The sequence below is a fragment of the Lactuca sativa genome, chromosome 1 (genome assembly GCF_002870075.4).
Source record: "Lactuca sativa cultivar Salinas chromosome 1, Lsat_Salinas_v11, whole genome shotgun sequence".
NCBI classification, from domain to species: Eukaryota; Viridiplantae; Streptophyta; class Magnoliopsida; order Asterales; family Asteraceae; genus Lactuca; species Lactuca sativa.
In genome coordinates this window covers 94,768,644-94,840,732 of record NC_056623.2, presented here as the reverse complement: position 1 = coordinate 94,840,732, position 72,089 = coordinate 94,768,644, and the positions used below count along the sequence as shown (strand labels likewise).

The 72,089-nt window shown below is 37.5% G+C and overlaps 4 protein-coding genes across 7 annotated transcripts; 2 read left to right on the top strand and 2 right to left on the bottom strand.

Annotated features, from left to right (window-relative positions):
* Positions 1 to 27,137: 27,137 nt before the first annotated feature.
* On the top strand, positions 27,138 to 29,105 carry LOC111885920 (uncharacterized). The gene is made up of 5 exons (XM_023882156.3): positions 27,138 to 27,725; positions 27,835 to 28,007; positions 28,321 to 28,498; positions 28,600 to 28,772; positions 28,865 to 29,105. The coding sequence occupies exons 1-5, from the start codon at positions 27,396 to 27,398 to the stop codon at positions 28,917 to 28,919; spliced, it is 909 nt and encodes a 302-aa protein (XP_023737924.1). The 5' UTR covers positions 27,138 to 27,395; the 3' UTR covers positions 28,920 to 29,105.
* On the bottom strand, positions 29,072 to 32,656 carry LOC111885919 (nuclear transport factor 2). 3 transcript variants are annotated; one of them, XM_042901954.2, is made up of 10 exons: positions 32,498 to 32,656; positions 32,313 to 32,400; positions 32,100 to 32,234; positions 31,205 to 31,511; positions 30,855 to 31,105; positions 30,607 to 30,766; positions 30,256 to 30,380; positions 30,089 to 30,154; positions 29,905 to 29,983; positions 29,072 to 29,470 (listed from the first exon to the last, which is right to left on the bottom strand). In XM_042901954.2, exons 2-10 carry the CDS (start codon positions 32,349 to 32,351, stop codon positions 29,319 to 29,321), a joined length of 1,314 nt encoding a protein of 437 aa, XP_042757888.1. In that variant the 5' UTR covers positions 32,352 to 32,400; positions 32,498 to 32,656; the 3' UTR covers positions 29,072 to 29,318. The 3 variants fall into 3 exon arrangements, with proteins under 3 accessions (XP_042757888.1, XP_023737922.1, XP_023737923.1); XM_023882154.3 differs by having other exon boundaries at positions 29,899 to 29,983; positions 32,498 to 32,655; XM_023882155.3 differs by having other exon boundaries at positions 29,899 to 29,983; positions 30,256 to 30,377; positions 32,498 to 32,655.
* Positions 32,657 to 41,320: 8,664 nt separating this feature from the next.
* On the top strand, positions 41,321 to 44,460 carry LOC111885940 (uncharacterized). Of its 2 annotated transcripts, none has more exons than XM_023882181.3 (8): positions 41,321 to 41,615; positions 42,314 to 42,801; positions 42,891 to 42,963; positions 43,268 to 43,348; positions 43,452 to 43,515; positions 43,792 to 43,879; positions 44,003 to 44,087; positions 44,191 to 44,460. In XM_023882181.3, the coding sequence occupies exons 1-8, from the start codon at positions 41,511 to 41,513 to the stop codon at positions 44,224 to 44,226; spliced, it is 1,020 nt and encodes a 339-aa protein (XP_023737949.1). In that variant the 5' UTR covers positions 41,321 to 41,510; the 3' UTR covers positions 44,227 to 44,460. The 2 variants fall into 2 exon arrangements, with proteins under 2 accessions (XP_023737949.1, XP_023737950.1); XM_023882182.3 differs by lacking the exon at positions 41,321 to 41,615 and adding an exon at positions 41,750 to 41,839.
* A 2,848-nt stretch (positions 44,461 to 47,308) lies between these two features.
* Positions 47,309 to 51,881, bottom strand: LOC111885924 (pre-mRNA-processing factor 19). The gene is made up of 18 exons (XM_023882160.2): positions 51,678 to 51,881; positions 51,488 to 51,573; positions 51,097 to 51,168; positions 50,931 to 50,993; positions 50,753 to 50,839; positions 50,496 to 50,643; positions 50,288 to 50,412; positions 49,988 to 50,104; positions 49,794 to 49,889; positions 49,643 to 49,702; positions 49,442 to 49,516; positions 49,266 to 49,370; positions 48,609 to 48,725; positions 48,455 to 48,532; positions 48,232 to 48,328; positions 47,914 to 47,965; positions 47,735 to 47,805; positions 47,309 to 47,642 (listed from the first exon to the last, which is right to left on the bottom strand). The coding sequence occupies exons 1-18, from the start codon at positions 51,688 to 51,690 to the stop codon at positions 47,515 to 47,517; spliced, it is 1,590 nt and encodes a 529-aa protein (XP_023737928.1). The 5' UTR covers positions 51,691 to 51,881; the 3' UTR covers positions 47,309 to 47,514.
* Between the last annotated feature and the right edge of the window lie 20,208 nt (positions 51,882 to 72,089).

The following is a 72,089-nucleotide window of genomic DNA, read 5'->3' as shown; positions in this document are numbered from 1 at the left end:
GACCGAAGTCCGAAGCTGACTGGGACCTTGTCCCCTACATCGAACCGAAGTTCGAAGCTGACATCGGGACGAAGTCCGAAGCTGACTGGGACCTTGTCCCCTACATCGAACCGAAGTCCGAAGCTGACTGATCATAACATAAACGTATCACTTAACATGAACATACATAATCCTGTCTGAGCCACGAAGGCATCAAACGTGCTAACTACTGCATCGGATAAAAATCCGGATACTACTGCTAGCTAAACGGGCCGGCGTTGTGGCCTTAGACCCGTTCCTACTGAAAGGGAACTCACCTCGTGAACTGGCTGCTGAGTGAATAGCTCTGAGGGCTAACTGCTGCTGCTCCGGTATCTCCCCGGCTACAAGTCCATAAACACACTCAATCAAATACTAAACACAGCATTGGGTAAAATGACTCTTTTACCCTTGGTCAAAGTCAACTCTCAGACAAAGTCAACTCTCGGTCAAAGTCAACCCACAGTTAACCTGACTCGCCGAGTTGGGCCGCCAAATCGCCGAGTCCCTATTCTCACTCCTCGACCCTACTCGCTGCTACTCGTCGAGTATGGCATCGACTCGACGAGTACTCATTTGATCCAAGAACTCAGACAATCTTCATCCGACTCGCCGAGTCATATGAACAACTCGACGAGTTGTTCTTGAGCTTAAGAAGATTGCCTTGGACTTGCCGAGTTGTATGAACAACTCGCCGAGTCCCTCCATTACTGAGTCTACCCTCAAACTCGTTGAGTCCACTCCACTACTCATCAAACAACTGAAGGGAACACCCTCTATGCACTCTGCCGACCCTCACGGTCCTATCAGCTGCTATCTCAACCTCTAATGGACAATCCAACTCCCCTGGAGCTCTACTAAATCTCTTGCTAAGCGCAAGCGATACGAAAGATCGGGTAGCCCCCGAATCGAATAACACCATAGCAGAAATGCCGTTCACAGAGAACGACCCTGAATAAAACATACAATCATAAGCAATACTCAAACGATAATAATAATAATAAAGAGATGAAGGGAAGATACATACCCGTCACCACATCAGGAGTCGCTCGCGCCTCCTCTGCTGTCATCTGAAACGCCCTGCTCTTCGCCACTGGCGTCTCGGCTCGGCCTTGCCGGCCATCTGTAATCCTCAAGGTAGCAGGGTCAGGTGCAACCACCTTCCCTACTGCGGCTAAGCTCGGACACTGGGACTTTTTATGTCCCCTCTGATTGCACTGAAAGCAAATCAGATCTGATGCTGCAACAGTAGTAGCAGGAGCCGTACAATCCCTACTCAAATGTCCAAACCGACCGCACTTGAAGCATCCGGAACTTCCTGCCTTGCACGCCCCCTCGTGCATCTTCCCACACCTACCACATCGACCGTGGCTTGGCTGTCCCCTGGACCTGTGATCTGAAACCCTAGGCTTTTTGCCCGAACTGCCTGAACCCGAAACCGCCTCCGGTTTCCTCTTCTTCTCCATCTCGAGATCAATCTCCCTCTCCCGAGCCCTAGCAATCATATCTTCCAGCGTTTTACAGCTGGATCGGCTCACAAACTGGCGGATATCGCTCCGCAACATCTCATGATAACGGGCCTTCTTCATTTCCTCATCAGCCACGTACTGAGGAACGAGAAGAGCCCTCTCCCTGAACTTGGCGGTGATCTCCGCCACTGTCTCTGTAGTCTGGGTGAGGTCCTGAAACTCCCTAGCCAACTGCTGCACCTCAATGACCGGTGCAAACTCTGCCCTGAACCTGGTAGAGAAATCAGCCCAGGTCATGGCGTCCAATGCTGCATCATCCCCAATGGCATGTCCGACCTCCTCCCACCAATCCCGTGCCCTGTCCTTCAGAAGACAGGACGCCAGTCTGACCTTGTCCCCCTCGGGACATTTGCTAGTGCGGAAAGCGTTGGCCACATCCGGCAACCATCTGGTACTCGCTATGGGGTCTCGCGCCCCATGATAGTCCGGAGCTCCACATGCCCTGAACTCCTTGAAAGTAAGGGTGCGCGACCCCATCATGGCCGCCACCTCGGCACGAAAGGTGCCCAATCTCTCATCCATCAGCTCTAAAATCCCCTCCTTGATCGAACCGAAGATCACAGGAGTCTGCTCTAAAATGATACGAGTAATCTCTGAAGAAAGAAACTCTCTGGTCTACTCATCCATGTGCTCGCTCCCCGAGCCTGATCCTGATCCCTCCCCGGCACCTCCACTGCCGGCTGCTGTCCTCGGACGCAAAACCACCATACTGAAACACATCATAGCAATATCAGAAAACTGAAATATCTCAAGGGATCATTGATACTACTACTAGCTTCCTGGCCTTGTCTCGGCCTTCCTTGATTCGAGTACGGATCCTCTGCTTTCAGTAGTACGGGCCCATACTACCTTCCACATCTATCCGTACTTTCCTCAAGAACCGCCTTGACTCCACCAAGTCACTTCTACTACTGCTGATCTCTGCTACTCTCATCCTAGGCTTGCCCTAGGGAAACCTCAGACTCAACACAACTAGTCCTCAGCTGCTGAAGGCCTCCTTATAATTCTAGTTAGCCACCACCTGAACACCATCACATGTGACGAGGCTCAGATAATCCTTCAAGTAAAAGACTCGTCCCTATAACGGTTGGACTCAAACAAGAGCTGCGCAATAGGGCCAAATCCAGCACTCTGAGATTATTCAACCCTGATCACATGTGATGTGGCGTATTCACCTAATTGCTAACTCCCACCGTTCAGAGTCCCACAAAGCACAAAGCAAGCAGCATTCGGATAAGGGAAACATACTCAGGAAAAACTATCCTCATAACGAGAAGCTACTCAAGCATACAATGCTAAGCTCTTACTATTAGGCATAACTTAAACAGGCTATCCTACTGCTGTCTACTCAATACTAGCATGCAATACTCATAAAGCTGTAACACATAAAACAGGCACATAAGGCATCATCCTAGATCCGTAGTCCTATTCTAGCATGTTGTTCTACTGAAACTGAAGTTGAAACTGAAACTGAAACCGGAACTGATAATCATAACATAACTTGTATGGGTAATTTGGGAGTACTTACTTGAGCTCGGCTGATCGCATGCACCACACCCTTATCTGGTTTTAAAAAAAAATCTTTCCTTTCTAAGTGCTTTTCAGAATCTAATTCAAAAGCATTTTTTTCTTTTTGAAAATCTTTTTATCTTTCCCTTAGTTTGAGTTCAGATGCACCCGGAGGTGTATCCGAATCCCTTAAACCAGGGCTCTAATACCAACTTGAAACGACCCAAAAATACGACCCAAAATTTTCATTTTTCAACATAACCAAAAACCATAATCTGAGTGTCTTATCATAAAACCATACATGATGTATCTCAAAATAATAATAAAACACTGTGCGGAAAACTGTATCATATCCATGTCATATAAATATCAAGAACTAAATCAACTCCCAGGATAAAAGCTGAAGCTGTGGTGTGTGCGATGCCATCATCCCGAGCTCTTCCCTCTGCTGGCGGAAGTACCTGAAACCAAAACTGAAACTGTAAGCACGAAGCTTAGTGAGCTCCCCTAAATTACCACATACCATACAATAATATATCAAGCACATACTGGGGCCTTGCCCCCTCCATCGGACCGAAGTCCGAAGCTGACTGACTGGGACCTTGTCCCCTACATCGGGCCGGAGACCGAAGCTGACATCGGACCGAAGTCCGAAGCTGACTGGGACCGTGTCCCTACATCGAACCGAAGTTCGAAGCTGACATCGGACCGAATTCCGAAGCTGACTGGGACCTTGTCCCCTACATCGAACCGAAGTTCGAAGCTGACATCGGGCCGAAGTCCGAAGCTGACTGGGACCTTGTCCCCTACATCGAACCGAAGTCCGAAGCTGACATCGGACCGAAGTCCGAAGCTGACTGATCATAACATAAACGTATCACTTAACATGAACATACATAATCCTGTCTGAGCCACGAAGGCATCAAACGTGCTAACTACTGCATCGGATAAAAATCCGGATACTACTGCTAGCTAAACGGGCCGGCGTTGTGGCCTTAGACCCGTTCCTACTGAAAGGGAACTCACCTCGTGAACTGGCTGCTGAGTGAATAGCTCTGAGGGCTAACTGCTGCTGCTCCGGTATCTCCCCGGCTACAAGTCCATAAACACACTCAATCAAATACTAAACACAGCATTGGGTAAAATGACTCTTTTACCCTTGGTCAAAGTCAACTCTCAGACAAAGTCAACTCTCGGTCAAAGTCAACCCACAGTTGACCTGACTCGCCGAGTTGGGCCGCCAACTCGCCGAGTCCCTATTCTCACTCCTCGACCCTACTCGCTGCTACTCGTCGAGTATGGCATCGACTCGACGAGTACTCATTCGATCCAAGAACTCAGACAATCTTCATCCGACTCACCGAGTCATATGAACAACTCGACGAGTTGTTCTTGAGCTTAAGAAGATTGCCTTGGACTCGCCGAGTTGTATGAACAACTCGCCGAGTCCCTCCATTACTGAGTCTACCCTCAAACTCGCTGAGTCCACTCCACTACTCACTGGTCCCACTCGACACCGCTTAAAAAGGAAGAAATCGGGGACTCGCGACTCGACTCGCCGAGTCGTTCTTCCGACTCGCCGAGTCACCGCCATGCAACTATTCTACACTCGATTCTGCTCGAATCCAAAACATACAAATGATAGATCTGAGTCCAATAAGCTGATTTACCACGTAAAGTTTCCAACTTTACGTGTACAAACACATGAACAAGGGAATAAAGGCTAAAAGATGCTTAAAAGGGGTAGATCTAGGGTTAATATGCAAAATAGCTCCATAAAGGCAATAGATCTGGGCTCTACAACTCCTAAATGAACAGATCTAAGGTTATCTCGGCATAAGAGATCTTCCATATCAACATAAAGCTTTGAGAAAGGCATTAACAAGATCTAGAAAGGGTTTTAAGGCATAAAAGAGAGGGAAAACGGAAGAATACCTCAAAGAGCTCTTGCTTTCCCTTGAATCTCTGCTCTACAGTCCTTCTCCTTGCTCCTTCCTTCTTCTCCTTCTTCAAGCCTTCACAATAGCACACAAAATCACTTAGAATCACTCAAGAACGAATTAGGGTTTTCTCACAGCTTTTGAGGGTGAAGGAGGCGAGATTGGGGGCTATAAGGTGGCTTAAATAGTGGGCAACCCGGGGATTTAGGGTTTCTCCCAGACGGACAGACTCGCCGAGTCCGGAATATGGACTCGCCGAGTCGCCAGCTAACACGTGCTCGAAATCCCGACCCTACTCGGCGAGTCAGGCTATGAACTCGCCGAGTCCCTCTTGCAAAACTTCCAAAATAAATACCAAAGAATTATCATACCGGAGACGGGTCATTACACAATTTTTCATTTAAAAATATTCGTTTAATTCTTAAAATACTTTGCTTAAAATCTCATTCATAATCGAATTATAAAACATAACTCCATTTTCACTTGCATACTAAACCAGGATCCTCAAAACATGACTCTTTCTCAGGTGTGTACAATCGATCCGGTGCCGTCCCGTGATCCTGAGAGAAACCTGAAACACATAACACAAAACACTGTAAGCACGAAGCTTAGTGAGTTCCCCAAAATACCACACATAACACATATTAGCCACTCGAGGCTATAACTCTGTGGGTTCGTGGACCCTACTCTATGAACCCTCTGGTTCTAACTCTGTGAACCTTCCGGTTCTAACTCTGTAAACATGCACAGCATAAATCACATAGAAATAATGCAGTACAACACATAGCATACAAATACTCTGTCACATAACTCTTGTTACCTACTCAAGGTAAAGTATAGTGAGAAGACTCACCTCGCGTATCTCGATAACTCGCAAATCCCGGAAATCACTTGCGCTCGATCCTCCGAGCTATAATCCTCCTATAACACAATATATCTCTAATTAACACTTTCACAACTAAGGTTGACTACCCCTATCAAGTCAACACTGGTCAACTCTGGTCAACGGTCAACTTTGACCGGACTCGGCGAGTGCACTAGAGCGACTCGGCGAGTCTACACGTGTTCACTGACTCCCTAGGATCCTCTCTTGACACGTCGAGTACTTCCCTGACTCGACGAGTTCCACCTGGGATGAATCGCGGGGCCACCACGACTCAACTCGCCGAGTCTCAAGAACAACTCGGCGAGTTCCAGTTTGAGTCAGTCCACCTGTCAACCCTCTCTGACTCTCCCTGGCTCACTGAGTCAACCCTTAACTCGGTAAGACCACTCGCTGAGTGCTTAAGGACAATCTTCATGCTACTCTCTGAGTCTGTTCTTCGGACTCGGCGAGTCTAAGCCATGCATGAACTCAAAGTCACTCCTGAGGTCAGATCCGTTCCAGTAACTCATAGATCCAGTCCTTCCAAGCACATTTATCATGTAAAGTTACAATCTTGGTGCTCATGCAAAGGTCCAAAGGCCTTATTTGATGATATGGTCTCTAGGATGCTATTCTAAGCTCATGGCCTCCATTAACACTCATAAAGCTTGAGGGAAAAGAGTCTTTGGACCTCTTTGGGTCCAGATCTAAAGCATCAACACAAAAAGAGGCCAATTACTCCATGAATCATTCCACAAAGAAGCCCTAACTCTAAGATTTACACCAAGGGCTGAGAAAGGGGCGAATGGTTACCTCAAATGAAGTCTCTGGAATCAGGAATCACTGGATTAGCACCCCCTTTGGTCTCCTCTTGCCTTGATCCTCTTCTATATGCAAAATCACCCACAAATAATCAAGGATCTTCCTCTTTTCTCTCACAAAATGCTCAAGGACTCTTTTAGGGTTCTCTCTGGGATTGGTGGCCGCAAATGACGATCATAAGCCCCTTTAAATAGGTCTCATACCCTGAAATTTAGGGTTTCATTAAATAGCGTGAACTCGCCGAGTCCACCTTTTGGACTCGCCAAGTCCGGACGCAAACCATTTCCCAAACCGCGATCATACTCGGCGAGTTTGAGCTCCAACTCGCCGAGTCTCCTCACAAAACACCAAAATTAAGAAGAATAAATAACATCTGGGAATCCGGGCTGTTACAATATATATATATATATATATATATATATATATATATATATATATATATATATATATATATATATATATATATAAATCATATGATCATCCATCCTCTTGCACAAGTTGAGCTTGTACATGTTTTGGATGTAGTTGTGCTAGTGGTGCTTGTAATACACCTAAAATTGAAAGAAATATTATTAGTAGAATACAACACTAAAGTAAAGAATCTATTTTTACAACCATAATTTTATATAAACATTTTACATGGTATTCATATTAATTATCATAAAATTTCAATTAAAACAACTTTCTATTATATGATGTGGAACAAGTATTGATACATTCTTTAGGCAATTATCATGTGATATGTATGGGTAAAACAAACAAAGGAGTCTTGCAGAATATATTGACAAAAGCAACATACATATTATTGCAGAATATTTGATTTCAAATCCTATTGGATGCACTTCTAGGCTCTGAAAATTTTGTAAAATGTGAGGAATAACTTAATGTTTAATTCCATACCCAAAATCATTCACCTACATTGATAAATATAAAAAAAAACATATCATTTTCTTTTAATTTTGACATAAATCATTAGACTAATTAGAAAAGAAAGGTTAAATTAAAACACTGACGGGTCTGTACAAGAAAGTAGAATAGACCCTCGGTGAATGTAGGGTAGACTTCAAGAGTTTGTCATTCTTGTAAATACTTTGGATTCAAAACAGGGGCTTGAATTGAAGGGTAGTATTCATAATTAGGTTAGATACTAATGTAATACTACTATGATTAATAATTCCATTAATTACAAATTGAGGCATTGAGTATTCACTACATTTGATCAAAAATTCAAAACCTCAAATAAGAAATTAGTGGCTGAGGATGTGTCAAGAAGAGTCTCGCGAACATAAGCAAACCTAACATGAATCAGATAACAAAATCCAAACCCAACTCACTCACAATCGTAGAATTATTTCTAATTCTAATGCTTAATGTAAATTGCTGGAACATTGAACTAGAAAGTATCGGTAGGAGAACCCATGAAAACAGGTTTTTTCTACTTGGGAGGAGTGAATGTATCAGCGGAAGTGGAAAAATCGGTAGTAAAGGGTTAAACAGAAAGCGTTTCCTGACAGCAAAACGACGGAGAATCCAGACGATAATAAGTGGTGTATTTTTTCAGCAGGTTTCCATTGATATAAAAAAAATTATATATCATGTATTGCTTGAGGGGAGATGTCGATTTTGCTTTTTTATCAATATTTTGTAGCTTAAGAGGAAGTGTTGATGGATGACTTTAGTCATCGAATAGGAGGGGTAATGAGGGGGTATCGGTTGTCAACTGATGCATTATTGTCGTTGAGGAAAGCTGATGAGGTTTTCTATGGGAAAGGAGTTGGCGATGTTCTAGGAGGGGGAAATGGGTTAAAAGAATGGAATCGATACATATGACAAAATGACAGGAAAATTGTTAAGGAAATAATTGTTTGGCCATAATTAATTATTGTTAAAGTTACCATTGTACCCCTAGCAAATGATTGGTCCACGATTGGTCATACATTCACATAATACATAGTGTTTATATATTCACACACACACACACACACACACACACACACACACACACACACACACACACATATATATATATATATATATATATATATATATATATATATATGGATGAGCATATGGACCGGGGAACCGGCCGGAATCGGTACCGGAACCGAAACCGGCACCGGAACCGGTTGGGCCGGGACCGGGACGTTATTTTTGTGGATTTTTGGAACCGGGAACCGGTAAAAACCGGAACCGATATAACCAGAACCGATAGAACCGGCAAAAACTGGAACTGTATGATGCTATTTTTCAAGGACCGGTTCCAACATTTGACGACACGACAAGAACCAGTAGGAACCGGGAACCGGTAGAACCGCCGGGCCGGTTCGGTTCTTGATTTTGGTCGAAGCCGGTTCCCGGGTCGGCTCCGGTTCCGGCCGGTTCGGTCCTTTTGCTCATCCATATATATATATATATATATATATATATATATATATATATATATATATATATATATATATATATATATATATATATATATATATATATATATATATATATATAATTGTTTAATTTTTTATATTTTACGCTTACATTTTATTTGATTTATTTATCTTTTATTTTGAAATTTTATTCAAATACATTTTTTAATTTTTTTTTACATTTTGTTCGTTTTGACGTTTTTTGAATAATTTTTCTAGTTTTTTTTCCAGATATATTTTTTAATGTTTTTTTTTTATCTTTTGTTTTTTATATTTTTGTAAAGCATTTTATAAATATTTTATGTATAAAAAATATAAAAAAGTTGGTTAAATGTGAATATGATTAACACATATAGGTATAAAATTTTTTATTTTAATAGCGTTATTGTATAGGCTAACTGGAATTCGAAACAACTGTCGGTGGCTTCGAGTTCAATTTTTTAGTTTTAGAAATTTTTTAAAATTTTGTTCCGAATGGAAAATGCTAATCCAAATTCCTATAATTCAAACACATGTGTCAATATTTTCGAGTTCATTCTTTTTAGAAATGTTGTTCATTTTCGAGTTGTATGGTTTCCAATTAGTTATTATATAACTTGAAACTCGTTTTCGAATTTCGATTAGCCTATCTATTATCATATTAAAAAATAATTTTATACCTAATAATATTCATGTTTAATGAACTTTTTTTTGTAACATCCGGTTTCAAGAAGCTTTTTATTTCGAGAATTTTGGGCATTAAATGAATCTTGGACTAAGCTTTCCTAACTTTCCAAATCTGATAAGTCCTTTCCATGGCGAGACTTTAAGCAACACTTGGTCTCCTATTTCAAAAGTAATCGGTTGTTGCTTTTTTTTTCAGTATAGCTCTTCTAACAATTTTGAGCTGCTAACATCCTTCCCTAATTACTTTCAGTTTCTCAGTAGTGTGATGGACAATCTCAGGACCCATAAATTGCTTCTCTCCAGCTTCAAGCCAACAAGACGGCATACAAAATTTCTGACGGTACAACGCATGATAAGTCACCATCTTAATGCTCAAATGATAACTATTATTATAAGAAAATACTACCAAAGGTAGATGCTCATTCCAGTTTCCAGGAAATTCCAGAGTACAAGTTCACAACATATCCTATAGTGTTTGAATTTTCCTTTCACTCTGACCATCAGTATGTGGATGGTAGGTTGTACTCAAACACAACTTTATACCCATCTCTTCCTGTAAGCTCTTCCAAAACCTAGAAGTAAAACGACTGTCACAATCTGACATAATCGTTGAGCGAACACTATGAAGTTTCACTATCTCTTTTAAGAAAACATTTACAAGCTTATCCGTAGACCATCTCTCATTGGCTTCTTTGAAGTGTGCACCCTTTTTTTAATCGATCCATGATTATCCAAATCATGTCGTGACCACTCTTTGTCCTGGACAATTTGGTCACAAAATCCATGGTGATGTCTTCTCATTTACCTATGGGTACAAGTAAAGGCTCCAAACTCCCATATGGTTTCTGATGTTAAGCCTTAACTTTTTCACATGTCACACATACAGCCACATACTTTGCAACATCGAGCTTCATCGTCGGCTACCAATAGTAAGGCTTTAGATCCCTATACATCTTGGTATTGTCGAGATGAATCGAGTATCTGGTCTTGTGAGCTTCTTCCATGAAAAGTTCTCTCATTCCTCCCATCTTGGGCACCCAAATCCTATATTGGAATACCTTTAATCCTTAACAGTGTGTATTGAACACTAACATTTTGCCCAATCGTTCTTCCTTTCGGTTATCTCCCTCCAAAACTTCCTCCTGAGATTTCTTGATACTTTCTACAATCGTTGAGACAATTTAAATTATTAACGCTCTTGGCATTTTTCCTTTCCAGGCTCACTTTTCGACTCATAGAATCAGCTATGACATTCACTTTACTAGGGTGGTAAAGAATCTTGCAGTAATAATCCTTGAGTAACTATATGTAACATTTCGTTTAAATTAATTAACATAAATAATAAACCCGGAGCCCCAAGATGTAAATTTATAATTTATATTATTTTATAATAGCCCAAAAATCAAATAATATTTAGCGGGGTGTTGGTTTCGGGAAGCCAAGTGACAAGAATTGAAGTTTTGGGGGTTAAAGTGTAGTTTCGGGGTTTATTTTCCAAAGGATTTTAGAAGCCAAGGGTGCTTTGTGTCATTTGGATTTAATATGGAAGCGAATGCATCGTGTGGCTGTAGCAGGGAAGAAACGCCGGCGTGAGCGGATGCAAAACAGCATGACCACCGCTATGTTGTTGTTGCTGTAAAAAAAACAAAAAAAATTCAAGAAAAACCACTATGGCTGCCGGTCATGGTGGTTTCCGCCTCAAGGACATCCATGACGGGTGTGTATGTTGTTGTATGGTGTAGATTTTATGTGTATGTGTCGTTTGTGGGTGGTTGTCTTAGCCGGAATCACAAGAGGGCCACCACCACCACCATCTACCACAACCTACCACCACAAGGGTGGATGTGGGTGTGTATTTATTATGTTATTTTGAGTGTGTGTGTGTGTGTGTGTATTCATTGTAATATTGTTTGTAACCGTGCCGGAATAATCAATAGAGAAATCCATAACCACCACCGTGAGGTGGTGGCTAACGCCACTAACCGTCGTGTTCAGTGGCGGTGTCTCTCGTTTGGGGATGCTTGGAAAAAGTGGGCCCAATGAAACCCTAATGGGCCCAATGAAGCCCTAATTGACCTAAAAGCCCACCCATTTGATTAATGGGCTAGTATTTGAGTTGGAAACACTAATTAGGGTTTGGAAAACCCTAATGCTTTGAAACCCTAATTTTGGGATTGATCGGGACCGCACGAAAATTAATTATTAAACCTAAAATGATAATTAAATATCATTGGCAAATTAACCTAAGGCAATATTGGATTTAATGGGTTAAGTCCTTAATGGGTTAAGTAAGAAACACTTAACCCTAATCGTCATTGCATGTAAGAACCCTAATTTCACTTGGGCCTTGAGTTGGGCCTTTCTATTGGGCTTTGGTGATTGGACTATTAATGGGCTTTCCAATAATAAGTAAATGGACTAAATAATTGTATGGGTTTTAGGATAAGGCCCATGTAAGAGTCTTGGGCCCAATTTGGAAAATTGGGCCATAAATAGGCCATAATTGGGCCTTTATGATTATGTGATATTAGGCCATGGGAATACCAAGAGTTTGGACTAGAATAATTAGATGGGCCTTAAAGAAAGACCATGTAGAGGTCTGGGCCCAATTTGGAAAATTGGGCCATATGTTGGGCTTTAGTCCATTGGTTGACTATTGGGCCTTTGGAGTGTAAGTTGGACCTTGGGCTTGGAACCCAATTATTAATTGGGTGTTGTTTGATGTTGACAGCTCGGGAATCTGTCAACCAGCAGCTGGAGTTTTATCTGCGGGACTTCAGTAGTGTGAGGTGAGTTTTCCTCACTATACTCAAGGGTCTAAGGCACCAAGGCCAACCCTTTGGATTATTATCTGGATATGTTACGTTAGTATGATCTGTTGGATCGGTATCCTGATAGATAGGATGGTATTGTGTGTTATGTGATATGATCTGTTAGATTGGTTTGTTTGTCTATAGACTGTTATGTGATTTTCTGTTATATGTGCACATGTTTGTTTGACGGTTGAGGCTTATCTGCTTTGTGCAAAAGCCAATAGACCTTGGCATTCCAACCTGTTGGTTGTGGGTCATGAGTATTCAATCCCGAGGATGATTGGACTCATAGTATGTGGGCATTCCAACCTGTTGGTTGTGGGCCTGGGGTATTCCATCCCGAAAATGATTGGACCCGTAGTATTTTGGCATTCCAACCCAATGGTTGACTAGACTCATAATATGTTGTTTGTGATTATATGTGTATTGTTGTGTGTATGGTTATTTTGGGGGAACTCACTAAGCTTTGTGCTTACGGTTTCAGTTTATTGTTTCAGGTACTTCAGATATCTCGACAAGGCGAAGGCGTGATCATACACATCCTCGTTTTTTGGACTTATGGTTTCTGTGATACTCTGATATTAAACTATTTTGAAAACACTTTGTAATAACTAATGGTTTTTAGATGTTTGAAAAAGTTTTAAATTGGCTTGATTTTTATGGGTGTTACACTCTAGCCAGGTTATTTGTCTCATGTTCAATTCCTTCAAATCAAAGAGATATTGGAGGCTCTTATGATCAGTGAAAAGTTTACACTTCGTTCCATAAAAGATAATGTCTCCATATCTTTAATGCAAAAACCATTATCGCCAACTCCAAATAATGAATGTGGTATCTTTTCTCATGGTAGTTTCAGTTGTCTGGATGCATATGCTATTACTTTATCTATTTGGGTCAAAACACAACCTAACCTAACTCCATATGCATCACTGTAAAATGCGAAGTCTTCGAATCCGTTAGGTAAAGCAAGGATGGTGCTTCACACAATTGCTTCTTTGGCTTTTTGAAAGCTTCTTCGTGCTTCTCACTCCATGTATATATAGCTCCTTTGCAGGTTAAAGTTTTCAATGGAGCAACTATTGAAGAAAAGGATTGGATAAACCTTCTGTAATATCCATCTAATCCTAGAAAGCTATAAATCTCTGTGGAACTTTTTGGTCGTTCCCACTTCATCACTGCTTCAATCTTTGCTGGATCAAGCCGATCAACCAGTATTCCTTCTTGGTTAAACACATGACCCAAGAATTTCACCTATCAGGTCCAAAAATTGCATTTAGAGAAGTTGGCATACAAGTCCTCCTTTTTCAGAACTTCCAATACTTCTCGCAAGTATCTGTCATGCTCCTGTTGTCTCTTCGAGTAAAATAGAATGTCATCGATGAAGACTATTATAGATCTACCGAGAAAAGGTTTACAAACCCTATTCATCAGATCCATAAATGTTGTTGGAGCATTGGTCAGTCCGAAGGACATAACCAAAAACTTGTAGTGTCCATATCTTATTCTGAAAGTTGTCTTCTCAATATCCTGCTCTCGTACCTTCAACATATGATACCTTGACATAAGATTAATCTTCAAGAAGTAGTTTGCACCTTGCAATTGATCCAACATGTCATCAATTCTAGGCAAAGTGTATTTATTCTTCACTGTGACTTTACTAATCTCTTTGTAATATATTCACATCTACATGCTTCCATCCATTTCTTCACGAATAACATTGGAGCTCCCCAGGGTGAAGAACTAGGTCTTATGAATCCTTTGTCTAACAACTCCTGAAGTTGTATCATAAGCTCCTCCATCTTCGTCGGTGCTAATCGGTATGGTTCTTTTGCTATCGATGTGGTTCCGGGTAACAAGTCTATTTGAAAATCTAGTTGTCTATTAGGGGGTAATCCATGAAGATCTTTTGGAAATACTTTCGTAAAGTCGCACACCACTAGTATTCTTTTCATCTCTTTCTTCTCGTTTTTCGCATCGACCACGAACGCTAGATATGATGTACATCCTTTGGCCAAACACTTTTTAGCTTTCATCAGGGAGATGATTCTAGAATTCACTCGACGTTTGTCCCCATACACCATAAATGATTCTTTTCTGTGAGGGTTTACTCTCAACATCTTCTTTTTACATAGTATCTCAGCGTCATTCGTACTAAGTCAATCCATCCCTAATACTATGTCAAATATGTTTAGCTTAATGGGTAATAATTCCTCATGGAACTTATTGTTATTCATGTCAATGACGATGTTCCTAATGTAATCACTAATAGGTACGAATTTTCCACTAGCTACCTCGAGTATTAAGGCATTATCTAGTCTATCTACAGGCAATGCTAGTCTTCCACCAAATTTATGCAATAAAAAGGAGTAGTTAGCTCCGGAATCAAAAAAATATATTGGCAAGGAAATCATCTACTAGAAATGTACCTGAAGCAACATCTGCTTCCTCCTTGGCTGTTTCCATAGTCATCTTGAATGCTCTCGCCTTTGGCTTTATCGGCACATTTGGCTTCGCAGCCTCTTTCTTCTTATGGAAATCCTTCTGCACATGCCCATCCTCCCCACAACTGTAGCACACCCTCTTGTTGAATGTACACTCATTGGTATAGTGATCCATCCTTCTGTACTTGCAACAGGTCACCTCCTCATTACATTTCCCAGAGTGCTTTTTTTGCACTTCTCATGCCATTTTTTTTCACTTCCTTCTCCTCCAAATTTCTTGAAACCAGACTTTGAAAATCTCTTTTTCTTGTTGGATCTTGAAGATCCCTCAAACTTCCTCTTCTTTCCTAGCTAGGCTCTCTCCATACCCTTTTCCCTTAATAGGGTCTCCACGTTCTTGGTAACCCAGATGGCAGCCTTCAAAGTAATTTCTTGTTTGACAATTAGACTAAAGTCCACTAGTAATCCATTAGCAAACTTGTTGATCTTGGAGAGTTCATTTGGAACCAAATAAGGAACAAGCTTCATTTTCTCCATAAAACCTGCAACATACTTGCAGATGCTCGTCTTGCCCTTCTTTAGGTTATGGAATTCGTTGTTAGTCTCTAGAAGATCATGCTCAGAACAATACTAGCTTCTCCCTTGGGCATGGTATCAACTAGTAACTTCCACCAACTTAATAACACAATCTTCAACTGTTTGAAGGCGAGAACGATCTTCTGCTTGTTGTTGCATCCGCAACTTTCAAACACCATCTCCATCTTGTAGATCCAATCCATAACTTCCACCTGTGTTTGGCTTCCAGAAAAACTCAGTGGTTTGGATGTCATGAAATCCTTATACTTACATTGATGTCCATCGTCTCCTTCATTTGGTTGGTTCCTTCCAACCACACGTGGCTCAGCTTGGCTAGCAGTCTGACTATAGTTTCTTTCCTCAGACTGTCTTTCATACATATCAGGTTACACGATAGGTATTGTAGGTTCATCCCTATTATTTTGTAACATTTATCTCATCTCCTCCCTTTTATCGACCAACATAGTCTGGATCCTTGCTTGGACTCCTGCCATTGTGATTGCTTCTCGCATAGGCATTGCCCCTGGTGCATGCTTGACTGCACGAGGCTCAGGCTGCTTATTACAATTTCCTTATCCACTTCGAGTTCTCACCATGTCAATCTATACACCAAAGCATACCTTCAGTGTACGGAGACGATAATTTTAAGTTATGGAAGTTTTTAGAGATGTTTAGACACATAAGACTTCCTTATCACTCTGAAAAGTTATATGTTAGTTCTAATACTGTGATTATACATTTAGAATCATGAATACATAAAATTTCTAAATCTAGGTTGGCAACAGACCATCAATTTATTCAAATAGTAACATCCTAGGTAGGCAACCTAAAGCATCTTAAGGCATCTTATCGCTATATCATGCTTTATCATAAATCATTTAGCACATAAAAGCAATCTAGGCATCATTCCTAAAATAAGTTGGTGTATGTGTCATTTAAGCATACTACCTAAAAGATAGCAGACACTCATTTTACAATCATCTCTTAGCATTCTAAGTTTAAGTCTAGAAATCCTAAGATATTCTTAGTTCTCTTAAACTAATGCTATGACACCAACTGTGACATCCCCATTTTTCACGGTGAGAAAAAACCGATTTAATTATGCTTATTTCATTTCAGAGTATCCTTTTTGAAGAATTATAATGCAAAATTTGTTCCCAATAAAGTGATAATATCATTACCAAAAAATTTCGAAGAAATGTGTTTCTTTAATAACTTAGGGATGTAATAGAAACATAAGCAAAATGAAAATATTACAGATCTTACAATAGTTTATTACACTATGGCCAACAATTATCCATAAATCACTCAACATCCTTAGGCCCTCGTGTCGCTACCTGTGATACAAAGAAACTGAGTGGGTTAGGCTTGGGAGCCTGGTGAGCACATAGGATTTTCAACTCACAATAATTAAGTTCTTTAATTATATAATTTACATCAATTAATTCACCTGATTACCCATTCCCGTTATTCTCACATATTGATCCTAAAGTACTGATCTCAAGGGACCTATCCTAAGGATCATCATCATCAACGGGTAGACAATACTTCTTGGGGATTCCTTTAGCAATATATCTTAATAAGGAAACCAGTAGGGGGATAGAGTATATCAATGAACTTATACTTCACTAAGACCTACAGGTTACGAGCCTACCAATGTTCCATTGGACTGACTAGAATAGTCAGTGATCGTCATCTATACTCTGCTAGACGACTGGTTCATCAATAGCCAAGTCCTCTCATCATTTTCATCACCCATTACTACCCAATATATTTTATATAAATATATAAGACAATACATATATGATTAACCAAGTAAAATCATATAATTTATCTAACACATATATCAAGTAATTCAGATACTAAGCACACATAACATTTAATCATCTAGATACTTTATATCTATGTGTAAGTTGAAAGAAACTATGCACTCACTTGTTAAAGTAGATGACTAGGAATTAGGACAACGCTGCATTTCAGCACTTGGTTTTTCCTTTGATGTTACCTAGTTTCAACTATCACTAAGTCTTAGTTTAATATTTCTTATGACTAATTAATAGTCTAGATTTCTCAACAATCCCAAGGTCTACGTCATGTTCTATCAAGGAACAACCAGGTAGGATCATATCGGAGGTAGGGTTCGTTTGGTATAAATATTATAATGTTTCGAAATCCCACTTTCAACACCTCATAAAATCCAACCTAAATATTATCCCCGTAAGTAGATCATTCATTTAGTATAATGACTTGGAATCACTGATAAATCTTCTTTATAGGTTCATAATAATGAATTGCGAATATAAATATAAGTTACATTGAAACAGAAAGAGTGTAGCTTAACTTACAGAGTAGTTTGATGAAAACCAGGAACTATGCGGGCAGAACTCTAACTCGGAAGCTTCTACTAGATAGCTACTACTAGTAGGGCATCGCAAGGCTTTGGCGGGATGCTAGAAAACTTAAGGAAAATGGGATACATGAGGTAGAACTGAGAGATAGAGGACGTAGGGGCGAGATTTAAGGAGCATATACGGAATGGAGAAATTTATAGGACTTTTTGAAATGTGTGTGTCGCGCATCTGGTCGAAAGGTGCGGCGTGTCGCTTTCTTATGGTGTCATGTGTCGCAGTTTGGATGGCCTATCAGTTGCACGTCGTGACCCTTGTCTGTGCACATGTGTAACACTCCAAAAATTCAAGCCAATTTAAAACTTTTCAAAACACTTAAAACTATTAACTTATTACATTTTGTTTTCAAAATAGTTTAATCATCAGAGTATCCCCAGAATCAAATCATAAAATCATGAGATATGAGGAGTTGTACGATCACGCCTTCGCCTTCCCACGATCATCAGAAGTACCTGAAACGTAATCAACAACTATAAGCCCACAGCTTAGTAAGTTCCCTCAAAATATCAATGCCATAAGAATATAACCATATCATGTAACAAATACAGACAACATACATAATGAGCCTTCAGCCTGACTGGACTGCCTCGCAGGGCCTACAGCCTATCTAGACCACTCACCGGGTATGTTGGCTTACAACACAAAGCAGGACAGCCTCAACCCAACCCCCAATCAAACAAACATGTGCACATAAATATCATACGCTAGCTCATATCATATAACAGTCAAACCGATCTAATAGATCATCAATCATAACACCATCCTAACTACCAGGATGCAGATCTAACAGATCAATAAGCATAGTACCCTCCTATCTATCAGGATGCAGAACTAACAAATCACTAATCCTATCAAACAGTATACATAACGAGCCTTCAGCCTGACTAGACCGTCTCGCAAGCCTTCAGCCTATCTGAACCGCTCTTCAAGCCTTCGGCACGTCTGGACCGCCTCACAGGGCCTACAGCCTATCCGGACCGCCCTGGGTATATTGGCCTTCAGCACAAGCAGGACCGCCTCAACCCAAACATACATACACATATCTTACATATGCATAACACATAATTAATCAACAAACTGGTACAAATCATACAAATCATAACAACATCCTATAACCGGGATAACAATCCAAAAGGGTTGGCCTTGGTGCCTTAGACCCTGTCGATATAGTGAAGATAACTCACCTGGCACTGTTGAAGTCCCGCCGATAAAACCCTAGCTGCTGGTTCACATATTCCCGAACTATCAACATCAAACAACACCAGTTAATAATTAGGTTCCAAGCCCAAATTCCAACTCACACACTAAAGGCTCAATAGTCAAGTAATGGGTCAAAGCCCAACATATGGCCCAATTTTCCAAATTGGGCCTACACCTTAATATGGGTGTTACCCTAATCCCATCAACATATTCTAGTCCATATGATTATTCTTGGATGGCCCATTAATAATCCAATTACCAACGCCCAAAGGAAAGGCCCAATAGAAAACCCAAGCGAAATTAAGGTTTCACATAAAATGACAATTAGGGTTAAGTGTTTCTCACTTAACCCATTAAGGACTTAATCCATTAAGTCCCTCACTTTACTAAATAAGTCTTATGATGTAATTGGGCTTAATACCTAATTCCATTCCATTGGCCCAAATGTGGGTCCCGAAATCTCCCACAGAGGAACCCTAGAGGTCATGGTTTCCCTAATACGCGTATGGGTCCTGTGCTTTCAGTAGTACGGGCCCATACTACCTTCCACACCTACCCATATTTGTATGAAATACTACCATAACACCCTAGTGAAAAACATACATAACAAGCGCTCAACCCTCACTCCTAGAGGAACACCAGAAATCTCCCACAGAGGAACCCTAGGCTAGAAGGCATCATAAATCAGGCAACATTATCATGAATTCCTGAAGATCTCTAGCCTAATACTAGCATGTTGTTCTATCAAAGCTCAAAAACAAATATCATGTATGGTATTATGGGGTTACTTACTGGCTCCGGCTGATCGTACATCTGCGTCCTCCTTTTACTCATTTTGAAAACCATTTTAATCTCTCTTTTAAAAACTCTCCCTGATTTGAGACTGGATTCACACGAATGTTCCTCCAATTCACTCAAACCAATGCTCTGATACCAACTTGTAACGACCATAAAAATTCAACAAATTTTAACTTTTCAAAAACAACCCCATTTTCTTATTGTTATTACAAAAAGGTTTTCAATACAATTATTATCAGAGTCTTCCCAGAATCACATCATAAAACATAATCATGAGGAGCGGTACGATCACGCCTTTGCCTTGCCACGGTCTCCTGAAGAACCTGAAAAACATTAAACCACAATTGTAAGCCCGAAAGCTTAGTGAGATACCCCCAAAATACCAACCACATATACCATACACGCATAACATGCCATATCATATCTGATCACAGAACAGCCATGCACTTCGGGTCTACTGTGTGACTGGTCTGCCGCACCGGCCAACAGTCCACCTGGTCCACCCTACGAGTCTAGCCATATACATCGAGTCTGCAGTGTGATTGGTCCGTCCGCACCGGGCCTTCAATCCACCTGGTCCACTCTCTGAGTCTACAATATGACTGGTCCGCCCGCACCGGGCCTTCAATCGGCCTGGTCCACTCTCCGAGCCTCGGCACGTCTGGTCCGCCCTCTTGGGGCCTACAGCCTATCCGGACCGCTCGCTGGGTCTTCGGGACAACCGGTCCGCCCTGGGTATCTTGGCCTACAGCACAAAGTAGGACCCGCCTCAACCCAACCCCAGTCCAATAACCATGTGCACATAAACATACAATCATATAACAATTCACATTCCACAAGTCGATCTAGCAGATCACCTAACATATCATTATCCTAACCAGGATACCGACCTAACCGGTCACTAACATAGCATCACTTTACATAACAGGATACCGACCTTAACCAGGTCTCTAACATATACCATCCTAGCTACCAGGATGCAAACATATCAAAGCAATAACATAACAACAAATACCCGGATCTCAATCCGATAAAGGGCCGACCTTGGTGGCTTAGACCCTGTTGATATAGTGAGGATAACTCACCTCGCACTGCCGAAACTCTGAACTGAAGAAGCAGATTCCCGAATCACCGCCTCACCGAAAATCCCGAACTAGCCATCATAGCACAGATAATCATTACGCTAAGCACAATACCCTTCCAAGGGTAAATTGGCCAATTTACCCTTAACTCATTCCGGCCCAACACTGGATAAGCTCTCAAGCCCACTAATGACCCAAAGTCCAAAAGTCCGAAGCAAAACCCACTATTGGGCCAATTTACTAAATTGGGCCCACCTCACCAAATGGGACTAGAACCATGGTCCATAACAACTAATAGGTCCACAATACTCCATCCATAATGTTCAGTCACGGCCCAAAATCCAGCAGCCCAATAACAGCCCAAACCCTAAGGCCCAACATGAAAACCCAACAGAGGGAGTACGCTGGGCGTACCCTCCTTGGTACGCTGGGCGTACATGCTGATTCGCGATTGGGGATCGAGGCACTGACCCGTTACGCGGGGCGTACCCCTCTGCTACGCGGGGCGTAACTTCGCTGCTCATTAAGTCCACATAACTTCTTAATGGCTTAAGCTCTTAAGACCAAACTTCAGATCCTTAGGCCAAATATGCCTAAGATTCATAAAGTCTCAAACTTTATCACTTGGGATGTCCATAAAGCTATTAATCCAAGGTCTTAATCCATTAAGACCTACTTATCTCACACATGGAACAACCACAGCCCTTGGGACCTCATTTTTCTCACTCAAGACCTCTCCAAAGGTCTGAAAGGATAGATAATCTCGACCAACTCAAAATATGCATCAAGATGAGGACTTTTGGGACAAGAATGATGTCAAAACTTCACAACACTTAGATCTATGCAATATAAATGTCAAGCAAGAAGCTTTATACCTCAGATAAGCTCCAAAGGATGATATCTTTCCAGATCTATAAGCTCCAGCCACTCAACTCCTTCTTTGAAAACTTCCTCTTTCTTCTTCTAGCCTCGCATTTGCCAAAATAAGCTTTCCAAGGCCAAATACACCCAACAATCGAGGTGGAACGGCTATCAAGGGTTTCTGAGGTCAAGAGAGTGCTTATGGAGGCTAGGGTATGAACCAACATGTTCCTTATATAGTGGTTGACCCTAATTTTAGGGTTTTAGAACTCTGAGAGTACGCTGGGCGTACCTCTAGTACGTTGGGCGTACTCGACCCTGCACCCGCGTCCATTTATACACTTACGTTGGGCGTAACCCAGCCTACGCTGGGCGTACTCGGCGTGTCCCAACTTTCATATTTGGTCCTCTTTTTCCACTTTTCCCACAAAAGGACCAAAATACCCTTCCTCTTAAATCCCGGGGACTCACAAATAAGTACTTTTAGGAACGGGGCATTACAGGCAGCAACAACCCTAGACATCCAAGCTTGTGAGACACACTGAAACACACACCCATTACACGCACACACGCCCCTATTGCCCGGAAAGTAAACCCAACACCCACTGAATTGGGTGGCGAAGGCAGTAGTACAAGAAAATGACAGCAGCGGCGGTCATGGGTGATAACAACTTCGTCATCTGTGGTAGCCACCATGGTCGGCGGCCATGGTGGTTCTTCACGCTCTCCAGTCGACATAACACCACAACCCAACCATGATTCCACAGTGGTTTGAGGCTGAACGCAACGAAACAATGGCGAAGAAAGGTAGGCGACTCCCACCGGAAACGGAAGCCACGGCAGAACAAGGCGTCGCTAGTTCTCGAAGTTGGAAAGGAAACAACTCCCAACGACGATTTGTTGATGGATCACTACAACGATCGAGACGTCGGCTGAATTGGTAGTTGCGGCATCCGACGTCGGTGTTCACGGCTCTAACAGTCTTCTGTGGTTCTCCCTCTCCGTTCATGACGCCCGACAGCAAGTTATGATGGTGGTGCTCGAGTTTGGCAAGGCGGCAACAGCCAGAGGTGGTCATTGGGAGGGTGGCGGCCGAAAGGAGATGAAGGGAGGCATAAGGAGAAATGACGACTGCATCATTTAGTTTTAGGGTTTTGAGGGTGATGGAAATGAAGGGTTAAATACCCGAGCCCTTAAACTAATTCTCATAATGTCGTAAATGGTCCCTCCTTGTCCTTCATCCTTCAAATTCCATCCAGAAATTACCATTCCTACCCTGCCTTCTAAAATCCTTACAAAATAATTCCGATATTTACTTTTTAACCCTCGCTTCCATAATTTATTTTATATTAGGTCCAAATGATTCCAAATAGCCCCTCCTCCAACCAAAACCTTTTCAAAATAAGTCTCTTAATTACACTTTAACCCCCGAAGCTGACATCCCAGTAATTATTATTTGTTTTGGGCTATAATAATCTAAAATAATAAGAAAATTACTACTTGGGGTCCCGGGCTTATTATTTTAAATATTCTATTTAAAACGGGATGTTACAACATGGCTGCGCGCGAAGAATCATATTTTCTTCAAAAATTCATATATTCTTCATACGAGCTTCGTTTTCGACGGGATTTATATCTGCGCGTAGCTATCGACGAGATATAAAACTTTCATTTAGAATCTTTCGGCTAATTTTGACTTTATTTTTGAATTTATATTTTTAATAGGCTTAGACTGTTAAAGTCCGTTAAAAATTCATAACTCTCTTGTCTGATGTCCGTTCCTGGCTGTCTTTATATCGACGGACTCCTATTAATGAGATCTTCGATTCTCATTTAGATTGTTTTGGCTAAAAAGCAACCGGTCTCAAATTTGATTTAAGTGTCTGCATGGTTGTGCTGAAACTTCAAAAAAATCATAACTTCCTCTCATGAAGTCAGATTTGAGAGTTTTCTACTTGTCTCTGATTCACTATTTATGACATTCAATGTCGTACCAGGTCGAAATCGAAATTTCAACGGGTCATAATTTCTTCTTTCTACGCCCAATTTGAGCATTCCATATATCCCCGGAATCTTCATCACGGCTACTTCGAATTTCATCAAGGTTATTCGTCCTAATTATTATTCTATTTAAGACATGTATTTTATTTCTTATTTTATTATATCGTTTTAAGCACATATACTACATATATATCAAAACACTGAACACATAATACTCAATAATTCTCTTTATTTACATTATATAAAGGTCACGTTATTGACCATTATAGTATATCATCTTCTTAACGCCTAACGAGAAAACACGGGCATTACATTAGATGACCATTATATGCATGAATTGATTTTCGTGACAATTGAGATCAATTACCCGATTAAATTTGCTTGATATGAACTAAAGAATGATATTAACGATAGTTATTTACATGAGCATTATGTTAAATGTCCCTATGATCATTCAGATTTGTGAACGGGCCATGGGAACAAATTAACTTAGGAATCAGTGAACAACAGGAGAGTGTCCATTGCAATTGATAGAAATCTACCAAAATTGAAGGACGTAATTGAGTCTAGATGAGAGAACTTTTATGATCTATTTCCGAATCAATTTTCCATCTTTGTTTTGTTTCAAGTTGTTTCTTAATTATTTAAATTCCCCTTTTATTTTGTTGTCTTTAGTTTAACTGATAATCGAATTTTATGAACTAAATCATGCCCGCTCCCCTAGAGTTTGACAATTCGTTCTTACCAAATCCAACTTCTGTGCTGATTAGTTTCGCTTTGTGTAATAGTCCCTAGTTTTGGTGAAACCAATTATAAATTTAAGACTGGATTTTATATATCAAGTTTTTGACGCCGGTGTCGAAATAAATTAGTTAGTGGTTTCATTAAAGAATTTGTATTTATTGTTTGCTGTGTTTAAACTTTTGTTTTTGTTTTTGTCTTCATATGATGCTTCTTTTCATTGATTAGATTCTTGTATGATTTTTAAGCTTGCAATTGCATATGTATGGGGCGACGCTTCACAAGGAGCAGGATTGAAGTTGATATTGATCAACAAGAGAGAGCTTAAACAATAACGGGACGTGTGCCTGATCAACACGAGTTGAGTTTAATTCACTCATTGGTTATAAATTTAAGATTGTATTTAACATATCAGTTACCAATCAAATCAAAAAATTTGATAGGTAATATATTTGGTTGCCAACATACTTGGTTGGTAATATCGTACCAATTGCATTGTCTTGGTAAGATAATCATATAAAATTTTGAATACCATGATTGTACTGATCAAGTATGGGACGACGCTTCACAAAGAACATGATTGAAGCCGATATCAATCAACAAGAGAGAGCTTAAACAATAACGGACGTGTGCCTGATCAACACGAGTTGAGTTTAATTCACTCATCGGTTATAAATTTAAGATTGTATTTAACATATCAGTTACCAAAAAATTTGATAGGTAATATATTTAGTTGCCAACATACTTGGTTGGTAATATCGTACCGATTGCATTGTCTTGGTACGATAATTGTATAAAATTTTGAATATCATGATTGTACTGATCAAGTATGGGACGACGCTTCACAAAAGACATGATTGAAGCTGATACTAATCAACAAGAGATAGCTTAAATGATAACGAGACACGTGCCAGATCAACATGAGTTAAGTCTAATTCATTCATCGATTAAATCTAAGATTTGATTTTATACACCAGTTACCATCAAACCAAAAAAAATTGGTAGGTAATATATTTGGTAGCCAATATATTTTTTTGGTAATATTGTACCGATTGCATTGTGTTGATGTGATAATTATACAAAATTTTGAATATTATGATCGTAGTATATATATATATATATATATATATATATATATATATATATATATATATATATATATATAGTCTGTGTTTTTTGTATATAAGATTATTATTTTGTATCTATCACATTTGTTGATAGTCAAACAAATTACTATCAAATTTATTTAGTAAAGTATTAATAGTTAAATTTAAAATTCATACTCCCATTGTAACTAGCATTAACTAGCATGTATAATGTTTTAACAAAATCTATCCTAATAAATAAAAATTATTTTGCCAAATGTCATATTCTCATTACATTTTATACATGTTATTTTCTAAAACTTTTTGATTTATTGTTCTTTCACTTGTCAATTTATGTTTTTTTATATTTTATTAAATTCCACATAATATTTAAATGTAATGATTGTAAAAAATATAATAATAAATATATGTATTTAATTAATGTAAGTCTCCTTTTAATTTCTAAGTTTCTAAATTTAATCAAATTATTTCATTTGTTTGTTTATTTAAATTTAAAAGAGAAATAAAAAAAATCAAAATAACAAATCGAACGTTTTATTTTAATAATTTAATATTTTCATTTTTTCTTTATAAATTAAAATTTTCCTAAATTTGAATATTTATATTTTTTTTTAATAAACCTTATAATATAGGTACCTGACTACTAATCTTAAATATCATAGCAATGTACCATATTCCTCACCAACTAAATCCATAAAATTAATATTAAAAATAAATAAATAAATAAATACTAACCAAACAAAATGCAAAAACGGTAGTCTTTGATCTCAAAGGCCGGTGACCATGGCGGTATCTTCATACTTGTCAAAATAAAGAAGTCAAAGTCTGACTAATGCATGGATTACCTGAATCAATTTGTTGATGTTTTCTCTCATTTAATGCACAATTCTTTGCCATAATTAGAATTTTAAAATTTTATGATAAAACAAAATTAACAGAGCTTGTAAATAAAAATCATATCATATAAGTATATTATGGGGGTGTTTGGCTTAGCTTTTCAAACCTCAAAAGTTCTTTTTTAAAAAGTTACAAAAAGCCAGGATTTCTTGACTTTTCCAAAAAAAAAAATTTCTTATGTAAAAACTTCAAAATTGGTTTTTAAAACTAGTTTGTCAAACATTTTTTTCCTTTTTTTCTTTTCCAAAAAGGACTTTTGGCTGTGAAAAATTAAGCCAAACACCCCATGCATTCAATTGAATTTAAAATTTTATCTATTAAAAATAGCATTTTGTATTTTTTTTTTTTTTTGAATTAAACCAAAATTAAAGATAGAAAATGGTTTTTGTAGCTTTTTTTGTGGATCTTCATAACTTCTTTATTTCTTGGAAATATAATAAATTTTATAAAATTACTATGAACACCAATTGTTCACCACACCCTTTTCTCCATCATAGATTTCATTCACACCGCCGCAATTCATTAATAAATACAAGAATTCACTGATAACCTTCCACCGCCACCGCCGCCGCCGACCCTGAAATCGAAATTCCTGATAATTCTGAATTCATCAATCGAAGTAACCCCAACAACACTCAATTTCGAACCCTTTAATCTCAATTTGATAGATTTGGCTTTTGTCCATATCAATTGGATCTTATAATGTTGCATACAGAGCCCTCTCTCTCTGTGTACGCCGATGAAGATATGTTGCTTGACAATAGGAAAGGGGAATTAAAGGTTAAAGTCGGCAATGATGAGTTCAGTTTCGCAGAAAATATGGGACTCAGCGTTGAGAATCATGAAAACGATCCATTGAATGGATTTAAGAAATTGGGTATTTTGCAAAACGAAGAACAGATTGAACCAGTGTGTATCAATGGCACCGAACGATTTGACGAAAGTGGCGACGTTGTGGAGAATTATAAGAGGATGTTAGACGAAGATCCTTCAAACCCTGTTTTATTGAAGAACTATGCTCATTTTTTGCAGGTGAAAAAAACTGATTATCATTCTGATTTTATCTTCTAATGGATGAATTAGACTATTAGAGAGAAAGCGACTGAATTTGATGAATTTAAACTTGAGATTGGCATGACAGTTGAATGGAGATGTTAATGGAGCTGAGGAATACTATTTCCGTGCAACAATGGCGGATCCTAAAGATGGTGAGATTCTGATGCAATACGCTAAGTTGATATGGGAGCTTCATCGTGATCAAGATAGAGCCTCTGGTTATTTTCAGAGCGCTGTTCATGCTGCACCTGAGAACTCGTGAGTTTTTATATATAAAATCGAAATCATAGCGACATATTTAATATAAAAAATGTTAGTTTATTACCTAATTGCAAAGAAAAAGGGTTGTCACCTAAATTATATGCTAAAAACAAGATAAATTATTGTTATTCTAGTCCACTACAACATATCACGTCATTTTCTAGTTGCCATGTTAGGTTTTAATTCAATACAACATGTCAAGTCATGTTTTGTTTAAGGTTAAAAACAATGGACACTCTAACATGTCATCTTTTGCACCTTAAAAGGGCTTTAAAATGTCATACAATTGATTCAAAATTTTTGTTTGTAGCGATGTTCTTGCAGCATATGCAAGGTTCTTATGGGAAATAGATGAAAATGAAGAGAAGGATGAAGCCACTACATTTGGTGTTGGGGTCAATGATCTTGAGAGATATTACAAGACAATGGTCAACGAAAGTTGTTGTGACCCTTTGTTACTTACAAACTACGCCCGTTTTCTTCAACAGGTTTATAAAATTTCCATACTATTGGACAAACTTTATCTATAAGGTTAATTTTGACAATAGAGATATCAATAACAGTTTTAATCTCATTTCAATGTATACAGACAAAAGGAGACCTTGAAGGGGCGGAAAAGTACTATTCACGTGCAATACAAGCCAATCCAGATGACAGTGAAGCAGTTTCACAATACGCACAATTGGTGTGGGAGCTTCATCGCGATCAACACAAAGCTAATGCTTACTTTGAACAATCAGTCAAATTAACTCCATCCAATAGGTTCTTTTCTTTTTTTTTTTTTTTTTTTTTGCATATTCTATTTATACGACTATTTTCAAGTTATATATTATTTTTTTATTTTGTGTTTTCAGTGATGTTCTTGCTGCATATGCCAAGTTTCTTTGGGAAGCAAATATGGAAGATTGAAGAGTAACAATCAAATAACACACGAATAAGATGTTGTCATAAGATGAGAAGTTGGAATCTTGAATGACGTGACTATATGTTTTTTGTACTATTGTCTCTTTCTATTTTGATGAACAGATATAACATGCAAAGAGTTGTAAAAGACCCAAAGCTACATAAAAAGCATGTGATGATTTGATTTTTAAAGACTATTTCTGTAGAAGGTCAAAAATGTAACACGATGCATATACACCCCAGCACAGACTAAACCAAGAAAGACCTCATTTTAAATAACTTCTTTTTTTTTTTGGCTTTTGCTTACTTCCATAACTATAATATGCTATAACTGAACTTGAGAAGAAAAAAGAAACATAACTACCCCAAAAGAATTCCAAAGGGTATAATGGTCTTTTCAGTCCTTCAATCGGAAGGGCTGTGACCGTTTCTTGAATAAGTGTGGCGGTAGTAGCCATTGCTTCTTGGATCTTGACCGTTCATTCGGGCATAGTTTCGGCCTCCAAATCGTCCTCTACCGTCCATTTGGTATCCACTCCTGCCTCTTCCTCTTCCTCCTACACGTTATGATGCCATAGTTTGGTTAGAATGTTTTTGGATGGAATCTGTCAAAAGATGTGTAAAAGGGTATTTTGGTCTTTTAGCATTACTGAATTCCTTCCACTCAAAAGAATAATGAAATCCATCAAGCATCAAGTTTATAGAAATCTAATGGAATTGAACTCCTTCCTTTGGCTACCAAACTAGCCATGGAATGGAATCTCAAATTCCAATTCCATCGGATTCCACAACCCAAGATATATGCAAATGATGTATTGAGTATTTGATAATTTATTATTAAAAAATAATAATAAAAAAATAAAATAATAATGAAAACGAATTCCTTCCACCCAAGACATGAAATTGGAAGGAACTGAATTCCGTTCAATACATGGAATGGAATCTCGAATTCCAATTCCGTTTAGAAGGTATAGAAAACACATACTTCCACCTCGATATGCATTGTTGCTTCGATTTGCTCGTCTTCCTTCAATGAAAACCTGCTGCCCAGAAATCTCAACAGTAGATGCCTAAACAATTAATTGGCATCATTCTGTAAGCAATCACTTGATAAAAATATAAAATATTAAAATATTAAATAAAATGTTATTTTTCACTTTTCAGTTATACTTTACCTTGATAGCATTGTGAACACCAGACATGTCTTCAAACTCAACAAATGCATAGCACACATCAATATCCTGAATCCATATAAGTTTTCACTCAAATTCAGTGTCTTTTTAAAGCACAAAAAGCAGGAGATACTATTTAAATTTTATAATATGAAAATGACCTAACTAACCTTTCTTGTTCTTATGGCAACACCATCTTGCCTGATCTTACCAAATTTCTTAAACTCCTCTTCAATATCAGAAGCAATTGCATTCGTTGGCACGTTTTTCACATAAACTGACTTCAACTCAACTACTAAGAACAAATCGATGTAAAATTATAATTAATAAAGAAAGAATCTACATCAAAAAAAACACCAAAGAAACAAGCCAATTGCATCAATTAAAGTAATTAATGGAGACACAATATATAGAGGTGCTTCTTTTTGACTTAATACATACATTTCTAAGCACAAGGGCGAAACGGTCATTTACTCACACTCAAGACACTTTATTCAGTCCAAAAGAGAAAGTTTATGTACCTTCATCTTCTACACCAGATGAATCCTCCACAGCTTCAACCCCAGATCTTTGTGAAGTGGGCTCCACATGGTTTAACTCAAAAGGTGTTGGACTTTTTGTGACAGGTTGCTGCTCTCTTGGTGCTGATGGTGGTGCAGACTGCCCTTTCGCTACTTGCAACTTCAAGGAACAGAAGTGACAAAAAGTCAGTACAAGGGCAATTTGGTAAATTGTATTTAGTTAAAGCAGCTAAAGATGAATTGCATACAATGGAAGCATAAGTATGCTTTTGAGGCTCTCCTACAGGTTCCTCAACTGAAGTCAAACGGTCTTGTAGTGCATTCACTGAACCATTTGACTTCACAGGATAGTTGTCTTCAAGACTGTTTTCAACCTCAGGAGCTTGCAATTGTTGTTTTTGGAAACTGTAATTGTTCACAGAACCATTTTCTACAGCTGTGGTAGTAGGTGTTACAAAATCCCTACCCTGGATATCACCAACTCCCATGTAGTTTGATGCTGAATAAGCACATTCAAAACATGAATTTTTTATTTCTAAGTTGTTAATGATTCATGGGTAATGCAAGAAAATAAGATAGTCATACAGACATACAGTACCTTGTTCTTGAAGAGCAGTTGGGGCATTCAATTTGGAAAGAAGATTGTTTTGAGACAAATAGGCAACAGGGTGATGATGATGAATTGGTTGATCATCAATGTAGTGAAAGATATCGTTGAGTACAAAGAAGCCTTTCTCTTGAGGTGCAAGGAAAAATGTCTGAACAAATGTCCTGCTATTGAAATCTTTTTGATGCACTGAGCCTGATGCCAATACAAGGACACCATTGTCCCAAGATTCAAGGGAGTGTAATGTTTTGATTTCAACTCCAGTGTAGTTGAGGGACATGACAATAGAATGGATTTCCTGCAATAAATGTGAAAGAAACATAAGAGCCACAAACATGATATTGATCACAGAAAAGTAATTAGTGTGAAAATGAAAGGTAAATGGTGCAAAGACAATTATGAAAACAAAATGGCATGTCTGGTTATGGAAACAAAATGACACTTGTAATCTAGATCAAAGGCAATCCATCAAGGAATGTATGATTCCTCAAACCTAGTACTCGACAATAAACCAAGGATAAATATGATAACCAATGAAATCTCAATCTACAAACAAGTGGAATATATGTTGCCTAGTATATTCAAACCAAGGAAGAAACTCTTACTTCAAGCCATTACACCGTTTTACAATGGTTTGTTCTGTAACTGATATACAACATCTAATAACGCTTAAAATCCTACTGCATTTGCATATCAGTAAAGAAGATAATAAGAAGCGAAAGAGGCAAAACTATTAAACTCAAACGTTGCTGTATATGAATGACCAAACTCTCTATTGATATAAAATCCAGAATCTACTGATTATTGTAGTGGTTCTGACTTCTGTAGTGAAAATAGAGTATCCACAAAATAGGAGCTCAAGTAGATATGGGAGTCGAAATTTCACCAGCATTGAAGTCCCGGTAACTCTGGCGTCACCATCAACGCGAAGCAACGTGCTCCTTTCGCTATAAAACTGATGAACAACATCAGGTTGCGTCTGAAGCACCTGGTAGTAATGTCCGACGAAGTAATGCCCAACCTAAAAACACCAAAACCCCAGTAAACAACTATCCATATGCACATAACGACGCAGGAAGAGCTGAAAACAGATGCAAACCTGAGCAGCGGTGAGAGGAAAGTGAAACGGCGTTGCCATCGGAACAGAAACCCTAATAAAACCCTAGATCTGCAATGCGGCTGGATACCTGAGAACAAAATTCCGAATAGCTTCAATTAAGGTTCCACCATTAACAAGCAAGATAATATCGATGAAACAGGTGGTTTTGGTGCAGAGAATCAAACCTGATAAATCTTCGTTGAGGCAAGGCAATGAAGCAAAAGGGTTTTTGGAGTAAGAGTATGTGTGTGTGCGTGTTTTTGGCTTTTTTTCGCCGTCGCACATACTGGGGAAATGGCGCGTCATTCACCATATATGGAGCGCACGTGCACCATTGGGATTCCTTAACCAAAACATTTGGGTTGTTGGTGAAATTTAGAAAAGTTTACAATCTTTTTACTCATACAATAATACATATATATTTTTCATCGTATTTTTATTAAAAATGTTATCTAACTATATCAAACATTCTAGGGTTATGTATGGGTTAGAAATTCCAAATGACGCACTAGAAATGTTTTTTCCTCCTTTTCTAGGCAACGCTTCAATCGGGGTTGCTTCTTTAACTACTCTTAATTTAGCTACCTCATAATGATAAACTCAAATATGATGTTTGATTCTGATTTTTGTTAAAGTTATATGTGATGTATATTGATTCTGATTCTTTTAAAACCATTTTGTTAAAGTTGAATGTTAACCTATTGATTCAAAATGTTTGATTGTGTTAAAAATAATTCTTGAATGAACAAAATGGCTTATACATTAGATTCTAAAATACTATGTCTCGTTGTATTAAAATTTATTCAATATATAGGAATGGATTCATCAAGTTCTATCGTATAAAATGAAGAGTTTTATTTAGCTAGCTTCAAATATGAATCATATGATGAATTACTGAATTACTAAAGAGTGTATGTGATTTTTATCACACTAATGTATATGGGTATGTCTTCGAGATTCAAGACAAACATATCATGTTGAAATATGACTTAGGTGGTTCTTATATAAATAGATCGTGTATTAGAGATAAAAGGAATAAGAATATTGAATCTAATTTGATCCATACTCTTTCGGATTGTAAGTAAAAAAGGAAAATGATGGTGCTTGTGTACGTAAGGCAAAAAAAATTCGACCCACGACCATGAGTCGTCTACTGGTATCCATGGCAATCCGTCATTCTATCGATTCAAGATTTAATTACAATTGGTGATTTTCGGCCCATCAGTCTAATCGGTTGCTTGTATAAAACTATATCCAAAGTTTTAGCAAAGGGGCTAAAGAAGATAATTCATTTGGTGGTGAGCCTTGTTCAGACTGTTTTTATAAAAAATCACTCTATTCTGGATAGCCCACTCATCCTTAATGAAGTAATTGTGTGGATAAAGAAATGCAAACGGAAGGCATTCACTTTCAAAGTCGACTTTGAGAAAGTCTTTGACTGTCTCGGCTGGGAGTATTAGACTCGATCCTTCAACAAATGGATTTTGGGGTAAAATGGCGTCGATGGGTGCATGGATGCTTGTCATCAACAATGATATCGGTTCTTGTAAATGGGTCGGCGACCTTGGAATTATGTATGGAACGTGGGGTTAGACAGGGAGACCCATTATATTCGTTCTTATTTATCATTGCAACTGAGGGGTTACATGTTGAGATGGAGATGGAAAAAGAAAAAGGTATGTTCGAAGGCATCCAACTTTCTCACCAAGGCCCGGTCATTTCGCATCTTCGGTATGCGGATGATGTAATTTTCTTAGATTATTGGTTGTAACGCCCGCAAATTCGGGCTAGTCGACTAAATAGAATAATGTAATGACCCAAAAGCCACATCAAATTTAAACTTTTGAAAGCAAACCATTTACTAAAAAAGGTGTTCACAAAACCATTATTTGCAAAATATTATTTAAAATCAAAGTCTCCCAAGATCCAATCAGTCAGAAAACCAAGGATGTGTACGGTCACGCCTTCGCCTTGTTACGGTATTCTGAAGTACCTGAAACCATAAACCAAAACTTTAAGCATGAAGCTTATTGAGATCCCCCAAAGTACCAACGCATAATCAAATAACATATAAAACAGCATGCATACAGAGCCGTCAGCCTGAATGGAACGCTGCACCGGCCTATAGACTATCTGACGCTTTGTAGCATGAATGTAACGCCTCATTGGGCCTACAGACTATCTGAAATGCTCACAGAACCTTCATCATGACTGGAACGCCGCACCGGCCTACAAACTATCTATGACGCTTACAGAGCCTTCAGCATGACTGGAACGCCTCGACGTTCGTAACATTCTATTTTGGGAATTAAATATATAAGATTAAATAAAACAAATAAATAAATGAACCCTGGGATGAGAAGTATATTTCATATTGTTTTTTTATTGAAGCTCCAAATCCATACTAGTTTATTAGTGTCAGCCATGGGAGTAAATTGTTATAAATTCAGGAATCTGGGGTTTAAATGGTATCATTTGGACTTGTGTTAAATATATTATTGGAAGCAAGGGCTAAAGGTAAATTTTGGATTCTGTTTGTAAATATTTTTTAGGGCAGGGGTTGTTTGGTAAGTTTTGGATTTAAATTGTGAAAGATGTTGAGAGGAGGGGCTGAATTTGGAAAAATGGACAAAGGTTTGAAATGAGACACGGGATTAACCCCATATTTCTTTCCCCTCTCATTATGGTGATACAACTCTAACCCTAGCGTTCAATACAACTGTCACTGTCCTTAGATGCCTTCTTAACGACGCCTGCAAGCCAAATTCGAGCGCCACCATGTTTGCTACCACCTCGCCACCGAAGCACCACCACCTCATGCCTTGCTGCTGTATGTTGTGGGCAACCGGAGAACCGCCAATGGAGTTCGAAGCATTGTTCGTCGTGTGTGGGTCGTGAGCCACCAGAAACACCCGGTAAGTCCACTACAACCCACCTTCTTCTCTCTCCCGCGTTCTTTTGTTGTTCCTCCTGTCCGTCACCTGTTACGTTTGATGATACCCCCCTCCGACAACCGCATACCACCACAAGAATGGACGTGTTATGTATGTTTTGGGTGGGTGTGCGTGTTCCAGTCGACATCATGGGTGTGCAGGTGTGTTGTTGGCTGGAAAACCCGAGAAAAACCCACCATGGCTACCAATCATGGTGGCTGCCGCCCCTACCACCGTTTTTTGCCGCCACAAGCCACTGTGAAGGGTGGATTTGTGTGTGTTTTTGTGTGTGAGTGTGTAATTTATGGGTGTGACTGTTGGATTAGGTGTCTAAGCCCATAACTATATTTGGTATGTACTTGACCCGATTGTAGCATGGTCCTTTTGGGTTGCCTTCACCAAAGCAACTTGACTGGAAGAATAATGGAGAAAGAGGATAAATGTGATTTATTAATATATTATATGAATTATATATTAAAATAGAATTCATATTATTTAATTAACATTGGTCAAGAATTAATTTAGAATAAGTTTTGTGGTCAAAAGATGTTTATTGAATTAAGGGGACTAATATTGTAATTATGTAATATTTGCAATAATGGGCTGAGGACCTCTTGGATAAGGGGTGGACAAAATTTTATGGAAGCCTATAAGGATTTCGTCTAAGGTTAGGGTTCTTGAATGTTCCTATGGGTTGCTTAGAGCCTAAGCAACCGGATTGGGTATTTGACTGAAACCCTAATTCCTCACCTATATATTGAACCCTTTGGTATCATATTTTCGGCTACCACATCCCTAGAAGGATTCCTAGAGCCGAAAATAGTCTTTCCCTCTCTCTCTAATATTCTCCAATTGCTTTGGTGTTTAGAGGCATCTCATTTGAGGTGTTAGGTTCTCAAAAGCTCAAGGTTATCAAGCTACAATAAAAGGTAACATGCTAACTTGTTTATTAGATGTAGTTTTCGATTTTTTATGCTAGTTATAGGGTTTACAAGCTTTGGATGATTAATGCATGTATAATTAGAAAAACCTGGATCCAAACCTTTAGGTTTTGCATGTGCACCATAGGATTGAGTTTTTTGCTCAGAACCCAATAGTGATGTTGTATATGCAATTTTTGGGTTGGAACAACCACCACCACCATTGGAAATGGTGGCTGCCGCCGCCTGCCGTCGTGAGCCGCCGCCGACCACCACTGCCCGAGGTGGTAGTGGGTGGTGCCCGACCCAGTGAAACCCTAATCGACCCAATAGCTTAATATTGGACTTAGTTGGCTTGTGATTGGGTTGGAAACCCTAATTAGGGTTTAGAAAACCCTAATTTGGGGAATGTAATTTTAGGAATTGTCGGGACCTGCGTTTGGACTGATAGACTGGATTTTTGATTTATGTCCAACTACATTGTATGAATGCCCTAATGGAGTGATGGACTTAATGAATTAAATCCTTAATGGGTTAAGTCCTTAATGGGTTAAGTAATAATACTTAACCCTAATCGTCGTTTCATGTGAGAAACCCTAATTTTGGTGGGCCTTGAGTTGAGCCTTTTTATTGGGTTTTAGTGAATAGGCTCTTGATGGGCCATCCAATAACAAATATATGGACTAAAATATCAGATTAGGCTTTAGGATAAGGCCCATTAGACAGGCTTGGTCCCGATTGGGAAACTTGAGCCATAGATAGGTCATAATTGGGCCTTGATGATTATGAGATATTATACTAGTGGACTGCCAAGTGTTTGGACCAGAATAAATGGTTGGGCCTTAAGGTAAGACCATATAGAGGTTTGAGCCCAAATTGGAAAATTGGGCCATATATTCGGCTTTGATTCACTGTTTGACTGTTGGGCCTTTGAATTGGGCCTTGGGCTTGAATCAAGCTAAGTTGGGGGTAAAGTAGTCTTTTTCCTCAAGCATGGACTTATGGTTATGTTTTGGAGCCCAATTATTAATTGGGTGTTATTTTGATGTTGACAGTTCAGGAATCTGTCATTCAGCAACTATAGTTTTGTCCGCGGGACTTCAACAGTGTGAGGTGAGTTTCCCTCAATAGGAACGAGTCGAATGCACCAATGTCGGCCTGTGTAGAGTAGCTAAGTGTGGGCTAGGCTCGTATCTTAAAATTATTTATGTGTAGAGTAGCTAAGTGCGGGTTGGGCCCGTATCTTAGAATTATTTATGTTTAGTAGCTAAGTGTGGGTTTAGACTTGTTTATGATTAGTAGTTAAGTGTGGGCAGGGCCCGTATCTTAGTATTATTTGAGTATGTTTATGAACTGGTAGATTATGGTTATACTTGTTGTCTGCGTGATACTTGTATGTATGTTTAGTTAGCGGAGTGTGGGCGGGGGCCCGTGTCTCCCGGATAGCGGAGCGTGGGCGAGGCTCGTACCTCCTAGCCAGTTGAGTGTGGGTGAGGCTCGTATCTTTGAGATAGTTGAGTGTAGGTGAGGCCCGTGTCTCATAGTTAGTTGAGTGTGGGCGGAGGCTCGTATCTCCTCGAGTGTGGGCGAGGCCCGTATCTCCTAGATGTATGTTATATGTGATTATGTGTATGGTATGTGGTAGTTTATGGAGACTCACTAAGCTTCGTGCTTATAATTTTCATTTTTGGTTTCAGGTACTTCTGCTAGTAAAGGTAAGAGCTCGGGATGACTGCATGACATAACCACAACTTTTAGCCTGGGAGGATTCACTCTAATGTTTTGACATGTGTTTTGTTACATTGACAGTTGTTATGATTTTTTAAAGATACACGACTCATGGTTTTCTAAATTGAATGACATTTATGGTTTTTATTTATATTTTAAAACGAAATTTTTGGACCGTATTTGTGGGACGTATCAACATTCTCTGTGCCTACGGCCTGAGTAGTATGCCTCTCGGGCCTGCAATCTATCCGTGACACCCTGGGTCTCATGGTCTTCAATCCCAGCCAGTCCACCTCAACCCAATAACCAACACATATCCATACATACCATAACATAACAACATATCGATATAAACATTACCGGCTTGTTGACTGGTAGCACAAAACAGTACAGTCCCAACCCAACCACACTACATCGACATATGCAGCAGATAAACATATAACTAGTCAATAGACAATCAGGCAGATATACCCATCACTAAGCATGACAAAATCATATATACCAAGATACCAATCTAATAGATCTTTACAGCATAACAACATGCTATCATGTAACAGTTGATGGGTTTTAGGTAAAACAAATAACCTAGAAAACAATTCCTAAGTTCACATGCAACCTACTTTGGATCTATGTTTTAACTATTGAACATACAACTTTGAATTACAGAACAAGAACCCTAGAGGAGAGAGGATAATTTTGAAATTAACAAACTAGGGTTTAACATTAACATACCTTTCAATTGTTATAGCAAACAATTGATAATTCCCTTGATCTTGATCTTGATCTTCTTGGAATCCTAGCACCACAAGTGTAATGCCTCTAATGGAATCACACCCAAACTAGCAAGAAGGAAAGTAGAAGAGAGAGGGAAGAGGGAGTATGCAAAATTTCGGCCCTTAGGGTTTCTTCAAAAGAAAGAGTGACCAAAATATGAACCAGGAGGCTCCTTATATAGCTGAGGGATCTAGGGTTTAGGGGAAACCCTAGTTATCCTTTGCTTAGGGCCTAAGCAAACCCAAGGGCCTTATCCAAGCCCCTATGGACGAAATTATTAGGGTTTCCCCTAAAGATTTCGTCCACCCTCATCCAAGGGGGTTCTAGAGCCTTCCACTCAACTATTAGATAATTGCAAACTAGTCCCTGCACTTTATAATTAATTCTTTTACCCCCAAAATTAATTCTAATTAATTTCTGACTAACAATTAATTAAACAAAATGATTTCTTATTAATATATTAATCTTTTAACATATTAATAAATTCATTTATATTAATTTATTAATCTTATAATAAATTAATATCTCTCCTTTCATAATTTCCTTGTCCGGTTGCTAGGTTTGAGGGCAACCAAAAAGGACTGTACTACTATCAATTCAAGTACATACCAATTATAGTTATGGGCTTAGACACCTAATCCAACAACAGTTTCAATCCACTGGGCCTGCCATGTTGCCTTCGACCCGTAAGTATAGTGAGGAAGACTCACCTGAATCAAGAATTCTGATCACCGCGATACAATCCCTTTTTCAGCACTGCTTCTTCCCACGAATCCACTAATACCCAAAACCATATAGAATCTCAACCAATATCCCAAAATCCTCAAGTTTGACCCAAAGTCAAACTTGGTCAAAAGTCAACAGTCAACAGGCCCTCACGATATGACCATCTATGGCTCACGCAGTGAGACACTACATGAAAAGGACCCAAGAATCCACATACAAGGAGATCTAAGCTATAGTTTATCAAGCTAAGAGATTTTTACCTCAGAAAGCTGCCAAAGATGAGTATGTTCCTGGATCTTGTTCTCTTTCCCCAAGCTTGTTAGCTCCAAGCTCTTGCAACTACCTTCAATGGCACCAAAACACACAAAAAACTCAAGGGGGAGGCTCTCAAACGAACTAGGGTTTCTGGAGGACAGGGATGTTGATAAGGGAGGCCCAAAGGGAGATTAAGAGGTTTAAATAGGGTGCAAAACCCCGAAAATAGGGTTTCCTCCTGGCATACCTACTCGTCGAGTCCATGCTTGGACTCGACGAGTAGACTTTTTAAACCCCGCGTCTAATCTGGCATATACTCGACGATTTAGGGCTACCAACTCGTCGAGCAGCTTGAAAATAAATGCTTGATAAATTAAGAAATTGTGTACCAGGAACGGGGCGTTACAATTTCTCTCTAGATCGGTTTTTCGGCTATATGACCATCTTTTTTTTTGGAGTTTTTTGGTATTTTAGCGAGGCTCTACTAGATTTAGAAGTTCGACGAATATAAGCTTTTGGTTTTGTAGTCCTGTACGCGTATTTTTCTCGGTTTTTGCTAAAACATTTGTAAATCGTTATTATGAACCTATAAATAAGAGTTATCAGTAATTCCATGTCGTTATACTGATTGGTCTACTTACGGGAGTGCTTGCCTTCCAGCTTTGTCTAGCGCCCGCGCTTGGTGCTCGTCGGGGGCCTGAGTGCTTGCCTCAGCTCCTTGCTAGATGGGCCTAAGTTAGCATGGCCCAAGGCCTGACCTAACTCTCCCTTGACCTAATTGTCCACCATAAATAAAACATAATCTCCTCCATAGAGAGGGAGTTTCCTTTGGGACCTTTCCATAGGACCTCTTTCACCCTCAGACATCTCCCACCTTGGGAGATCAACCTCCATGGCCAAACACACACACCCTACACACCAAGATGGTTCTCTACAGCTAGGGAGAACTATCTCATCTCTGCTAACCGGTCTAACTTGATCATTGGGGGTAACGCTAACGACTTTACTGTGATGGCAACTTAGGTATCTCGCCGAAAAACTTACTGACAGCACCGCCTCCATATCTCCAATCCGGATCTAACACAGAAGACCTAGCGGCCTGAGCTCATGTCACAACAATCAAAAATAAAAACAATGTCATCCGCATACATAAGATGAGATAGAACAGGACCATCTTTAGGACGAACAATACCATGGAACAAATGTGATGACAAGCTTCACTCATAGCACTATTAAAAGTCCTCCATGGCAAGAATGAGAGGAAAGTGGAGATTGGATCCCCTTGCCTCACACCTCTTTGGATCGCAAGTTCTCTCGAAGCGGAATCATTCACCAAAATAAAAGCTCTTCCACATGAAAGACAACCTTTAATCCACCCTCTAAAATTCATTTGCTCCATAACCAAATTCAAAAAACGCCAAAAGATTTGTTAAAATCTATCTTAAAAATCAGATTTAATGTTTGAAAGGACCAACCATAAAAAAATATAACCAAATGGACCAATCTAGAAGAATGGAGGGATGCCGGTGAGTCGGTGACCACTCCACCACCGTACACATGGAGTGCATTGCAATAAGTACCTTGGCGTACAAGTAAACTCAGCTTGAGAAAAAAGAATGACCAAAATATCGCTTTTCCATTTTCTTTTTATTTTTTTAATTGACAGCTGGCATGCCTCTGGTCTCCTTTTGCTGTTCACCGACGAAACACAATTCTTCCCTTTTCACCCTGAATCATCGCCACCTACATTCTCTCCGTTTCTAGGGTTTCAAAATCTCCATTAACAATCATAATCATAATCATAATCACATCTATCTCTGTCTCTCTGTCTCTCTCTCTCTCTCTTCCCCCTCTCTTCCGCAATGCATTCATGGAAAGACAGAGTTACAGACAAGCTGACAAATCTTTTCTCTGATTCTCCATCTTCACCTTCATCACCTTCCATTGATTCTCCTCAACCTCATACGGTACCTTGTTTCTTATTCGTATCATATCCTCACGCTACATAAATGTGTGCATTGTTTGGATTCCGATTTTGGTACTAGAAAGCTGTAATCCGTATCGACTTTTATTTATTTATTTATTTAATTGATTTTATGGCATAGGAGATGGATGATCTTCCTATTCGTTTTTTAAATTCTGTGAACCTGGTGTTAGGTTTATAAAGCAGATCGATTTGGTTTAGAAATTGGTGAGTTTGTTCAACTGTTGTTAGCTAATGATGTCATTGTTATTGTTATTTGGGAAAGTGAATGTCCAATAACAGAGATTGTCAATTTGAGATCTTGAATCACTTTATACAGACAAGAAGAACAGATTATCAATTTGAGGTTTTGTGTTTCACGCGATTGAAATTGAGGGGAGATCTGTGATGAAGTGTTAGATTTTCAATGATAAATGTGATCAGTGAACTTTTTTCAACATCTGCTTATCAATCGAATTTTAACTTAACATGCATAATCTACTATAACTATATTTTTAATCATCTAAACGAACCATTACAGATTCTGTTTAAACATTCATATTACTTGATTAGAGTCTCAAATATTTAAGTTCTAAATGGTTACTTGACTACCTATTGATGATAGTTGTTTTATATTTTCTTAGTTCTTGTTTCAATACAATCCATCTGCCATATTTATAACATGGGATTATTAATATGTAGGCCAGATCACACTCAAAAGATGGGAATTACTTCTCATCTGTTCTTACATTCATGCGTCCCTCAAGTGATTCCCCTTCAAACAACCATGGAAATAACCTAAGGCCAATTCAGTCACTTCCAACAAGATGGAAAAGCAAAGATATTTCATGGCAACACATACCCTTAGATCCCTACGATGAGGATGAAGAAGAAGATGAAGATGAATTCAATCCTCACGAACAAAGTGGTCAACAAAGTCAACACATAAAAACCGAAAACAAGGAAGTAATAACATCAAATGGTAGAGTTGAAGAAAATGGAGACCAAGGATCTTCAAGGAGCAGCAGCAGCAGCTCTGAATTTGAAGATGCAACTGAACCAAATACTCCAATGAAAGCTATCATTGACTTTTCCCTTGATTCATTTTTTATTAATCAAGATTTATACCAATTCTTTCAGTCTTCTCTTCCTAATTTAGTCAAAGGCCGCAGATGGGTCATGTTGTATAGGTAATAATATCCTCATAATCTTTAAAAATATTTCCTTTTTTTAATTCTTTTTAAATTTGTATTCACTTTTTGTTTCCAATTAAGGGCAGTACCCTGAGACATGGCATATCACTTCGCACACTTATTCGGAAAAGCTCTGATCTTTCTGGCCCTTGTTTGCTGGTAAGCTTAAGGGCATTAACGTCTTTTCCCACATATGAGAGATCAAGACCGAAACCGAATCCATGTCCCACCTTTTTGGATCTGACAAAAAACTGTAACTTTAAAGGGCTGTTTTCAATGATGAGGGCATCCACGTCTTTTCATGTCTAAGGCAAAAAAGTAACTTTTGTCCTAATGTCATCTGTCCCTGTCATTGTCACTGTCACTGTCCCTGTCACACCAAAAAAGTGTAACTTTTGTATCAGTGATATCAGTTTTTCTCTGTCCAATGCATGTCAAACACAGTATGTTTGTGTGTATGCAGATAACTGGAGATCCTAAAGGTGCTATATTTGGTGGGCTGCTAAATTGTCCTTTGACACCTACTTCCAAGAGGAAATATCAAGTAAGTTAAAGCAAAGCAGCTTCATATATTTATTTATTATTTAATTTTTTTGTTATAATTGATTTCATTTTTTAAAAACATTGAATGGTAATGGTCGTGACAGGGGACATATGAAACTTTTGTTTTCACAACATTATATGGTGCACCAAGGCTGTTTAGACCAACTGGTAAGCATTTTATTTTATTTTATTTATTCCTTCACTTGGTCATTAAAATATATAAAAAAATAAAAAAGATTATTTTAAAATTTTCATTATAGATATATAGAGTAAATTACAAGTTTGGTCCCTGTGGTATACTCAAAACAGTTTTTGTTACAAATGCGTACTCATGGTTTCATTTTGTTGCTAATATGGTCTGTTGGTCGTTAAATCTAACTACTCAGTTATTAGTTTTTAATTAAAGTGACCATTTTGCCCTTGTATATTTTTTGTTTTGAAAAGGGGCAAACCGGTACTTTTACATGTGTCTAAACGACATGCTAGCAATTGGAGGAGGTGGGAATTTTGCATTATGCTTGGATGAAGATTTGTAAGTTCTTTTTTTTTTTTTTTTAAATTTATACTAATATTGTCTTTTCTACAAATTTCCTATTGATGAAAATAATATAATTAATTATTTATTTATTTTTTGTCCTAATTATGTAAAAACAAGGTTACATGGAACAAGTGGAAGTAGTGATACATTTGGAAATCAATGTTTGGCTCATGATGAAGCATTTGCTTTAAAAAATGTTGAGGTAATTAATTTTGGATTTCGTTTGTTTTGTAAAAAAAAAAAAAAAAAAAAAAAAAGAAAGTTCGTTACTTGTTTATGACATTAACTGTTTTGTTTTTGTGTAGTTGTGGGGATTTGCGCATTCTTCTCGGTATCCTTGAATTAAAATGATTTGACTCGTTAAAAAGTCATGAATTTGTGTCCTGAAAATTAAATTATAGACGGGATGTAATTATCTACATTTTTTATTATTAGTATTAAGTATTATAGTTGTTTTGTAATGTGTTTGAGTTTCATTTATTTTAATTATTTATTTATACACCGGGGAATTAGAGGAAAAGAATGTTTATGTAAGGTTTTATATATATATATGATGATGAAATCAGTGGAGAATATGATTCTTTTTTATTTTGTTAATTTCTATTCTTTAAATAAAAATTACAGTATGACAGGTTTTGTTTATGCAACTCTTAATGACATTTTCAAAAACTTTTCATGATTTTAGTTGAGCTATAATATTTCTTTTACTGAAAGATATTAAAAAGTCTCACTTTATTAGGGTTTTAATAAGTTTTTACCAGATATCTTTTTATTTTTATTTTTGTACACACGTTTATTTATTATAATTAAAAAAACATATGTATAGTATACAGTTAAAAACTATGTATAAATTATGTTTCTAAAGATCAGTTCAGATATAATTAATTGTAAAATATAATTGCTTATTTAGTTATTTTATTTATTCTATTATCTTAATTTTTTGAAAACGGCGAATAATATATAAAAAGACCACGTGACTAGCAAGAAACTAACCAGAGGTACGAGGACAAAAACAAGAGTTTACAAATTGCAACATAAGAAAGGAGAACAACATCATTCAATCCATTTACATGAGGTATGCGACCTCTAAATTTATGCCTAGAAAAAACCAATGAGATGACATCATCAACTAACGTTGTAGAGAATTGAACCGTGTTATTGTAGATTATGTTGTTCCTAGCCTTTCAGATTATGTTGTTATGCCCACCTGATAAGATTTTTTTTCGAGAAGTTCTGCCATGGTTTCTTTCTAGATTATGGATACCATAAACGACCGATATCCACAGAGAGTCTGGTTCATTATGTAATCTCCGAAGCCATTTACATAACAGTGCCAGATTTTGCGCTTTGAGCGACCCAATCTCGAGACCTCCTTTTTTTGATGATAAAACTTTATCCCAAGCTATCCAACTGATCTTCCTCCCAACGTCTGAACTTCCCCATAAGAAATTTCTTCTCAGCTTCTCTAATTCCTCAATAACACATGCAGGTGCTTTGAATAATGAGAAATAATAGGTAAGCAAGCTACCAAGAACCACTTTGATCAATGTCACCTTTCCACCAAAAGATAAATGTCTAGCTTTCCATTCTGATAACTTAGACTGAAATCTCTAAATAACGGGTTGCCAATATTTCTTGCGTGACATGTTTGTCCCTACCGGAACTCCGAGGTGCATGAATGGAAAAGAATCCACTAGACATCCTAGTTCGATCGCCCAACTCTTTGTTTCATTGTTTTCCACACATAACCCAATTACATTTGATTTGTGAAAATTGATCTTCAGCCCCGATGAGACTTGGAAGCATCTAAGAATTCTGGAAATGTTTTTGATATTAGTATGAGTCCCTTCACCCGCAAATATAACGTCGTCGGCATAGAGTAGATGTAAGATCAAATGACCATTATTTGGAAGTTTGATGCCGCTAAAAATGGACTTTGTACATGTGGTTTTCATGGTTATATGCAGACTCTCCATTACGATAATGAAGAGAAAATGTGAAAAGGGATCACCTTGTCAGACTCCTTTTGTTAACGGGAGTTCACGGGTGGGATAGCCATTAACAATAACCGAGGCCCTAGCAGATTGGAAGCACCCCCGAATCCATAATCTCCATTTGATTCTGAACCCCATCTGCTCCATGATTGAGTCTAAGAAACTCCAGTTTACTGAATCGAAAACTTTTTCAAAATCAACTTTAAACAAAAAGTTTTCTTTTTCGACTTTTTTTCCCAAGTACATACTTCATTCATAATTAGAGGCCCGTCAGGAATGTTTCTGCCATCCACGTATGCTGATTGTGTCTCATCAATAATGCTACCACTCACCACCTTTAGCCTAGAAGCGAGAACCTTGGTGATGATTTTGTACATACAACCAATGAGGCCGATTGGTCTATAGTCTCCAAGTGTGACATGATCTTTGGTCATTGGAACAAGAGTAATAAAAGATGAGTTGCAGCCCTTTGAAATCCTTCCCGTCTCTTCAAATAATTTCACAAATCTAATTATATCATCTTTTATAGTCTCCCACTTGGATTTTAGGAGCTTGAATGTGAATTCGTCCGGTCCCGGCGCTTTCTCACTTCCACAATCGAAAACCGCAGTTTTTATTTTATCCACTCAAAAATAACTTTCTAAAAATAGGCCCTTGTCAGTGGATAGTTTCTTGAATAAACCACTAATGAACTTAGGGCGATTCTGCTAGTACTCATGGAATTTCAAACTAAAAAAAGTTGTGCACTTCTTCTTTAATCGCGACAGGATCAATGTTCCAAGCACCATTTATGGTTAACCCATGAATTTTATTTTTGCGGTGGTTATTCTTAAGCGTGAGTTTTCGTCTCCATCAACTAGACATTTAATCTTGGACTTTTGTTGTAAATCCATTTTTTTAAACTTTGCGATCTCCCTTAGTCTTTGTTTTCCCATTCTGTAAGTTGCTATCTCTTGATCAGTTAAGAAAGGTGATTCACCTTCTTCCAGATCAAGTCTATTTAACTCCTTTTTAAAAGTGTCCAATTCCAGATTCTCCTTTATTGATTCATTTACTCTCCAGGTTTTGGTGTTTTAGCTTTGCAAGGAGAAACATATCAGGAAGACCATAGCCAGAGAATGATGACCAAGCTTGGTTGAAAATTTGATCAAAGTTGTCATTGAGCATCTAGGAGTTGAAAAGGCGAAAAGGAGGGGGACATGAATTATGTAACCCAAATTGTGTTGAATTAAACAACATCAATAAATAAATATCATTAAATCCCAATATTTGAATGATCATGAAGGGAATTACTAGGACTTTAATCTATATTTGAACTATTTTATTTTTATTGGATTAATAACACAAGCAACAATAATAAAGTATAAGCTATAATCATACAAATAATTAACTAAAAATAAATAAGTCGGAGGTTAAAGGGCCAAAAACATTCTACAAGTTAAATTTTGTTTAAAAAAAAAAAAGGCCTCCGTTTTGGATATAAAACTCAATTCTTACATGACTTCAAAATTCTAAAACCACAAATAATCTGTCTCATTAAATAAAAAAATCCAGAGACATATTTTTAAAATGCTACACCTGAATAAAATACAAAATGAGCCACTTAGATAAACAAACAACAATCATATCACTTTTTCAAGATTCGGCTTCCATTGCAGCATCATTTTCTTCTCCAGCCAAACCAAACAACCGAAGATTTCTATCCATTGACCCAACCGCTATGTATTTTGCATCAGGGCCAAATTTTACACTGTTTATCTTACCTGCATTGCATTTATTTAAATTAATTTTACATTCAAAAATAAAACCCCACCAAATTAATATTTTTAAATAAAAAAAAAAGAATGAAGGAAACCTGTGCCAGACAAATCAGGGAATGTTTTAACACAGTTCCATTCTGACTTCACATTCGCAACTTGATAAACCCTGTAGTAAAGTACACACATACACATACAGTATTGTAAATGACCAAAATACCCTTTTCCTTTTATCAGATACAAATAATAATCATCCAACATGTAAGTAACTAAGTACCTTATGTCTGAACCTCCTATTGCCAAGTAACTTCCACTATGATCAAATTCCACTGTTAAAAAAAAAACATTACACAATGTCAACAGACAATTTATAAAAGCTTGAAACAAATTCCAAAGGGAGTTAGTTAACTCTGTGTAAAATGACCAATTTACCCTTTCAAAAATAAACTTTTTAAGATTTTGAAATCTAATAATAAACAACTTCCATATGTTGCAGATTTCTTTTGATTTGTTGGACTTGTTTGAAAGAGAAAATGACATAGGGGCAAAATGGTCATTTTTTTTCTAATGACAAGGACAAAAAAATGTAATTTACCAGATTGTGTTGGAGTGTTCTCATCATAGGGAGTAAAAGTCCTGAAGTTTCTCAGTTTACGAAGATCCCACAGCTTAACACCATCTTGAGCAGCAGTCTAAAAAAATATATACACACATATATATAGGGACTCATTGAAGTTTTAATTTTGGACTAAAAACTGTAAAATTCAAAAAGTATAGGGACCATTTTTGTAAATAGTGCATTTTCAAGAAACACTTACAGCAAGAAAGTAACCGTTTTCTGAAAATGATATTGCAGTAACTGCCCCAACATGCCCATCAAACCTTGCAACATTTGCCTACAAAAAACCAAAAATATGATATAAGATACAGTTTTGCAAATTAACTGATCCAGGGGCAGTTTTGGAATTTTACCTGACTCTTCACATCCCAGATTTTAACAATTGATCCAGAAGTGCCAGTTCCTAGAATTAGACCATCAGGATGAAAAGCTGCAGATGTGTAGCCCTCGGATACAGATGAATCTTCAACCTACAAATTAATTGCAAAAAAAAAAAACTTGCTTCAGAAGATAATTAAAAAAAAAAAAACGTTATAAAAAAAAAGAATGATAAATTGTTACAATCACAGAGACTAATCTCTCAAGCCACCACAAATTACACTTACACTCTTCAAAGATTTTATTCACCTTTACACTATAAAATAAGAAAAAAGATGGAAATAATAAAATGGTTGTTTACACTTTAAACTTTAAATTTAAAACCTTTTTCAGTTTCAGTCCTTATTTCAAGGTTTCATATTTTGGTTTTAAATAAGTACCAAAATCGATATGTAAACACTGAAATAAGAACCAAAATTGAAAAGGGTTTTAAATTTAAAGCAAACATGGTAAAAGTCAGAAAGTGTAGGGACTATTTTTGTAATATACTCTAAAGTGTATTTTGAAAACCAAAACATTAGGGTCTTTTTTATAAGCATAGAGCCCACTCCATGTTTTCTAAACTACTACTCCTATCATCTAAGCCAATAAATATCTCATTTTTTATAAAAATAAAAATAAAAATAAAAAACCTGTGCAAGGCATAATCCGGATGACAGGTCGTAGAAGCACCAGGAATTGTCTAAAGAGGCTGTTACAAAATAGTTATTTGTAGCATGTACAGTCACAGCTTGCACCTAAGAAACAAATAAATTTTATTATTTTTCACAAAATGTTAAATTTTAAGTAAAATGACATAATTTATTACCTCAGCTGTATGATCCTTTAAGACATGCTTACAATCATAGTTTCCATTCTCAGACCCTTGCCACACTCTTACTGTCTGCAAATAAATAAAAAAATTAACTTTAACTTCAATGCAAAATTTATTTATTATATAAACAGACAAATAAAAGTTCATAAAAACAAGGTCTCAAGAAGGAAAATGAAGAAAAAGATTAAAACTTACTTTATCAGCTGAACCAGTAACAACCAACTCACCATCAGACACAAACTTGACACTTGTGACCTAAAAAGAGATAATAAAAGTTTTTAAAAAAAGGTAGAAACATAAAAACATGAAATCAAAATTACTTGTTTTACCAAATAGTGAAAAACACCTTCTTGGAGTGGCCACTGAGTGTAGATACAATTTCCCCTGAAGATCGATTAAAGACTACAGCATTCATATCAACTCCACCAGTAGCAATAAGATCCTGAGATGTGCAAAACAGATCTTTCTTAAAAACCCAAAATAAAAAGATCAAGAACAAATGTGGAAATGCAGTTGGAATTACAAATATGAAATATCTACCTTTGATTGATGGATGTCAATAGATAAAATTCCAGCTTTGTTTGTTTTGTGAAGAGGGTAACTGTTGAGCTGTGTATACCTCTCAATAGCATCCAATGGAACCAATGTGGGAGGAATCTGAAGAAAGAAAAATGCAAAATGATATTTGAGTTTTTAAAAATGTCAACTTGTTTATTGTAAATATATAATAGGATTCCATTTGGCAAACAAACATGCCATACAATGGAATCTTGAAATGCAAAAATCAAACAAGCCATGGAATGAAATCTTGAATTCCAGTTCTTTTGGAATCCATGATACCTGTCTTTTCTTCCTTTGCTGTGAAAGTGCAGCATTGCAGTCTGTTAATTCGGTTATGATACTGGAAGAAATTCCAGGGCGGAATTTCTTACCATCAGGACCAAACTCATCATCCTCAGTAGCAGCTGTTAAAACCAAAAAATAAGTCACAAAAGAACATAATCAAGAAAGATTATAGACCTCTGAATGAAGAACAGAAAACAAGAACCTCTTTTCCCATTGCTTATAGCATAAGCATTTGAGGAGACTGCTGTTGTTGCTGGCATTGGTGCTTGTCTTTCTAAACTTGACAACATTGTCCTTGCTTCATCAAGTTCTTTCTTTAATCTTGCAATCACACGACATGCTGAATCATGCTGACATTACAGAAATAATATAAACATGAGCTTGGAAAAAATGAACCGTTTGAACATTGAAAGATAAAACAAGGTTTGAAATTGTGAACAAGTAAGTTGTTTGTGGTACCTGGTATAAACAATGACTAAGCTCTTGCCTTGTTGTATGTAATTGTTGCTCTGATGCAAAAGCAGATAACACCAAAGCATCCCATTCCTGGAGTAGCAAACATATGAGAGCTAAGTTTATAACCTTAATTCAGATGATTAAGAACAGGATCGTTAATAGAACAACGTAGAACACACACATTCTGAAACATTCCAAGCATTCCAGGAATACTTGCAGCCTGCACTGGTCTAGGTTTCACTATCTGCATGCATTTTTCATAAAAGTTATAAGCTTCAACATGTAAAGATTGAGATGTAAATTGTGGAAATATAAGAATACGCAACAAAAGTTTACAAAATGCAAACCTTGCCAGTTTTTATTGGAACGAGATCATCCGTAGTTAGGGTTTCCCCAGTCACTGGACATTTTCCATAGTCCTAATCAAAATCAATAAAGTCAAATACATATTAGAACCAGTATAATCACGGTAGTTACACTTGGTATGGTTTCTTTTACACCCTATTTGAAGTGTTTATCATAAATTCTACTATGTTCCATAAAAGCCACACTCTGTCGACAAACTTGGACATCGAAAATCGATTTGTAGTTATATTTTGGTATGAATGGTGTTGTTATTGTGCTATAATTACTCTCAAACTTCTGTAATTTCTTGAATTTTAGGTACCGCCGGAATAAAAGTAAAGGAAAATTCACGATAAGTAAGAAGATAAACCCTAGCAAAGAAAGTGAACTCACCAGTATGTGTCTTTCGATCAATCGCTTCTCGAAAAGTAGTCCGGATGACTTAGAAACAACAGGTTCTTCCGGCACCTCGCCGGAAACTGTGGAAGTAGCATAGAACAGCAAAAGGTAAAACAGATCAGGTCAACAGAAACTAAATAATGAATGATGTATAGAAAACGATGTAGGAAGAGAGAGACGTTACTTGAACAAATCATTGTGGAATGAGAGCTAGGGTTTAACAGTCGACGGTGGCCGCAGTGGAGGAGTGAAGATGAGGAAGTAGATGGATCGGGCTGTATGGATTTTCTTGTGATATTTTAGGAGGGAGGTATCGGTAAATCGAGTGAGGAAACCCTAAAAGGTTTTGTAGCCGATTGCTGGTCAATATTTGAACCCTTTGCTTGGTTCGATATTACAAAACTTGAGACAATTTCAAGTTAATTTATAGGGTAAGTTATATAAAAATAAATAGATTAAATATATATTATAAATGGTTATTGTTATTTTGAAAAATCATAGTTAGCCAAACTTGTTTATGATGGCTTGTGAATTTTTTTATTGTGAAAATCTTAAGGGCTTCAAGCATGTATAAACCTTTTTTTTTTCACTTTTACATAACTTTTTTGCAAAAGAATAACAAAATCTCTTTGAAAGTGATTGTTCGAAACAACGTCGATTTGTCTGATTTGGTTATCTTTAGACCCGGAAATTTTACCATTTAGCAATTGATAGTAGATTTGCACAAGTGATTTAAGGTTTTAGCACATTGATGCCTATGAAAATGTAGATCTTTGCAAGTCTTAACCTGCGAAAATCTATGTTTAACAGGTATCAACCTACGAAATTCTATATATTTTTTTTGATAATTTGCTTTTTTGTATAAAATTTTATTGCTTTATTTGCTTGTTTGTAACATTTTTCTGTTGATGCAGCCTAATGTTGCAGCATATAAAGGGTTTTTTATTTCAAAGGCCAATGTTGAGAATATTAAGAGATATCATATGTTGTGTAAGGGAAAAAAGTTTGACATTATTCCACACCAACGTTCAAATATTGGAATCCACCGGGTCCGTCTTCCATTGATCAAGTGTATCAATTGACCTGGAGTATACAAAACAATTCGTAAGTTGATTGACCGTGATTGTATCATGGGTCAACGCTCTAACGATAAAGCCAGTGAAGACTTTGAAAAGTAATTGTAATGATAGTTATGGAATTGGTTTAACGTACGTAAAAGATGTTATATGTATACTCAGGTCCGACCCAATACTTGGGCGAGTTGGGCTATGGCCCAGGGCAGCAAAAAAAATGGGGAATAAATCTAGTCCATTAAGTAATAGCGTATATATTAACTTTGGGCCAACGTTTAGTCCAATAAGTGGTTTGATACGAGCATCTGCGTGCGTCTAAGAGGCAACAAATCACAGTTAAAAGCGTAGGCGTTGAATCATCCAAGTATCTTGAGAATATCAATCGCCAAGTCGTATGAATGGTATAGAAAAACACAAATCTTTCGAGATCGAGGAGCCTTAATTGATCAAGTACGTTTTTAATTTTTCATTATGATTAATATCTATTTCATTCTAATTATTGTTTCTCTACATATTTTTTAAACCTACTGCACATATTTTCTACATCTTATAATCGAAATTCCAATTTGTGTTAATTAAATGTTTGTGCCTTTGTGATTGTTGGATTTGGTTGTTGATAACCTTCTTGAGTTTTTGTATGCTAAGTTTGATTTTTTTTTTTCTGAATCAAACACATTAAATGAAGATTTATGAGGTTTTCAATTTCTGGATTGGATGAGTTTAATTTTTGGATTCTTATTTCTCTTAATCAGGCTCCTTTTTTCTCAGTTCAATTTCCGATTTGTGTTCATTGTATTTTGATTTCGATTTCTTTATCTGAAGCAAACACGAAAACCTGAGGTTTTCGATTTGTGGATTGGGTGAGTTTTATTTGTAATTTCTTTTTTCTCTTATTATGATTCCCTTTCTCTCATTCCAAGGTCTAGTTTATGTTCATTATATTCTGAATTATATATTATTTTTCTGAAGTAAACATACTTGATGTGAGTTCGATTTCTAAATTCTTTTTTTCTCTTATTATGATTCCTTTTTCTCATTCCAATTTCAGATTAATGTTCGATGTGTTATGAGCTCTATTTTATTTATCTGAAGCTAACACTGAAAACCTGAAGATCTCTGAGGTTTTTGATTTATGGAGTAGGTTAGCTTGATTTTTGGATTCTTATTTCTTGGATTTCCGATTTTCTCATTTGAATTTCTAATTTATGTTTTTTTTTTCAGGAGGCATGCTATATAATTTGGGTGAGTTTGATGTCTTCAAAACAACAAAAGGTTAATAATTACTTAAGCGTTGCTATTAGACAATAGTTTGGTTAGCTTTGATATCTATATTTCTTAAGTTTTAAATATGTTTCCTTGAAAAAACTATCAGGTGCTCAAAATTCAAAACGAAAAAAAAAAAAAAAGAGGCTAATCATATACACGGTCTTTGAAGGCAATGGAATTGTATCTTTAAAGTGTCATGACTCAAGATAGATAAGATGGATTAGTAATTTTAAGTATCAAAGATTGTTTTTTACAAAGTTTTGATCATTGTAAAATAAGAAAGGATTTTGTTTCAAAAAATATAAAGATAACTTTTTAGGTGATATTTGTATGTTTTTATTTGTATTATTTGTTTGATTACAAAATTAACTGTATTTTTTTATATATACGTTTTGCTTATTGTACGGTATATATATATATATATATATATATAGGGGAGTGTTCAATTGAGAAAAAAAAAGGTTGAGAATGGGGGAATCATTCTCAGCCAATCATTTATTTTTGCCGCAAAATCCTCCATTGTACCGGCGGAAATGGGAAACGAATGCAAATGTGTTTTCCAACATAACATATTTCCTTAAACTATGCTAATCATTACCTTAATATATACAAGAACATAGTTTTTTTCGTTTTTTTTAATTTTTATAAGCTATTTTTATCAAAAAATGATTTTAAATATACCAAAATTCATGATTTTTTATTCTCTACAAATAGACATCCATATTGATATAGTTTTAAGATAAAATAAAAAATTTATTTTTTTTTATATTTTCAGCTATCGATATTCATAAGTGAATAAAAATGAATCAGGTTTTTACTACAGTACATTCGTTATTCAGTTATGAATAAAAACTATGATTAATTTTTTTTTTTTACAATTTAAGTATCATTCATATATGAATATAGCATATAATAAACATAGTATATTCATATTTAAATATTAGACGATGCATTCACTTATGAATATTACATAGTATATTCACTTGTGAATATTAGATGGTATATTCACTTATGAATATTAGATAATATTTTCATATCTGAATATTACATAGTATTACATGGTATATCACATGTGAATATTACACAGTATATTCATTTGTGAATATTAGATGATATATTCACTTATGAATATTACACAATATATTCACATATGAATATTACAAGGTATTTTCACAAATACATATAATTTTTATATGTTATTCACATATGAATAACATACAGACTTGCATATTTGTTTTTTTGTTTTGATAATCATATACTGAGAAAACATATTCGTATATGAATATAACGTGGTAATTTAGTTCATGCATTTCATCAAACAGTTGGAGTGCATACAATTTAACTTTTTTTGAAAATGTTAAAAACATGATATTTTGACCATTTAAATCTTACAAAAGAGTAGATTAATAGAGAATTATATGAAATTTTTCAAAAAAAAGAAACGATTTGATATTTTTCTAACCTCAATTTTCAAGTTTTATTTGATAATCGATGTTGAATGAATGATATGAAGTGGATTTTTGTTGATTATCGATGATGTTGATCTAATAACGCTGGGAGTATAATTAATCATAGATGTTGAGGATCCGATCGTATTCAAGCACAATTGAAGGTTGAATTAAAAGAACCAAAAATGAATTTTTGATGTTAACTGTTGAATCGTGTTGATTATTGACGAAGATCGATGATTGATTAGCACTGGATGATGTTGATGATGGTTTAATTGAAGAAATCTGAATGATTGTTGAAAGTTGGAGAATAAATTTGGATGATGAACGATGAATGAGTTTGAACTACAGATACGTATTTGAGATTGAAGGTTGTTCTCATATTTACAAGTTTGCCACCGTGTCTTTTTATGCTTGAATAAAATGAGTGGCTGAGAATGATTCCCCCATTCTCAACCTTTTTTATTTTCTCAATTGAACCCACCTCTCTCTCTCTCTCTCTCTCTCTATATATATATATATATATATATATATATATATATATATATATATATATATATATATATATATATATATATATATATATATATAAGGGCATAAGGTTATTATCTCGCCCCGGGTATAAAAAATCAATAGATCGGCCCTGTGTATAGGTCTCATTGGGTTGTGCTTGATTACCTAATTATCGTTGAAGGTAAGAAAGTGTCGACCCTCTCTTACCCTGAATTGTATGGTCGTCTTATCGCATTTATGACCGTATACCTGAAGGTACATGTTGTTGTACTTATATACCGAAAGTCAGTTGTTCTTAGTTGATTTAAGAACCCATCAACCATACTTCCTTTTACATGTTTTATGTTTAAAGTTTCCATGTAATGTCGATACTGTTGCGACGTCATATTATACTTTAATCGTTGGTTTGCTTTCTTTATGGTACTTATATGAGTTCGGTATATATATATATATATATATATATATATATATATATATATATATATATATATATATATATATATATATATATATATATATATTGGTTCGGTATATTTGTTGGTTCGGTATGTTTGGAGGTGTACATATCCTCTTTATATTATACCCTATTAAGTCCCCCCCCCCCATTGTATTGCTATCTACTCGTAGAGATAACAATCCAAACTTTAATAGCATTAATGTCGTATCCGTTACAACTGGATAAGGGTGAAACCTCCTGAATTGAATTTTGACGTGACAGCCTGAGGGTTTTCTAACTCTCATGATTACTCCTATAACTGTCTTTTCGGTTGCCTTTTATTTTAAAAAAATTGTAGGGCCTAACAACTGCTTTTTTCTGCCCTTAAAGTTCCATGTTGATGAAATGTATATGTAACACCCCAAAAATCACTACTAAAAATTTCATTTTTAATTAAGTATCTTATAAAAGTGTTTACTGAAAAACGTCATCAATATCACATCAACCCATAATCTCATAAGTCAAATATCATAAAACATGTTATGGAATAATAATAATGTCAAAGTATAATCTCATGGATCTCAAAATGCGGAAATCATATGTGTGTGTATGATGCGCTGCTACCGTGTTAGCTCTTTCCCATTCGACGAAGAGGTACTTGAAACCAAAACTGAAAACCATAAGCACAAAGCTTAGTGAGTTCCCCCATCATACCACATACCATATAACAAACATACTACCATGCAATTATGGGGTGCCTGACCTATCCATGTCAAGCCGTTCTGGGGTGCTTGACTTACCTAGTTCAATCCATTATGGGGTGCTTGATTTACCCATGTCAAGCCATTCTAGGGTGTTTGACTTACCCGTTGGTTTATCTCAACCGACTGTTGGGGACTATTTCACCCCCTACCACTACCACATAATAACATAACATAAATATACTGATAGGCATACATGAGTACTTACTACCTCTTCGGTATCTTTCAATCGGTATCCGGAGACTATTTCATCCCCTACTACTACTAACACATATGACAGAGCATCTTAGCACATAAAGCATATCAGATAGTGGCAAACCAGATGATTATCACAAAGACAATCATCTCATACATAATCACCTACTGGTGGGCCGACATTGGTGCCTTAGACCCACCTCTACTGGAAGGTAACTCACTTCGTGAAGCTGAGTATCGAATCTCACGGGAAGTAATCTCTAACAGCTGCTCCGATGACTCCCGGAAGCCATAATCATAATAACACTCAATCAGAATCTATAACACTACTTAGGGTAAAATGACCATTTTACCCCCTCGGCCGAAATTGGACCATTCATAAGGCCCAATGCTAACTTATTAAATCGAATGTACCCATGGCCCATCAAAGGCTCCCTAAGGGCCCACTAATGGCCTAATTTTCTAAATTGGGTCCAACCCTTCAAATGGGCCTTTTCACAATACTAATAAGTCCTTAGCCCAAAATAAAATAATTATGAATGGCCTAATATGGCCCAAAAGGCTCAATAGACCAAGCCCAATATAGCCACTCTGCATGCGTACGTGCGGCGTACCTGGCACGTACGCTCAGCGTACGCTGGCCTTGACCAAAACAGGGAGTTGACCCAGTACACGCAGTGTACCAGGGTGTAGGCTTAGCGTACTGGCCAGCTTCCTTGAGACTCCATTTGTGACTTAATCCATTAAGTCTTTACGTCCAAAATGTAGATCCAGGTCCTTTAAGACCTCCTAATCCATAAACTCACAACTTTATGTGCTTGCATGCATGGTTGGGTTCAAAACATGATTTTGGTCCTTTTAACAAGCTTTATGACCATCTAACACTTGCATGGTTGTGGCTTAACCATCAAGGTATGATTTTTATTACTCTAAGTGCTTCTAATAGCCTAAAAGGATAGCTCTTATGTATGAAACAATCAAGACTCAAGCAACCTTAACAATGGAGTCCAAAAGTGACCCAAAACACCCCAAAATCAAATCTAAACATGCAATGATCAAGTTTGAAGCTTGATACCTCAAATGAGTTATAAATGGTGCTAATCTTTTGGATCTACAAGCTCCATTTGAATCTTTGCTCCTTCTTCAAACTCCTTTCTCTTTTAAACACAAAAACAACACTAAAATGCTCTCAAGTGGCTTCCAAATCACAAGAATACACAAATGTGGGTTAGGGTTTTCGTGGTGGTTGTATAAGGGTGAGAGGGAGGCTGGACCAAAGGCATAAGGTCCTTTAAATAGGGATAAAACCCTAAAAGTTAGGGTTTTAGAACCTGCGTGCGTACGTTGCGCGTACCCTTTAGTACACTCAATGTTACAACCACCTATTCAATGTGCCGGTTAACCACACACGCTCTATTGATCTATGATTAACATCAAGCTACCCTTTGCCACACACTGTCAGTCCAAGATTAGTGTGTCGGTTAACCACACACGCTTCACTAACGACTTAACAAAGTGCAAAGTGCAATTTCATGGGTTAGCACCAAGGCAAACTTCAACCTACTCGTCAAGTACAAGAATGGACTCGCCGAGTAGGGCTGTCAAACAACAATTTTCAGCTTTGAAAATTAACACATTGCATCAAATATAAAAGAAAACAACCCATGGCTCTGATACCACTGATGGGTTTTAGTATACTACAACATCCTATGGTGCACATACAACCCTAAATGCTTTGGATCTATGTTTTCTCTAATTATACATGCAATATTGTTTCCAAAGCATAAAGCCTACAACTAGCATACAATTGATATAAACAGCATGGAATTGAGTTGTAGAGTTACGTCTTTGTTGTAGCTTGTAGAACTTCTTGAGTTTGGTCTTTAAGAACTTAGTATCTTGTGTGTTTCACCTCAAATGGAATCACAAAACGCCACCAACAATGGAGGACTTTAGAGAGAATACTAGTACTCTAAAATCGGCTATAGCTATTCCAAGAGCACTAGGGTGCCAATTTTGGGAGCTAATGGGTTTCTTATATAGTGTGGTAAAACTAGGGTTACACCATGTAAACCCTAATGTGCATGACCTTCCATATTCCTTAGGTTTCATGGGTTTAAGCCTCCATGGATCATCCATGGGTTGTCACATGGGTTTAGCCCAACCTAAGAAAGATTATTGGCCCACACCATAAGAATGAATGATTTTACCAAATCAACACCTTATATTTAATTAGTCACTTTTGATCACGAAAATAATTCTAAATTAATTATTGATCAATACTAATTAAATATTATGATTTCATATTAATATATTAGAACTTATAATATATTAATAAATCATGAATATCCTTTTCTCAAAAGTCCATCCTTGCAAATTGTTCTGGTGCCATGCAGCCCAAATGGACCATGCTACTCTAGGGTCAAGTACATACCAATTATAGTTATTGGCTTAGACACCTAATCCAACAGTATAAACAGTCAACATTATCTAATAGATCACTAATCATAGCATCATCCTACATACCAGAATACCGACCTAACAGGTCACTAAAATAGCATCATCCTATATACCAGGATACCGACCTAACAAGTCACTAAGCATATCATCATGCGATAACCAGGATAACAATCCAAAAGAAGGGCCGATATTGGTGCCTTCGACCATGTTGATATAGTGATAAGAACTCACCTCACAAGTAGTGCTGAATCAAGAAGATCAAACCCCAACTCTCGACTCCAAACTCAACTGCCTGTAATCACCATATGACTGATTCCATTAGAATCCCAAATCACCAAAATACCCTCAGAAGTCAAACTTGGTAAACCCTTTGTCAAAGTCAAAGTCAACGGTCAAGGTCAACAGTCCATGTTGACCCAACTTGTCGAGTTCGTCTACTGACTCGTCGAGTTCCTTCATAACTCAGAAACCGAAAACTCGAGTCAACTTGCCGAGTTACCTGAGTAACTCGTCGAGTTCTTTAGTGTCCAGTAGACTGGGAAAACTCTAATCAACTCACTGAGTCATCTCACCCACTCGTTGAGTTCACTCAGAATCTAGAAGGCGAATAAACTCTACCAAACTTGTCGAGTTGGCTATGCAGCTCGTTGAGTTCCTCCACCCCTTTTCTCATTCAAACGCTTCTAAGCAAAACCAAAGCTCCAAACTGTAGATCTAGCCTCCTAGGGTGTAGTTACCACGTAAAGTTGCTAACTTTACGTGCATGCAAGGCCTCAAGAGGCTAAAACACCCAAAACTAGTCTTAAGAAGAGGTTTAGGGCACGAAGAAAGGCAAAATCTTGATAAAGTCGAGAACTTTATGTCCATGAGGGCCTAGAGGAGTCCAGATCTGAACTCCTTACTTCAAAACGTGCTTAATACTATAAATGCTTCAAGAATAAGCTAGAAATGACCATAAACTCTTAAATGGAGAGATCTGACAAGAAATGATCAAGGTAATGACTTTTTACCTTCAAGTGAATGCCAAAACGAAGTGGATGCTAGATCTATAAGCTCATTCCCGTTCCAAGCTTCTCAATCTTCAAGTCTATTCAAGAAATGCACCAAACACACACTCTTTAGACTCTCACTCACATAATCAAAATAGGAGGTTAGCTCGATTAAGGTTTGTTTCTGGATGATAGGGTGGTAAGGGAGGTTGCAGAGAGAACTTAAGGTCCTTTAAATACGGTGCAAACCCTAAAAATTAGGGTTTTTATAATCAACTCCAACTCGTCGAGTTGGGTCCTCCAACCCGTCGAGTAGGTTCTTCGGAATACACGACCCTTCTTGGTTTCTATGCGACGAGTTGGGGCCTCCAACTCGTCGAGTAGACTTTCTAAAGTGCACAAATCCCTAAATTTCATTCCAAGAATCGGGGATGTTACAACTCTCCCCCACTTGAACTAGGCTTCGTCCTCGAAGCCTGCTGCAGTGAACAAATCTGGATAATGCTCTTGCATCCCAACCTCTGGCTCCCAAGTCTACTCGGATCCCCTCTGATACTGCCACTTGTACCTTTACCAAAGGTATCTCCTTGCTACGCAGAACCTTTACCTTTCTTTCCAGGACGACCACCGGCCTCTCGAAGTATTTCAGGCGCTCATCGTCCTGAAGATTACCCAATGGTGTCACGACATCCTTGTCTGACACGCTATTTCGCAACTGCGAAACATGGAAAGTGTTATGAATTTGACTGAGCTCCTCTGGAAGACCTAGTCGATACGCCACCTTGCCAACCTCGGTAACAACCTGAGAACGACCCAATATATCGGAAACCATCTCCCCTTACACCTGAAAACCTGAAGTTCTTGCCAGAAACAAAATCATAGATTATATGTTGTCGCTGATAATTCTTTGTTGGAAAGAGATTATGTATTCTTTCAAGGGAAAGCTCATTCAATGACCGGATTTTCAGGGATAACACGAACCACGAGAAGCAAACTGGGAAATAAACCTTTTTTATGTTGTAGGATAATGCTTAGCGCATAACCACAAACACCCATGACTGGCCTGATCAGCCTCGGGTTGGAATATCAACGTGTCGAATCCAATCAACCATCGGATTGAAATTCTCAGGGTTTGTTGTGCTACAGCCTCAACCCTACCGCTCCCCCGAAGCTTTCGTGCCTACGACTTACAGTCGGCCCGCACCGGGTATCTTGGCCTACTGCATTATCCTCCATTTGCTTATGGTGTTTGTGACACGTTAGAGGCATCACACTTGAGGTGCTAAGCTCTTTAATTATCAATGGTGTATGCTAGTTAGGCTTTATGCTTTGGAAAATGAAAATTAAATGTATAACTAGAGAAAACATAGATCCAAAGTATTAAGGTTGTATGTGCACCATATGGATGTTATAGTGCTCAAAACCCATCGGCATGAGGCTTGTATTTTTGCAAGAGTGAAGCTCTTCTTCTTCCTCTCTTTTCTCTCTAGAACCGTATTTTCTTCTTTTCTTCTTCCTCTATCTTTTTTGAAGTTAGTTTGGTGTTTATAAGACCTATTGAGTTGTTCCCTTTAGTGCTTAATTTAGTTAAGCCCTTAAAGGCTTAAGACACTAAAGAATACAAGAAGGAACTAGCATTCCAAGTGCCTTACTCTTGATGGTGGATACTTGTGGAGAAGATCATACACTTTGATCTTTTGTTATCTTCATCAACACACCAAAACCAAGTGGGTTCAAAGGCTTCAAAGGTTAACTCTAAAACATCATATGGTTGTTTTTATTTCATTATAACCTCTATAAATGGATCCATGATGGTTTGTTTTGTTATGAAATAAAAATAAACTTGTTATTTTTAAAGTCTTCCATTGTCGGTTTTTGTGAAAACAAACTTTTACTTTGTATCAAAATCCAACACATACAAATAGTAATAAGATGTTAAAACACAAAAAATTCTCATAAGTATTCAAAAACAAGTTCATGAAGTCTTCAACATTCAACAAACATTCAAAGGATTTCAACAAAGTCAACCAAGAGTAGTTTAGCCTAACATGGCTAAACTCAAGAAACTAAAGCTAAAGTAAAATGACCAAACATGTAGCAAGATTTAGGTATGAAAATATGATGTTCTTCAAGTGTTGTTGGCCTTTAAAGTCTTCAAAATCTCCAGAGAAAATGCTCCAAAATTGAATGTGCAAGTGTGCTGAAAAGTGGCATACCAACCTTCCTCATATAGACTTCTAATTGAATCACATGTAATTCATATATGGTTGACTTGTGATTTAAATGTGAATCACATGTGATCTACATGTGAATCACATGTAATTTATATGCGATTCGTTTGTGATTTACATGTGAATCACATGTAATTCATATATGATTCACTTGTGATTTAAGTGTGAATCACATGTGATTTACATGTGAATCACATGTTATTTAAATGTGAATCGCATTTAATTCATATGCGATTCGTTTGTGATTTACATGTGAATCACATGTACTTCATATGTAATTCACTTGTGATTTACATGTGAATCACATGTAATTTATATATGATTCACTTGTGATTTAAATGTGAATCACATGTGATTTACATGTAATTCATATGCGATTCGTTTATGGTTTACATGCGAATCACATGGAATTCATATGTGATTCACTTGTGATTTAACTAGAATTGAAGGACAATTAAGTCATTTGGCACATGTGATATGTGTATATCTTTGGTCATTATAGTCAATGTCCAAACTGTGAATCTTTCTAATTATATAATGTATGATTGTCATGCAATAATATCATGTAAGATTCACATGTGAATAACATATAAAACTATATTCACGAGTGAATATGTCATTTGATATTCAGATAATATTCACATATGAATAAACCATTATTATTATCCACTAATGTTAGGTGCATAAATTGCACCTTTTCATAAGCAAATTTCATGTTTATTTATAGCATTGCATTGCATTTTTAGTGTAATATTCATTCATTTTGCGTTTAAGGACATTATCGAGGATCTATCGATATTTCACCATTTTTTGTGGATGTTTCAGGGTGATTTGAAGATTGGAGCATGCTTAGGATGGTCAAGGGAAGCTCTCGGTGAAATTTCAGAACTTTCGGAGCTAAATTAAAGAAATGAAGAAAATTGGAGATTGGCTACCTTACAGTTCATTTCACGACCCGCGCTTTGGCAAGCCATATGTTACGCGGCCGCGCTTTGGAAGTATTTCAGCACATCAAAGTCATTACATGGCCGTGTAATGGCAAGGCATACGTTACACGGGCCGTGTAACGTGATCTGATGGATTTTCAAATTCTTAACTTCTGATTTATCACGTTCTTCTGGCATAAAAAAAAGAACTTCGACTTGAAACTTCAAGGGGGCGGTTTTGGGGAGTTTATATCATCATCTAACACTTTGCAAACACTTTAATTTGCTTTTTGTAAGTTGATTTGAAGATCATACTTGTTAGATTTGTAGTTAACTTAGACATGTGTGGTTACTTTCTCAATCATTTCTGACTCTGGATTCCTAAGTGTTTGTTGTTAAGTTGTAATTTTCACTTGATTTTATGTTTATCATCTAGTAATCTTTGATTTGATCTTAATTATATATTTGATTGGTTCTCTTTTCACTTGATTAATGAATTAGGGTTCTTATCAATCTAGTTAATCAAATTATGAAATTCGTATATGTTTTATAATTTGATGTTAGTAACATGCAATTAATAGGTTGTAATTAGATCAAAAATTAGTGTAGTCAAAGATTAGATGTTCATATTCCTGAACTTATGAGGAATGTTGGATATTGTTGGTAATTGTTGCAAGATCTTAATGTCATTTAATGATTTGATGCAAGAGCTTGTTTGAATTGAATCAATTAAATGGAATTTTATTTAAAGAACATGTTTTGAATAAAACACTTTTGTCAACTTAGGTATTAGAGCTTGTTAATCTCTAAATTACCAACCTAGATTGAACATGAAGCACCGTCATATTACATCCTACAACATAATGCATGTATAGGAATCCGAATCGGAAATGTATTTCTTTTATTGATTTTTAGTATTAATCTTGTTTACTTATGAAGTTTAATTCTAGTTCAAACATAACCCCACCCCCACTTTAATATTATTTGTATGATGTGTGAGAATATGGCTAAATAAGAAGTCTCATGTTCCTGTGGATCGACCCTGCTTATTCTATATTATCTTTAGTGTAAGAAGTAGAAGCGATTTGAGTTTTATTGTTATTATTTTATCCCATTATTTGTTGGTTTGACAGCCAAACAAATTGGCGCCATTGTCGGGGATACGGTAGTACTAATTGTTTATGCCAAGATCTTTTCGCACAGGTACACCTTTACCAGTTGATTTGTAGAAGAGAAATCTGCAAAACAAAGAAGGAAGCAAGCCAAACTTTTAAAGAAACAACAATCCGGAACTTCTTCATCAAATCCATCAACCACATCTTCTCCAACATCCAAAAGTATCACCCCACCATCTTCACCTACTCCTACCATGGAAAACAACCATGGAGGAAACCAAAATCCTCCAAACCCACCACCTGAACAGACCTTTAAACAGTGGGCCACTCAAGATGTCACCCAACAACCTTTGTGCATAAATTACCCTGCAGCAATCAACTTTAAACTCAAGTTTGGACTCATCCATTTGTTATCCTCATTTCGTGGTCTTGAGAATGAAAGCCCACATAAATTCCTTAAGGAATTTCTTGTTGTCTGTGTAGGTATGTGTGACATCCCCATTTTCACGGCCAGAAAAGACCGATTTTGTTTATGCTTTATAAAAATCAGAGTGCCTCTTTTAATAAAAATGTTGCGGAATTTGTTCCCAGAAAAAAATACGATAAATACATTATCAAAACATTTTCGAAGAAACGTATTTTATTCATTTTAAAACGTTCGGGATGTCATCGTCAATATAGGAACATAAGCATAAACGGAACTTACATTTATTCACACTAGTGATCTACATCTCTTTAGATCTCTCAGTGTAATGTGACTTCATATCAACACCTATGATATAAATAAACTGAGTGGGTCAGGTAGGGAAACCTGGTGAATACACAGGGTTTTCAACCCACAATAATATAATTATTATGTTTAAACAATCAAGCAATTAAACCCCATTACCCATCCCCATTATATTCTATATTCTTAAGGATCTACCCTAAGAATCAGCTTATTCCTCGTTCATTCGTTCCTAAGGATCATCCAAAGGAATCAGCACAAAGTCCATCGTTGCCATGGTTTACACAATGGGCACTAAGTCTGCATAGTCGCCAGGGTTTAGGCACTAAGTCTGCATAGTCGCCAAGGTTTAGGCATTAAGTCTGCATGATCACCCAGGTTTAGGGACCAAGTCTGCATGGTCACCAAGGTTTATAGTACACCAGTTGAACACATCGTTCACAACACCTACAGGTTGCGAGCCTGCTAGTGTTCCACTGGACTGTCTAGAATAGTCCGTGGTTGTCATCCATACTCTGCTGAATGACGAGGACATTGTTTGGGAAAAAGGCTTCTCACAACGTACACCTCTCACCCATACCTCATATGGTCTATATCACCTCTCAACTCGTCGTCCAACTCATATTTCGTCTATTATATCTACCCATGTTTTCCCACAACATTTTCGTAGATATAAAATACGTATATAGTTTAAATCATTTAAAACATGTATAAAATCTTTCACCGAGCATAGACAGCAAGTAAACCGACAATATGCACACATAGCACGTATACATACTTCATATCTATGTGTAAGTTGAAGGGGACCATGCACTCACTTGAAAGGTGGTGACGCAGTACTCGGACAGCGCTTCGATGCTCTCAAAACAATTTTCCTTCGATAAAACCTAATACCAATATCACTAGGGTTTAGTCTAACGATAACCGCGACAAATTAATAGTCTAGCTAATATTATTATTATATAAGCGTTAAGTAACACTCAATATAACTCATAATAATAGCCCAAATACTCATTATAAGTTCCTAATAACGTTACTATATTAAAACATAAGCTATACTAAAGATAGGGTATGCATAGCTCACTTACAACGGGTTTTCTCGAAAACCGGGCTTCGCTGGAGCAGAGTTCGCGAGCCGAAAGGCTCTTTTCTCGGGGCTTCGGGAGCCTCGGGTCTTCCTTCGGGTGCTAGGGGGTTTACCTAGGCTTTAGGGGGGGGGGGGGGGGGTTTGGAAGGCTAGATAGAGAAACTAGAGAGAGAAAGTGAGTTTCGGAGGTGCGAAGAGAAGTGAAATCCCGACACCTCTATTTATAGGGGTGCTGACTGACCTACTCGCCGAGTAGGAGGACCTACTCGTCGAGTTGGTGCATGTGGCAACCTTCTGGTGGTGCCACGTGTCCAATTTTGGTGGTGCGACATCACCCCCTATCGCGTATCAGTCTTTAAACTTAGAAAAATCATAACTCTCGCATACGAGCTTCATTTTCGACATTCTTTATATCCACACGTAGGTAAAATCAATATCTACAACTTTCGTTTAGACTCCGTGGGCTAATTCTCGACCGATTTTAAATTTAACAGTAGGAGGCGTTTAGACTGTTAAATGACCGCGAAGAATTCGTAACTCCTTCATACGGACTCCGTTTTCGTCTATCTTTCTATTGTTGAGTTCCTATTAATGAGATTTTCAACTCTCATTTAGGTCGCGTAAGCCAAAAACCGAAAATTCGAGTTTCGGGCCGTGCACTGCTAAGTCGAATCTTAGAAAAATCATAACTTGTTCATACGAAGTCAGATTTGGGCGTTCTTTTTATGGATTTTCTCGGTTTAACATATTCTACAAATTTCTTTTAGATCCCTAAGGTTAAAAATTCATCCATCATAAATTCACTATTTGTGTCTCCCGTTGCCGTGCCGGTTTTGCTGTAAAACTTCGGCGGGTCATAACTTCTTCGTTATAACTCAGATTTCAACGTTCTTTATATGTACGGAAACCATGAGACATATTCTAAAACTTGGTTAAGACTATTTATTATAAATAATCTTTTTCCAAAATGTCATTTTCGACACTTATTGCCTCTAAATTGACTAGTCCGGATCTACGGGTGTTACAATTATCTCCCCCTTAGGATGATTACCTCCCGGAATCATTAACGAAACAGGGCAATATAATGACTCCAAATGTTATCTCTTCATCCTAGGTAATAATCGTAACTTCCTTGTTTCTTCGAATGAGTATCTAACTCTTGGACTCCTTGACTGTAGGCGGTGCTCGATCTTGCACTTGCTCCCTATCTCACATTAGACTCCAGATTATGACCTTCAAGTCATAATCTCGATCCTTACTGGATACGAAATTAAGATAAGTTCTTTTATTACTACAGTGGAACGATGTGTCATATCTAATGACCTATTATTGTATGTTGCAATGCTTAGACCTAGGTCTCTTAGAGTCTTCCAGAACATATTATACCTTCCTTCATGTTCTAATGGGATATAATCACATCTTAAAAGGTAGCATTTCTAGCTACAACCAACTATCACGATACCTCTAATGATCGCTTTGATTATCTTTTATTTCAATCTTCCGACTTAAGTCATCAAACTTGGTTCTCTGAACCATGTATCATACACATCGTATTTGGACTCAATTTGATATGACCACTAGGGTGAAGATAACAACAACTTTTTACTTAGTCATTACCGAAACAATGGTGACGACATACTTGAATAAAACGAAATCAATTACTAGCTTCTTTGTAACCTTGTGACTTTCCCTGATACAAGCGTGAGTCCTGTGCTTCCGGTAGTATATGCATCTACTACCTTTCACACCTACTCATACTCGTCCCAAGTATTGTCTCGCAGTTTTCCAAGTCACCATACAAGAAAATCACATAACAGTTTAACACATCAGATAACAAAATGAAGGCTTTATTATTTCTTGAAACGATTACATAGGTGTTCAAGTTCACCCTAGACTATGCCTTTAATAGGCTACATCATACGATACTATGGCTACTGCATAACTTGATCTTCGGATATGAAGTCCTCATCCTTGATTCCTCGCATGATTTTTTGCTTCATCGAGGATCATGTGGAATGCCCTTGGCCTTGGTGGCATGTTTGGCCTTGCTGCCTCGTTTTTCTTTGGGCAGTCCCTAGAAATATGCCCTTCTTTGTTACATCCATAGCACACCTTCTTGTTGGACGCACACTTGCTGGCGTAATGTCCTGTCTTTCCACATTTGTAGCAAGTCACCTCCTCGCCACATTTCTCGAAGTGCTTCTTTTTACACTTTTCGCACCACTTGGCTTCACCTCCTCCTCCTTTGTCAATCTTTGAGAATTTCCTTTCTTTGTTGGATTTTGAAGATCCTTCATGCTTCCTTTTCTCGCCAACTTCAGCTCTCTCCAGACCCTTTTCCCTAATCTGGGTCTCAACATTCCTGGCTGCCCAGATGGCTCCTTTCAAAGTGGTTGCTTGCTTGACCATTGGTCCAAAGTCTGCTGGTAATCCATGGGCAAACTTGTTGACCTTGGAGAGCTCAGTTGGAACTAGGTAAGGAACAAGCTTCATTTTCTCCGTAAAACTTGTAGCATACTCGATGACACTCATCCTTTCCTTCTTTAGATTCTGGAACTCATTGTTGATCTCCAGAAGATCCTGCTCAGAGCAGTACTGCATCTTTAACTGCACCAGAAAATCTTCCCATGACATCTTGCTCGCTTCTCCTTTGGGCATCGAATCGGCTAGTAGCTTCCACTAACTTAGTACTCCAGATTTCAATAGAGGAACCGCGAGAGCGGTCTTCTGCCTGTTGCTACACTCGCAACTCTCAAACATCGTCTCCATCTCAGAGATCCAGTTCATGACTTCCACCAGCGTCGGGCTTCCAGATAGACTCAGTGGTTTGGACGCCATGAAATCCTTTTATTTGCATCCACGTCCATCATTTCCTCCATCCCGGTGGTTTTGCGTAACTATCGGTGGGTTGGTTTGACCAACAATCCCACTGTAGTTTCCCTCCTCAGTCTGCCTTTCGTTCAACTCGGGCTGTTCGACCTGTATGGTCGCTTCCTCTCGATTTTGTTGGAGCAAACGTCTAGTTTTCTCCATTTAACGATCCAACATCGCCTGGATCATCGCTTGTACTCCGGCCATCGTTATTGGCTCAGCAGCGGCCACTACAACCGGTATTTGCTCAATCACTGGGGGTTGGTTTTAGTTCCCATTTGCATTCACGTTTCCGCTATGGGTCCTTACCATCTTGATCTATACACCGAATAAGGTGAATCTAGATCTTTATTTAGGATTGACGTTTAAATCATCCTTATCACTCCGAAACGTTTATATGCTAGTTCTAATATCGTATTCGTACGTTTAGAATCCTAAACACATAAGGTTTCCAGATCCGGTCGGCAACAGACCATAGATCCGATCAAACTATAGCATAAAGCATAACAAATCATTTAGCACGTAAAAGCAATTTAGGCATCATTCCTAAAATAAGCTAGTGCTTGTGTCTATTCAAGTGTATTACCTAAATCTACATGACACACTCATCATAATCATCACTTAGCATTCTAAGTTTAAGTCTAGAAATTTCCTACAAACTCCTAGTTCGCTTATACTAATGCTCTGATACCAACTGTGACATCCCCATTTTCACGGCCAGAAAAGACCGATTTTGTTTATGCTTTATAAAAATTAGAGTGCCTCTTTTAATAAAAATGTTGCAGAATTTGTTCCCAGAAAAAAATACGATAAATACATTATCAAAACATTTCCGAAGAAACGTATTTTATTCATTTTAAAACGTTTTGGATGTCATCGTTAATACAGGAACATAAGCATAAAAGAAACTTACATTTATTCACACTAGTGATCTACATCTCTTTAAATCTCTCAGTGTAATGTGACTTCATATCAACACATGTGATATAAATAAACTGAGTGGGTCAGGTTGGGAAACCTGGTGAGTACATAGGGTTTTCAACCCACAATAATATAATTATTATGTTTAAACAATCAAGCAATTAAACCCCATTACCCATCCCCATTATATTCTCTATTCTTAAGGATCTACCCTAAGAATTAGCTTATTGCTCGTTCATTCGTTCCTAAGGATCATCCAAAGGAATCGGCACGAAGTCCATCGTTGCCATGGTTTACACAACGGGCACTAAGTTTGCATAGTCGCCAGGGTTTAGGCATTAAGTCTGCATAGTCGCCAAGGTTTAGGCATCAAGTCTGCATGATCACCAAGGTTTAGGCACCAAGTCTGCATGGTCACCAAGGTTTAGAGTACACCTGGTGAACACATCGTTCACAACACCTACAGGTTGCGAGCCTGCTAGTGTTCCACTGGACTGTCTAGAATAGTCCGTGGTTGTCATCCATACTCTGCTGAATGACGGGGACATCGTTTGGGAAAAAGGCTTCTCACAACGTACACTTCTCGCCCATACCTCATGGTCTATATCACCTCTCAACTCATCGTCCAACTCATATTTCGTCTATTATATCTACCCATGTTTTCCCACAACATTTTCGTAGATATAAAATACATATATAGTTTAAATCATTTAAAACATGTATAAAATCTTTCACCGAGCATAGACAACAAGTAAACCGACAATATGCACACATATCACGTATAAATACTTCATATCTATGTGTAAGTTGAAGGGGACCATGCACTCACTTGAAAGGTGGTGACGCAGTACTCGGACAGCGCTTCGATACTCTCAAAACAATTTTCCTTCGATAAAACCTAATACCAATACCACTAGGGTTTAGTCTAACGATAACCGCGACAAATTAATAGTCTAGCTAATATTATTATTATATAAGCGTTAAATAACACTCAATATAACTCATAATAATAGCCCAAATACTCATTATAAGTTCCTAATAACGTTACTATATTAAAACATAAGTTATACTAAAGATAGGGTAGGCATAGCTCACTTACAACGAGTTTTCTCAAAAACCGGGCTTCGCTGGAGCAGCGTTCGCGAGCCGAAAGGCTCTTTTCTCGGGGCTCTGGGAGCCTCAGGGCTTCCTTCGGGTGCTAGGGGGTTTACCTAGGCTTTAGGGGCGGTTTGGGAGGCTAGAGAGAGAAACTAGAAAGAGAAAGTGAGTTTGGGAGGTGTGAAGAGAAGTGAATGCCCGACACCTCTATTTATAGGGGTGCCGAATGACCTACTCGCCGAGTAGGAGGACCTACTCGCCGAGTTGGTGCATGTGGCAACCTTCTGGTGGTGCCACGTCACCCCCATCGCGTATCAGCCTTTAAATTTAGAAAAATAATAACTCTCGCATACGAGCTCCGTTTTCGACATTATTTATATCCACGCGTAGGTAAAATCAAGATCTACAACTTTTGTTTAGACTCCGTCGGCTAATTCTCGACTGATCTTAAATTTAACAGTAGGAGGCGTTTAGACTGT

What these genes read in the sequence shown, in the direction of transcription:
- LOC111885940 (XM_023882181.3), top strand. Translation starts at nt 41,511, where the DNA reads ATGCATTCATGGAAAGACAGAGTTACAGACAAGCTGACAAATCTTTTC. An exon ending in ATTCTCCTCAACCTCATACG is followed by an intron (nt 41,616 to 42,313) that starts GTACCTTGTTTC and finishes ATTAATATGTAG; the next exon opens with GCCAGATCACACTCAAAAGA. An exon ending in TTGCTTTAAAAAATGTTGAG is followed by an intron (nt 44,088 to 44,190) that starts GTAATTAATTTT and finishes GTTTTTGTGTAG; the next exon opens with TTGTGGGGATTTGCGCATTC.
- LOC111885919 (XM_023882154.3), bottom strand. Translation starts at nt 32,351, where the DNA reads ATGGCAACGCCGTTTCACTTTCCTCTCACCGCTGCTCAG. An exon ending in TTACCGGGACTTCAATGCTG is followed by an intron (nt 31,512 to 32,099) that starts GTGAAATTTCGA and finishes CATTTATTGCAG; the next exon opens with GAAATCCATTCTATTGTCAT. An exon ending in ATCTGGTGTAGAAGATGAAG is followed by an intron (nt 30,381 to 30,606) that starts GTACATAAACTT and finishes ATTTGTTCTTAG; the next exon opens with TAGTTGAGTTGAAGTCAGTT.
- LOC111885924 (XM_023882160.2), bottom strand. An exon ending in TTGACATCCATCAATCAAAG is followed by an intron (nt 49,890 to 49,987) that starts GTAGATATTTCA and finishes TGCACATCTCAG; the next exon opens with GATCTTATTGCTACTGGTGG. An exon ending in TCAGTGGCCACTCCAAGAAG is followed by an intron (nt 49,703 to 49,793) that starts GTGTTTTTCACT and finishes ATCTCTTTTTAG; the next exon opens with GTCACAAGTGTCAAGTTTGT.
- LOC111885920 (XM_023882156.3), top strand. Translation starts at nt 27,396, where the DNA reads ATGTTGCATACAGAGCCCTCTCTCTCTGTGTACGCCGATGAAGATATG. An exon ending in ACGCCCGTTTTCTTCAACAG is followed by an intron (nt 28,499 to 28,599) that starts GTTTATAAAATT and finishes CAATGTATACAG; the next exon opens with ACAAAAGGAGACCTTGAAGG. An exon ending in AAATTAACTCCATCCAATAG is followed by an intron (nt 28,773 to 28,864) that starts GTTCTTTTCTTT and finishes TTGTGTTTTCAG; the next exon opens with TGATGTTCTTGCTGCATATG.